Source organism: Prosopis cineraria, unplaced genomic scaffold (genome assembly GCF_029017545.1).
Source record: "Prosopis cineraria cultivar Desert tree isolate PC_DT_omini unplaced genomic scaffold, ASM2901754v1 PC7, whole genome shotgun sequence".
NCBI classification, from domain to species: Eukaryota; Viridiplantae; Streptophyta; class Magnoliopsida; order Fabales; family Fabaceae; genus Prosopis; species Prosopis cineraria.
Genome location: NW_026555338.1, coordinates 29249202 through 29310065, shown reverse-complemented (window position 1 = coordinate 29310065; position 60864 = coordinate 29249202). Strand labels below are relative to the sequence as shown.

Genomic DNA, 60864 nt, shown 5'->3' with positions numbered 1-60864 from the left:
CTTTTTGCATTACACTAACCACAGGGGCTTTATAATGCTAATAAATAGACTATTTGTTGTGGCACATTTTTTTAACAATATCATTCAATTAGTTTGCATTTCAATTAATTTTTTTTTGAAACAGTTGGAAAAGTGCATTTTCCATGTCAACTTGGTCCTCCTGTATGCTTTAAGAATAACTTTTGTTCATTCTAATCCCAGTGTGATCATATTAACAACAATTGGTCAATTCATTTACTACCAAGTTAAGTGCTATGAGGTGTAAAGTGTAGGTGTTGGTTTTTCACAGGGATCAACTGGTGGAAACTAAGATGCCAAATCTCGTATTGAATAATATGAGATATTCAATAAAATATTTAAATAAATTAATTCTCTTACTTTAAAAATTAGTTTTTGAGTTAGGATTTCTCATTTCACTCATGTATCCATCAGCATATTTTCCATGATTCTATTTATAAATTATTTTTAATATATTTCACTAAAATAAAAAAAACATTGAATCTTATTGACTTCATTTTAAAATTTAATAAATTCTCACTTCTATCACCGAATAAAAACAAAAGGGCTATTTTTAATAAAAAAATTTATTATCCAATAAAGGTATAAAAATAAAGGTGAATATAAAAAATAATAAAATATCTTGTAAATATGACAAAATTAATCTTCTTTCTCTTTTCTATAAATAGTGTGAGAGGAGTACTTTGCCTTTTTTTTAAATAAATTATTAATTTGGTTTTCAATCAAGTTGGAATGTTTATGAATTAAAAAAATAATTTAAAATCATATAGTTTGATCCGGCTCAGTTCGAATCAATAAAAGAATGTTCTAGTTTCAAAATGAATCAAACATAAGATAATATTATGAAGATCTAAATCAAGATCGTAACATTGAATAGTCAAAGTAAAAAAAAAAAAAAATCTCTTTAAGCACTAAAAACATTACAGTGGAATTTTATTGAAAATCTTTCGACGCTTATTTCAAAGCCACTCGTGCAATAAACAACGCAAATTATATAGAAATCAAAATAAATGATATTTTCAAAATGATTTAATTAATGCATTCCAGAACTTTGAGGTCTCCTAATCTACTACTACCCAGGTCATCGCACGTTCTACATCCCTCCAGAAACATTCAATCGAGGCATATATATGAGTGAAACATTTATGTTATTAAAAAATGAAAGAAAATATGTGCTTTAATTTATTTCTTTCGAGGATGTGATTAAAAAAATTCACTCACACACACGCGCACACACTTAAGCTGGGATAAAGAAAGTCTATATGGATTAGTAATGTCTTTGATCATTATTTTTTTAGTAATATATATATATATATATATATGGATCGCACGTTAGCGGGACAAATTTTTTTTGAAAATTCACATAAATTAATGTTACAATTTGAAACAAATTTTTAATTAACATTTTTGTGGAATTTAGTGAGAATAGATTATTTGCAATCTATCGCATATTCTTTGTAATTATTACTCAATGGCTTTTATTTTTATGGAAAAATATAACTTTGGTTATCCCCATTTATTCCTGCACTGTTTTTTTATGGTCTAAATCCATGTACTTTTATTTTTTTGTGTTCTTGTCCCTATAATACGCTCACGAAGAGATCTAAAATATTAAAAAATAAAAATATAAGGATTTATAAAAAATTTGAATAAAGTGTACGGATTTAAAGTTATATTTTCCTTATCTTCATTATTTAACTATAAATATGGGGTTTCAAAACATTGCATGTAATAATTAAAAAAATGTCTAATTTTTCACAACTTATATTTGCTGCAACATCATATATAAGTTACATATCAATATAGGTTGATATTGACAAAGGTAATAAGGAACTTATAAGCCCATCAATCAATAGCTTAGCAAAATTACAAATTCTTTGTATTGATCAAAAACATAAAAAATTTAAAAGGCAAAACTGGAATTTTAATTTATTTGGAAGATTTAGACATGTCTCTCTTTCATGTGTGAGTAGTAATTTTCGAAGGCATTATTGAGTTCATGAATTGGCCTTTTAACACAGATCCTCCATGTCTCTGTGTAACATTCGAATATATATATATATATATAGAGAGAGAGAGAGAGAGAGAGAGAGAATTATATTCAACTTTATCATTAGACTACAAGGTTTGAGTTGTTCCAACAAGACAAACTGTTCTGTATAACGTTCTTTCAACATCATCTTTGTTCTAATATACTCTTGAATCGTTGAAATCTACAAGTTAACTGCATTCTTGGCTTAGATATGCTACTTTGCATACTTATAATTTTTGTTCCATCTATATCATAATATAAGTTATTATTAATTATTTATGTTTAAAAAAATTAATTAAAATCTTGATTTTATAGAAGTTTTTACGTTCCTCCCACTGCACTATTGAGCAGAATAAATATAACAGTTTACTTGTTCAAAACATCTTCATTAATTATTCAATTAGTAGAATACAATAAATTAAGAATATAATCAAAAAGAAATATATAAAACCTATATAATACTTTATATTTTGAATTAAGTGATGCTTTTAAAAAAATTCTTTATGTTGTGGGCTAGAGGAATTATTTATTAACCAAGTTAATATTTATAGTTTTTTTAAAGCACTCTCTCTCTCTCTCTCTCTCTCTCTCTCTCTCTCTCTCTCTCTATATATATATATATATAAGGTCGTACAGGTGTCTTGGTAACCTTGTCGGCTTAATCTTGCTTGAGCAATGGCGTTGGGCATCGGTCTAGGGTCAATCCTAGCATTACCTGGCCCAAAATATTTATGTATTTTATTTTTTTAAAAAATAATAATTTTATAATGTTATTTCACTTAATTTTTTATGATCATCATGCATTTTTTTTTTATTAATAAATTTATTTTCATACTTTAAAAATATTTTTAAAATAAATTTCGGGCATTGAGTTAAAACCTAACCTGAACCTTTTCGTAGCCTGATGCCCAAACATGACTCAACCTGACTCAGCCCATATGCACCCACTATATTTTTAGTATTTCCATATTTATGAAAATGAGGCTACTATTAAATTTTTCATAGCAGAATATTTCGTTGTTCGTGAATTTTTTTATTCCTCCCACGAAAATTTTGCAACGTAAATTTTTTATGCTATCTTTTACCAGTTTCTTACTTTTCTATAACTTTTAATTATTAGTGTTTAATCCTTTTAAGTTTGCTTATCTTTGTGCACTTCTGCTTATCAAATCTTGTTCATAACAATTACTCGTTCTAATTACTTTGTACTACGAATTGTGATTATATAATTGGGTTTAAAGCAAAAATTTCACTTGAGTGGTGAAATATAGTTTAAAAACTCCTTCACACAAAACCAAAACCAAAGTTATCAACACTTCCTTCTCATTTGGGAGAAAAGTCAACAAAATTTTCCTCTTTATAATTAATCAATGTCTCTGTAATCTTAAGGAGAAAAGCAATTTGGTGGTAAAAACCCCATAAAATAGTTTAGAGAAGATTCTATATTTTATAAAAGAAAATAAGATAAGCGAATATGTTAAAAAAGATTCACCTAAATTTTCCAATCTCAATTTCAAAGTATTTAAATCTGTGAGAGATATGTCTAAATCCACCAAATTGCTGACATTTTTGATCCCTTCGTGTCCATATCATTCCTTTTTTATTTTCAATCCGATAACTTTTCTATTTTATGGGGTCACATTATATACATTATATTCCTTTTAATTTTATTTATAAATCACTTTTAACATTTTTAACAAAACAAGAAAAATCTTAAACTTTATTAACTCTATCTAAAAATTCAACAAGTTTTTAATTTTATCTCTATTAAATATGCTTACTCTAAAAATAAAATACTATAGTTTTTAGTAATTTTTCTAACATTGAATATTGGCAAAAGAGTAAAGATAGATATGATAATCATTGACGTGTCTTGTAATAGGATCAAAAAAATTTTCTCTCTCTGCTTTGTAAATAGGCCCATTTGTTTAAAATTAAAAAATAAGTAATTTTTAAGTAGTTTAAAAATTTTACAAAAAAAATATATTTTATAGAGATTTTATACAAAGCAGACATTATTTTATGTTTGGTTTGAAAAATAAAAAAGCAATTATTAGTAAGTCATTTTAAATTTTATGATATCTTGTTTTTTATTTTATAAAAATAATTTATTATGATATTATTTTAAAATTTTATGATATCTTCACGTATCCATCTCTTAAAAATAACCTCTCTCATTTACTGTATTATTAGATTATTTTTAGAAGCCACTCAAAGTAGCTTTTTAAAATAATGAAAACATGCTTTTTTTTATTCATATTATTTTTAAAAGTTTAAACAAACAACATAAAAAGTCACAAAATATTTTTTTTCCAAAAAATAATTTGTTTTTTTAAGAAATAAGCTGTAACGAACAGCCCTGTATTAGTACTATAACATGTCCATCCTTTTAGAGAAAATATATATGTATATAGACTAAGAAAACTACTAAACAGTTTAGATATTAGTAAAATCTAATGGTATTTTGAATGAAATATGCTTATTTATTTTGCTTTATTTTCTAAAAAAAACACTTACTTCACCAATACTTGATGTTTTACTAAAATTGAAAAAAATTAAAAGAATTACCTGATGTTTTATTTTCTAAATCAAGTAGGGTTTCCAAAAAAATATCTCATATTGTGAACAGGAGAAAGAATTAATTATGAATTTGAAAAAGGTTAGCCCCACTTAAACTAACATTTCCTTACCTACCATATTAAAGGACTGTGTCTGATCTCTTTTACCTCATAATTGAAACAAGCTCCTATATGGACGTATGGTCCTTTAATTTATTTATTTTTATTGACATCGTTATCTTATTCTTCTAGGCTCGACATTATTGATGAGTTTGTTTTTTCCCAGTAAGGATGGAAAAAAGAAAAGAAATTGACAGGATTGCAATTATTATAAAATGAATGAATATTGCATCATGAGATTGTTTTTGAAGGCTTAAGTCCCTCTAATATTTAGAGATACAGATGTTCTTATAACATATATTGTCACTAATTAGAAAGGAGGCTGTTCTTTTGGGAACATATAACAGAATTGAAACAATACAGAAAAGATTCGCATGGTTTCTGTGCAAGAATGACATGCACAAATGGAAATTAAAAAGTATACTTAATTCACTAACAATCCAAGATATATTTGGTGAATTGTTGTAATAATCAAAAACAACAATATAAAATGTGATGTCTGCATTGATATATAAGCACACAAATGGTTAGGAAAAAAATGATATGCATGTATGGATTGTAATTAATAAGAATTATACAAGCAATGTTAAATAAAACTTAGCCAAGTTAAATATATTCAACTGAGATTTTATGCTTTTTATAAGTAGTAAAAAATGCTGTATGTTCAAAACAATGAGATTTTACAAACACCAAGCTCCTCTTACACTTAAGTCACATCTCACATATTGAAGTAAGATGTCAGGAGTGAGATCACATGTTACTAAGCTTGTCCACAAATAAACACTTATTTGAACCGAATTGCTCTCAAAGTTCACTGTAACCTTACAAAATCAGACCAATAATGCAGTATCTACAGATCACTTCACATTCACATACACGTGTCTCTGCGTGTGTGTCACTCACACACACACACACACACACACAGATATATGCAGTTTTCATCACAAGCAGTTCCGAAAGAAGAAAAAGTTAAAACCTTGCAAAGGAAAACCCAGAATCTACTGGACAGTGCTGTAACAGATGCCACTCTCAAGTGGGGAGGCCCTAGCTAGGCCCTCACCAATACTATTTTGAGCCGAAAATGTGGGTTTTATTATCTATCTATTAGCAGCAAGATGCTATATTCCCGCTGATGTATATATATCTCTTCCCCACTTTCTCAGGAAAATTGCTGGCCCACTCTAATATCCCTACCACCATCTTTTACGTGAAAATAGGGATATTAAGGTGAAAAAAATATTGTCTCCGTCTCAGTTTCTCTGTCCCCTTAATACGCATTGAAAGTGATGTATCAATGGAGGTGCATAGCAGCAGCTTGCAGAAACTGCACAACACTCCCCTCGTATACAAAATGGCCAAAGTTTGTGTTGGTGTGATATGATATGATATATATATATATATATATATATATGTATATTATGTGTAGCTTTGGTTCAGCTGATAGGGTTTGTGTCAGTGAGTGGTAGTGAGGTTGACGCATCAGGGAAGAAGCACTCCATATATCCTTAGCCTTCGTCGCAGTTTCTCACTGCATTAACAGTACAAAAACACAATGGTCAGAAAAGGATAACATAGGCTTTGACAACATCACAAATTAAAACAAGCTTCAAGCAAATGCCATACATTTCCTTCTTCCTTCAACCATGTAATAGTTTCAAGCTAAGCTCAAGGCTAAGTCCAGAAATATTGATCCAAACACAAGCATTCAATAAAACTAGAAGGGTCTTTGGAAAAATATTTAATTAATGTGTGTCACATCCTATTAAATTTAAATGTCTAGGAAGTGTCAGGTATTGATGTTTTTTTTCCCCCTTCATTACACATGTTCTTCATTTGTCCACACTCCATACGGGGTGAATTATTACTGTGTGTGTATATATTATAATAAAACTGGAAACCCACCTCCAATATAAGGTACAGCTTGAACGATGCAAATTATAATAAATGAAGCACAGAATTAGGTAAAAGCTTGTCCTTCACTATTCAGTGCTATATAGATCAGCTATAAAAGTCTAAGTTTTTCTGACTCCCATTGAATTACGATGTAATATACTTGTACTTTAATAATATGTATACAACGCTTGCTTCTTTATCTTATGAAATTTATGGCAGAAGAGGAAAAAATAATCAATATCCCTATCCTCATGTCTTTACACCGTAGCTCTAAATTCAGTTTGTTTACTACTTTCTTCTGTCCCATTTATACATCACATTTTAAAAGATTCATCTAATTTTTTTTATAAATAATAGTGTGATTTTTTAAAATAATATTTAAAATAATAATATAATATTATTTTTAAATTTATTATATAAAGATATATTTAAAATTTTATACATTTTAATTTCTTATACATTTTTTATATTGATATCAATAAAGTTGATAAAAAATAAATTATAAAGAAGATCAGCTGGAATTCTCTACCATAATGACTTTACGGAGATTTTTTCTATTTCTTATACTTTTTTTTCAACTAGACCTTTTTCATCCTTCTTCTCTTCTTTTTTTTGGGGGGGGGGGGTGAATATGTTAAGAGGGCCTATCCTCAAAAATATCTATATTCCTGCCTGTACTGCCGCTTGAGTGAGCTCGAGGAGACCAGTGAATTTTTTTTCCTGCTTGCCGCTCATTGCATACTAATACTATATTAGGTTGCGAAAGATATGATCAGAGAAAATTTTTGCATTCATATAGTGTGCTGAGTTTCACTTTAGAAACCACCAAAACCACATATTTTCCTACATAAAATCAAATACACACATAGTCTGAATGAACAATATAACTCAAGTAATTCAATTCTCCAGTACTCAGTCAAATACAGGACATTTAATACATTTGGTCACACTTTACCTGCTAACTTCTTGTCACCAGGTCAGTCTTTTAAATTAAAATTGGTATAAATTCTGTGAGTAGTCGTTTGAGACTTTGAGATACATAGATATTAAGATTTTCTAAAGATGGATGCTTCATTTTTTATAGAAGAAAAAAATTTAGGTGAGTTAAGTTTTAGGAATTCATTAAGATCAAAATATGTCTCTAAGTTTAAAAAAAATTTATAAAGATACTTATAGATAGTTAACTAACAATGTAATTTTTATATCATAGTGAGATTTGAACTTATAATTTTATATATGATGAGTTAAATTTTTATTAATTAGATCAAATTTTGTTGATAATAGATGATTCATTTAACCTTCAGGGTCATTCTTAATCAGCAGAAGTAACCTTCAATGGTTAACTTTGTCAAGGTTCAAAATGGAAATGAATATAGGATAAGAATAAATATTTCCTGCACATTCTCCCACAGTCAAATTGGTCATCATAAGGAACACATAACGTCAGTTTGGACCCCACAGGATTACTCATAGTGTTCTATGATGTATCTATCTTTTTAGCAAAGGGTCAAATCGAAGGCCTTTTAGAATTTTGAAAAGGTTCACTAACTCGCTTTCCTTCAGCAATTAAACAAAGATTAGACAGCTTAGATTCCGCATCCTCACACTTCTTTTAGGCAATGTAACATGAGAGACCTGAATTAGCTGAAAAGCTAAGGAGCGAGGAAAGAGAATCAATCATTCCTTGTTCTCTCAACGGCCTATCTTTTTGTTAATTAATCATTGACATAGATAAAAACCTCAACGATCAAGCCTGTACTTTTGACGGTGATACAAATTCTAATAAAGAACACTAAATGAAGAGACATGTTGAAACAATCTAAATAGCAATGCTTTTAACAAAAAATGAGTACCTTACACACCGACGAACTCATACCTTAGCTGGTACGGTTGTACGCTGGCTAGGTTAACAGTAATCCCGTGCTTTAGTTTTGCGTATATAACTGTGTTAATCACTTGTTTAGAAAGCTTGCCGCCCTTGTGGTTATGTCTGGCTCAATCCAAACTAGTCAGAGTCCAATGTAACTTTCAGATACCAGGTGATTTGATTTTAAAAAGGAGTGTTTTACTCAAGTAGATGTCATCTAGAATGACTAAGGTCATGTTTGGTATATCAGAATTGTGAAAAGGGAAATAGAATTAGACATGGAATTCTTCGGTTGACTTGTTTGGTATACCAAAATTGCTTTTTTGAAGGAATCTGATTCCATTAAAATTGATGGAATCCAATTTCATTGTAGAGACCATAGAATCCACCAACTCAATATGGAATTAACTTATGTGTCATTAAAAAAATAAAATAAAAGGTATTTTGAGCTTTAAAAGTACATTCTTTATTTTTTATTGTTAAGTTTTTCATTAAAAAGATAAAATAAAGGGTATTTTAATTTTTTATATTTTAAATACATATATTTATTAAAATTATATCATGATTTTATCTTCGTACTAAACACACTTTTAAAACTCAATTCAATTTCAATTTCAATTCTGATTCTATCAAAAACTCTTCATCATACTAAACGAGGCCTAAAAATTCAAGGATAGCAATTTACTATTATAGAAGCTTTAGCCCTGAAATATAGGAAATAAACCAACTAGCTCTCAATTCTAAACACAACTGATCATAAGCCAACATTGAAAGGTACCATAAGTAGTTTGTTTAAATAATTTGTTTTCAAAATATGTGATCGATCATGTGATGTAAGAACAAGAAGGCGAACCACGATCCTTTTCATTTGTAATTATAGAGTAAAAATCCAAAAAGATGACATTCTTTGGGCAACGTGGACAGCTTCCTTACGTCTCATAAAAGCTTCTGGTAACTTTCTTGAACAATTAGAAGGATAGTGTGGCAGAAAGTAGACCTTGCAATAAGTGCACCATTGCAGAGAAGGATAGAGACACCTTCCATGAGATTCAATGTCATTTTAGGACTTCCTTATCAAGGTGGAGCCACCACAGCCGTGAACAGAGTAGGAAGTAACCCGTAATCTAGAGAAGCCATGTAAGAGTAATTTTTCAATCTCTATAATTTTGACTCAATTATAATTCAATTTATGAATTTTAACTTGTTATACCTTAATCATTTGATTGGTTGTAACTAAATCTTTAAATTTTGATTCAGTATAATTCAGTTAATTTTAATCATTTAAAACATTGATTTCTACATTCTAAACCAACAAAATTATAAAGACTTAATTTAAAATTTAAGGACTAATATTTTATATTACTAAAACTATAGGAACTAAATCAAGAATAGATCTACAAATCAATACATGGAGGGTCAAAAATAAAAAATTACAAGAACGCGGGGGAACTAAAATTAATTTTCACACAGGTTATACTTTTAAATAAATATTTTCACATTTTATAAAGAGAGCTTATATCATGGGGGGCAAGCACCCCAACTTGCCCCTTGTATTAGTCCTTGAATCAAGTCACAATAAATTAAAGTTTAGAAGTTTTATATGAGTCAAAATTATGAGGATTGAATAATTACATTGAATTAAAATTTGAGGGTAAAGTTATGATCAAGTCAAAATTATATGGATCAGAAGATAATTTTTTTCAAGTAATTATGTGAATCAGTGTTGCAATCTCATTGTAAGGGACAGGACTTGAGGATCACATTATTACATGAGATTTTTATGAGGATTACCTGGTAATTAGATTCTCTAACCTCATACTAAAATTCCTTTCAATCGCTATTACAGCCCTTCATTACTTCTTAATTACAATGTTGTCTGGAAACATTAATGTAGACAAGACAGCCCTAGAAAGCTAGCACAAAACAAGTTGATATTGGGGACTACAAAAGCTTTTGGAATATGACTAATCCTAAAGCTGTACCAATTTGCAACAGAGGCTATATTTCTTAATGTCAAGCTTGTAGTTCTGCAGAAAAATTTTGTTTGGTGGAACAGGGCATACCCTGTACAAAGATAACAAATTTCAGTTTATCATGACGGCAATAATAGAAATGATCATCATCGTTGTTGTCAGAAGTGATTCAGAAGGGTGAAGCATGGAAGCAAAATGGCACTAATAACAAAATGTTGTTTTGCGCGTCTTCATCATGCTACTTATCTCCTACACTCAAAACTATAAGGGGCATATCCCGCAAATCCTGTGCGAAATAGACTCTTTTGTTTAAGGCTTATATGAAGCATGAAGAAGAAGCACTTAACTATTGGGTAGTGTTACAGAGCAATGGGGCCACACACACACTCCATTTCCACAATATCAATGGTAGTAGGGTTCCTCGATCACCCTCTCTGATTTACTTATTTATTTTTACTCAAGACAGAGAATATCATTTAAGGTAGCTTCATTCATTGATAAATTCTCGTAGGCATTTTTCCAAACACCTAGAAGTCATTTTATATTTTACATACCTGAAGTTTGCAAAATTCTTCAAGCCTAGAGATCATTCCATCTTAGAAATTCTTTAACACAACATAACCTCCAAGATTGTGTAATGATCCTTAATACTTTACAGTCCTAAGAAAGCAGACAGGATTTGATTCGCTGGTAATTCAGATTTTCTGTTCCTTTGAAAAGAAGAAATTCAAATATATCCTTCCTGCTTGATCAGGAGATAACGTCTACGTGTGAAGTTGCTGAACAAGTATGAATCAATCAACTCGTAAAATTGCCTTCAATGAATTGCTCGGTTAAAGTTTTGTCTCACGCCACGACAATTTTATTTTTCGTTGATGAACAGTTTCCGTACCCAATAACCTCACAATTTTGACACATAATCTCCAGTTATAAGCCCAAGATCATTCAAACAGCCACACTCTCAGCCCACTTCACGTGAGAAGATCTCAATAGTGTAACATCTTTAAACCCAAAAACATCAATCATGCCTCTTTAACCTAATTCCAAAGAGTCCTTAAAGCCATCATGCATGTGGGTGTCTCAAGCCATGAAGCCATGTTTACAGTTCATACCCTTAAGAATTTGGTGATTAAAAGAAACAAACAAAATAAGCCAACGACAGTGTAAAATGATGTCACATTTTAACTGAATTTTTTGAACTTATAGATACTTTCACTTTATTATGTATTATTTATTATTTATCATTTTAACATCAGCTCTAGTCCACCCCATTTTAACATTTTAATACAATTGTTACACCATTCTCACACACAGACTAGTTTTTATACATCTAAATTGAATCTATTTTTATTATTTTTTTAAATAAGTTTTTCATTTTTCTAAAAGTTACCTTAAGTGCTGGGTAATCTAAATTAAGTCAAGGTTATATTTCCTAATGTCAATTTTATTTTTCTAAAAAAAAAAGTACAAAGCTCGAATACAAAATTTGTACTTTAAAATAGAACCTGTTTTTTTATTTATAATATTGAATTGTCATAACTCAAACGAACAACATATCATTTCACATGGCCTCTTATATATATATTAGACCTTAAGACTCGTACGTCCTGCACAAACACACACACACACACACACACAATCACAACGTAATCTTTTCTGCAAAAAATGGTTTCTTTTCTTCCCGCAATTAATGAGTTTTCTCAAATAAAACACACAAAGTACTCCAAACTGTACCCTGACATTATTATTAAGATCATGATTCCATTAATATTCTCTGGAATCTCAACCTGGGATGGCACGTTATTAATTATGAGAGAACACCACGTAACATGATATGTACATTCCCTCTCCCGAAGGTTCACCATCGGTGCTAGACTTTGCAGGGTCAAGTTTTAAAATTTGTCATACGTACACACACGCACACTGAAATCTAAAGCTTTTATCAGAATGTGATGTGAATAAGACCTTACCTCACAACTTTACATATATGCTTGTTTCACTGTCGCCTGTTTGTTTCTTACCAACCTCATAAACTTTTCCTCTGTCATTCATTTTGTCCCTCAAGCCCTCTCGTCTCATCAACTTCAATGGCCCAGATCTGGAAATTTTTCACTATTCATTCACAAAATGAATGTAAAAGAGGTCGTTTTTGAGTCAACTTCATCAAATGTGTGCATGAAATATTGTTGGTTTTATTTGTTGAAAGAAACATTTCTTTATATGTATGTAGAACCACAAACCTAGCTCTCGTGTTTTTCTTTTCACATGCACTCTAACTTCAACTGATTATTACATGTCTTGATCAATTAAGTGGTGACGTGTTGTCTACAAGAGGCTAGAATCCATTTTTGTGACATTCATTGATCAATAACGCCTTATAATATATGCTATCTCCAGATCTATTGATAAGAAACAAATGATAATACCGATGAACACGGATACGATTGGGAAGGGTTGTTTTTAGATTTTTCTGCAGGTGAACACAAGTTGAACTGCTGAAGGTTTGGAATTTGAGGGAGTTTCTTAATTCCAAGACCTCAGTGAATTAGAAGAATGTAATTAGCAGTCATCAGGGTTGGTGCTTGTACGTACGTAGACACGTTATATAGGTTTGGTGTAGCAGTTTATGAAATCCAAGAAACATGTACGGAATCTCCACGTGACGATCTAAAGCTGCTCTCTAGAGTTCACTGCCCCTCTGCCACTAGGCATTGCAACTCAAACAACAATTTTAATACAAGATAAATTTAATTAATTTCTGTGGTTCTTAAAAAATTGTAGTTATACTTTAAAATTGTTGTAAAAATATGTAATTTTTTATTTTTTTATCTTCTTTGTAATTAATAATCATATTAAGTTGTTGTTTAGAAATTCATACAATAATAAATAAATAAGGGTGAAATTTGAAAAAGGATATCAATTTCTCTAACTTTGTTTTATATGAAAAAAAAAACATTTAAAATTCATTTTATATTAAGGACTAGAGAGAATATTTGAACTCTGAGTTTTGGCCAACATGCCATGGGACCAAACTTAATACCTCATTTGATATGTTGGAATTGAGAAGTGAAAATCTAAAAATTGTATGTTTAGTACATATGAACCCATTCTTGAATGAATTCATTATCTCCACCAAAATTGATGGAACTCAGTTCCCTTAGACCCTATTGAGACTTGGTTCCATCAAACTTAAGACTTAAAACAAGAGTGAGAATTATACTCCACTTCCATGTGCATACCTGTTTTAAAATCTTATTTCAATCTCACTTCTTCTTCCTCTTCTACTTTCACTTTCATCAAAAGATCTTCTATGCTATAAGGGTTAGGTTGGACGGAAGGGGAGGAAAGATTCTATTTTGATTGAAACAAAATACGGAAAAGTGGAGTTAAAAGATTTTAATTAATTTTACTCGCTCTTTAAAGTTTTAATTTATGCCTTATCTTTATTAATACTGTATAACTCCACTTATGAATTTCTATAAAATCAGATTCATCAGAATTTTTCCTCCCCTCATTTTCCTCCAACCAAACATGAGATAAGCATGTGTCATATATTCTACATCACAAACCTCCATTTCTTCTCTCTTGTGCAGGCGATAACGAAACAAATTTCTCATAGCTATTATACCTATATTTTGTGAGATTTTCTACGTCTAATTATTTTTTTTATTTTTATTTCTGGGTTGATATGAAAGCTACTTGAGTGAGAAGTGAACAGTGCTTTTTCTGGGGGTGTCAACTGAGAAGAGAAGCCCGTAAGCACTGGGGTCTAGGCCATTAAATCAAAGTCCAATAAAATAGCCCAAGGGCCATGTGGACCCATCCGCCTGTTAAAAATTTTTATGTTAGAGCCACTTTCCAAATAAATATTTCTCAATATCATCATTATTGCGTTTGCGCACTGCATACAAGTGAAAACACTAGTTCTCAAGAAAGAATCAATTCCCCACATTGTCATAAAAGTTTAAAAAATGTTTAAGGACTGAAATAATTTACTCTTAAGCAACTAATCAAATGTTCAAATCACAATCCAACAAGCAGGTAATTCAACTGGTAAAAAATTGTACTAACTTTATTAATAGTATCAAGTTCAAGTCTTGGGCATATAAAGGTGCTAAATACTTGTTTGAAAATCTTTACCATCAATGTGATTTTATCTAGCTTAGTCCATGAATAATGGGTCTTGTCAAGAAAGTTTAAATTTCAATTCTTATGCATAAAACAACTTTAATGAGAGATCCTTCGTACCTCAAAGGAAAAAAGAAACCATTTATTTTAAATTTAAACCTTATTCACCAGTATCCAAATTTAGAACTGACATTAAATTCTAGACAAATCTCGCACTTTTTTTTTTTTACAAAAAAGAAGTTCAAATTTGATAACATTAAATCAACAAGAAAATGTGTTTAAGTCCACCTTAAATATAAGTCAATCGGTCATTCAAGTGAACCAAATATACTTAATGTATAAAATTTGAAAATAGGTCTTATTATTTATAATTGGCATATAAAAAATATTATTATATGCTTTTTCATAGAATACATTTTCATGTTCGGCCTACCAAAGCATTCTGTGCATCATATCATACGGGACACCATCCAGTTAGAAATTAAATTAGCAAAATTTATTAACTGGTAATTGTCATTGTAAATGCTCAAGTCAAACAGAAAAGGGAATACTCATTATCCAAGAGGGCTTCCATCATTCAAAAAGAAAAGTTTAAAAACAATGACGCTAAGCTTTTTCCTGACTCCAGTTCCTAAACTGAACTCTCAACACACTAAACAGTTTCTAAGATATTTGCTATCAGATTCTACAATAACGCATGACTAGTAGATATTCTCTTACAACTAATCATTAATCATTATATGATTGATTCCTTGAAAAATAAGATTCACATATCATAGTTTAACTAGACTAAGAAACTTTACATGTCTAACTGGGCATACCTTTCCTGAAGCCATCCCTCTTGCTTGAGCAATGCCTTCAAAGTCCCCTAAAACTATAAGTTAATAAAATAAAAGAAAATAGATTTTCAGACATCGTTGGTGAGGTTGGCGTTTGTGTAATCCAATAATTGTTGTTCCCTTATAATATCAGCAGCAATTTTAGAGCTTTCCCACTTCAACATCCTTGCCATGTCCTCGGCTTGAATATAGCTAGCAGGTAGATCAGATTCTCCAGAGGTCACAGGAAATTTCACTTCTACTTCTTTCCTGGAACCAGATAAGAGTTTTGTGAGGCAGTTTCTTTGATTTTAAGACAAGAAGAATAGTATAAAATTTTAAGGAAAATTTACACCTAAGAACCGAGATTTTAAAAAATTTAGGCAACAAGATCTTAAAAAATTTAGTTATTTCCAGAGACCAAAAGAACATTTTAGAAAAGTCAATACTAAGTTCTGGAAAATTACTGCAAAGTCACTTACCTACTACCAAGAGAAAAGATGCCACATTTCTTAATCATCCCACCATCCAATGACAAAGCTCCATCAACAATACATGGGAGAGCACCTAGCATCTCTCCCCTGGTTCCGTATATTTGGAGGCGTGAAAATAGGGCAAAGAAGAGTGTTTCCCGAAGGCCGAGCCCATCAGCAGTAAGATATGATAGATTCTCAGAATCCAATGGATCACGTTCACTGCATAATCAATAAACCCAGACGGGCAATCCCCATTAGGCAATTTTGGCTTTGGAAGATTTAGCTTCTTTTGAGGATCATTGGGTACAAAACCACCAACAAAAGGTCTGAAAACAGAAAAGAAAAGGAAAAAAAAAAAATAATCAAACACTGTCAGGTCGCTTCAAGTAAAAGTATACAGTTCATAACTTGCCTTAAATCTTCAAGACAAATAACAACATAACGGCCATGTACTCTTTTTCCAATTGAAGATCCAAGTCCATGCAAACCTCTGGAAGAGTTTACAGTGCCTTCTGCATCATACTTCTCAAGTGCATTAATGCCTTCATGAGTCTTGCAAACAATTGCTAGCATAGTCTCTAGTCCCAGATGCTCAGAAAGAACCCTGAATTGAGAAGTGCAATACTTATCTTCTTACTATATGACTATGCCGGTGAGGATATGCTGTTAAAATTCATACTAGTAACAATGAACAAGGAAACTGATAGATCGTGTTGCTTGAATGGTCTGTATCATGATTGGTATGTAAGTGTGATAGTATAAGAAAACTATCAGCTTCGAATTTCAAGATGGGACAAGATGAGTCCACAGGTCAATTGCAGTCAGTCAGCTGGTTTGGTAGGATAACTAAAGGCTTAAGCACCATCTTAAGTCTCAATGTTAACACAATTTAGGACACAACAACAGGCTCTTTGCAGTATTAGAAACCTGGATCAAAAAGATTGTTAAAATTTCAAAATGAAGAGATACTGACTGGCTAAGTTCAGCACTGGCAACCCTGGCAAGAGATGCGACAACTCCCACAACATCCTTGGTAAATACCGCATTTGATGCCCAAGACAAAGTATTAGATTTCAACCAGCAAAGTATGCCAGCAGCAGTGTTCTCTTTCTTCAATATCTGTTGTATGGTTTCCTCTTCAGCTTCCAAAGCACCATTTCCATTTTCTATCCCAGTTACATGAGTCGAATGATACCTTCCAAGACTCACTAAAAACTGAATCAGTCAAAAATTGTTGGTGGAGAAACTCATATAACAACTAATCAAACAGATTTAATCGTTACTAATACTAGGCAGAGAAAAAGTATGGAGAATATTATTCGACAGCCATCCCAGTATATGATATTCCTCACTTACAATAGCAGTTGTCGTATCAGAGCTAGTTATCTTCTAACCAGCTATACTAAACTAATAATTTGGCTAACAAACTAACTAGCGCTCCCAGTTACACTCCCTTGTAACAATTACAATGATCGCAAATTAGTTTGCACAATTAATCTTGATGACTCCCCTCACCCATGCCCCCACCCTCTACCTTCCCCTTAAAAAATAGAAGGGAAGCCTTATTTTGCATACCCTGTAAGTCAAGTATAGATTCATCTATGCGATTTGCTTGAGAAGTTAGAAATCTAAGGTTTTCTTCATGCTGCTTGATCTTATTCTCCAGACTCTCTCCATTATTCTTTAGATTCTGCTGAAAATTAACAAACAACACATTTATAAGGTTCAGTGAGATTGACATCATGATATGGAAGGGAAAAAAATTGAACAAATAGTAAAGCTATATTACAATTTCAATTATGTGGCTGAATGAGCGACATGTAATTTGACTATTGTTACTTCTTCAAAGACCAAATTTCAAGTTATCTGAAGAACAAATAACTTCGAGAGATAGAATGAATCCCAAATATGCAAGACCTAAACAATAAACTAGATTGTAGTTCCAACTTCCAAAGCAAATACATGTGTTATTGAGTCAGCTAGATCTCGTGCTAGGAAGCTATTGTTAACAGATCAATGAACAATGCAGCTTCCTTTAGCTTCTAAGTTTATATTGATTGATGCTGATTCCCAAACCTTAAGCAATGATATTCTTTCAGCTTGTGACTAAATTACATTAACATTAGTTCTAAATGTAACGGTTATTATTAGTAGCTGGCCATTACAATATAACCAGCTAACTTTGCCCCAAAAAAAAAAATCCAAAAATTAAAATGCATTACTTTAAGGTCACAAGATATTGTTTATATTCATTTGGTAGGTTGAGCATGCATTCTCCATGGACAATAATTTTATACACTCAAAGTGCAGCTCCATATATATTTTTGATATTTAATACTCCTTCCAATCCTAAATAAGGACTCAGCTAACTAATTCACACAGATTAATGAAATTAGTGAAGTTAATTATTTGTAAAAAAAGTGTCTTGGTTTTCCTAAAATACCCCATTTTTTTAATCATTTACACCAGAAACTACCCCTATCGACTGCATACGTTAATGTGAGCAATCAATATGGGTAGTATGGGAGAAAATAGTAAATTTAGGAGACAAAGGAGATTGAGGTCTTACATGACCAAAACTAATTACTCAACTAGTTGAGGAAATATGCTTTTTCTTGTGAATAGAAGAAACTAAGCTGGCTCCAAATCAATTCATTTAGCATAAATATAGAAAGATCCAGAGGCAAGATACATGAAGATACATTTTGTTATTATTATTATTATTTTTAAAAGGAAAATGCAGCTTACAACACATTCAACACATTCATGGTGCCAATAAAGTTCCTTCTTTCAAGTTGCGAAACTGACAGACAGACAAATCAGCCTTCCCAAATAAGGTAAAAAGGGGAGGGAAAGAAAAATTAAATAACATTATTAGCCACAAAAAAAAAAAAAACATCACATGAATTTATCCAAATTGAGCTTCAAATAATGAAAAGTGGGGGAACTGAAAAGATCAGCACAATGAAAAATCACAACAATCAACAAGAAATATGGATGGAAGAGCCGATAGATGAACGGACCTTACTAGGTGACGGCTTATACGAGGAGTACAGACGGTGGGTTTCTCACGGGTTGTATGAAATTGGTTTTAAACGATGGAAGAAGGAGCTAGGTTTTGAACGAGGGACGAAATAAACGACCGGGGATATGATTTTTGATGAAGACACGTAGAGAGAAGACGGATGGATGATGGAGGATGAAGCGGGGGACGCCCAAATCGAATCATCAACATGGTCAAGCTTCAACTTAACATAAAAATTTCGCAGGAAGCCGATTTACAGTGACAGGCAAATGAGCGATGAATAGTATAAAAAATACAAATTAAAGAATTAAAAAAGAACAAAGAGATAAAAGCACGAAGGTTGGATATGGAACGAAAAATTAGTCAAATTTAAGAGACCTGGCCATTGGCTTGAGACATTGCGCTGAGAGTGAGAAGGACGGCAATCTGCAGATATGCGCAATCTGTCGTCTCGGCAAAGAATGACAGCTTCAGTGGCAGTTGCGTAATTTTGTTAAACTCCTCTGACAATATTCAAAACATCACCGCAGTTTGCTTTGACCTTCCCAACACATAAGTCATTTGGGAATGAAATTTTCACTTTTCACTTTTATTATTTTTGGGGTCCTTTTACAAATTTCAAGTTGACACTCCTGAACATTAATTTTGTCTTTAGTACGATTTTTTTATTGTTTTTAAACTTATTTAAGATGAAATATCATGCTAATTTGTAATAAATTATACATTAGCCATAGAGTAAATAAATAAATTATTTCTTAAATTTTTTATCCAATAATACCGTAGATCCTAAATTCAATTTTTGTGTAAATTATTCTTTTAATTTTTAAGAACAATATAATATAATTCTTACCTCTAACAGAAGTTAACTTTGACTATTAACTAAAATATGATAGAAAAATAATATAAAAAATTATAAAAAAAATTCAATAATTTTTTGGTTCCTTGCATGTAATTTTTATCTCTAATTGTAATTTTTTGATCATTTTCTAAAGAACTAATAGTTAATATTAATTTTTGTTAATAGTAAGAACTAGATTGCACTTTTTTCAATAGTTGAGGAACAATTTATACAATAAATAAATTTAAAATTTATAGAGCTATTGAGACTAAATTTTAAACAATAATTTACTCATTTATCCTTAACTATATTAAATGATATTGGGGAAATTTTCCATATCATGGTAGCAGTATATACTCCTAGCCCTACTAATCATCAATAAGTGGACAGCAGTTGATACCTCTTAAGTATCAAGGGTTTAAGTATATTAGAAAAAATGAAAAAAAAAATTTTTTCAAGTCCTTCTAGTTTTTCTGAATTTTAAATCAAGTCCTCATAGTTTATTTTATTTTAATTAAGTCTACATGATTAAATATGTTTAGTATTTGAAATTAAAAATAAAAAATCTTCATTTTTTCTGTTTAAAAATAAAATTAAGAATTTTTATATTTTTATTAAAATGTTATGTAAATTTAGAATTAAATACACAATTTTTTAAATCAAAATTAATATAATTAAATTGTATCTTTTACATAACTTGTAGACATATAGAATTTTCATAAAAAGTTTAATACAAATGTAAACATTTTTAGAATGATTTAAAAAAATGTGATTTTTTTAAAAAACATTAAAATTTTCATCAACTTTTTTTTAAAAAAATGTAAATTAGTTACTAATAATCTATTTTATACTTTGAAGGGAGTGAGTGACACTAATCAAAATTACGTGAAAAGAACTTGACATGGCTTAAATAATTAAGATTAAGCGAAAAAATTGTAAACCAGTGTCATTCAATCCACGGAATTTCACATGGTTGGAAGAAGTGAATAACTTGCGGACGTATAGATTTCCTGCATTCTTCATTATTAGGGAAGTATTTGTTTTTCTAAATAAAACATAGATAAATTTTACTTTCTTAGCTATTTTATCTTTTTTTTTAAAAAAAATTGCTCTCACCAAATCTCTTAATTAATTCATTGTCAATAAACGAGTAATTATGTTTTTAACATTGAAATATATATATTTAATTAAAAACAAATACAACTTTATGAAAAATAAACAAGTCATCTCATTAAGGGGTAAAAAAAAAATCAAACATGCAAATGTTATCTAAACTTGGCAGGAGCAAAAGTCAAAATGTTTTGTCCTGTGATTGTGAACTTGAAACTTGTATTTCTGGTCCAAAAAAAAAAAATTGAAACTTGTACTGTAATAAAGCTCTTATACTCAATTTTGGGAAAGAATGCAGACTACCATATTCTAAATTTACAAAGATATAATTTTTCTTTTATCGCCTTATTAGTTCATATAAAAGGCTATTACCCGAATGTTTGGCAAAAATATGTTAATTACCTGTCCGAATCACATCTCGAATTTCGATGGATTTCTATACACCAAACACCCCATTGATACAAATCCTTTTGAGCAATACGGATTACTTATTTCTTTTTTTTAATATAGGGTTTTGTAATAAATTTGTTTTTAAATTATTTCAATTCATTTTTAATGTAATATTTTCTTTTAATATTTTGAAATGGTGCAATATTGCTTCAGACCTTAACAAATATAAACTTTGATGATTAGTTGATTAAAAAAATTATAAAAATAACCAAAAAAATATTAAAAAAGCTATTAGTTTTCTTATAAGATCTTTTTTGCAATTTTTTGGTTAATTTTTATAATTTTTAAGTTTTTTCTTTGCAATTTTTTTATTAACTAATTATCAGAATTAATATTTATTATTGAGAGCAAAAATTACATCGTTTAAAATATAAATAAAAATATTGTATTAAAAATAAATTTAGGATTTTAAACACTTCTAAAATTTTAATTTAAAAATAAATTTATCATTTAACTCTTTAAAATATTAACTCTGTTATATATATATATATATATATTTGGCCAAGCTCAGTCATATATAACACACTAGGGTGTGAACAATGGAACATTTGTTGGTTTGAAGATTCATGTCTGTGCCAAATTAGATGAGTCGAAACAGACGTGATGTAACAAACATGGCTCAAATTAAGCTTTTTTTGACTTCGGAAGTTACCGGAGCACGTGGCTGTTTGAGATTTTATTGGTCAAAAAGTACTTTTGACCCTTGAATTTAATAAAAAAAACTTTAATTTAATTCTTTTATTGATATATTTTTAATCATCTAATTTTAACTTAATTAAAAAAATTACTGACAAAAGAAAAGATTATGGTAGTATAATTTTAAACGACGATAAAAAATCTTCAAAGGATAATATTTGAATTCATTCATTTTTGTTTCTGAAAATTAAACTTATTTGAAAATGCCTAATCACGATTTAATGAAACCTCAAATAATCATATTATACTAACAACAACTCAGGAATAGCATGGAGGTTTCATGTTGATTGTGTATCTAATAGCATTTATCAAAAAACAATGTATCTATATAGTATATTAATATATGTATGTATTTGATATTACTATTTTCACTTAGTTAAATTTGAGTATTGTAATGTTCAATTGATAGTTCTCCCAAATATATTTATATATTCGCACAAAGTTGAACTCAGGGCTTTGTACTACTATAATATCTTCTCTTAGGTAGTGGCAAATTTAGGACTTTGTGCTAATGGAGATAATTTATTTAGTATAAGGTTCTAATAGTGATTCAATTTAGGCAATATTTTATTAGATTTAAAAAATAGAGATGAGCTATAATAACCTCATAATATATTTGCCCACAGTAGCCACTATTTAGGACAGCCCTTGCTTCTAGGAGCAATGCTCATTATTACAGCACTCCTTTCAAATTTTATGGTAAGGCAACTTCTAGAATAATTTTTGATCTTTGATAAAAAGTATATGACATGATATAAATTATATTTGTTCAACATTATTCCTTTCTATAAAATCTTCTATTCCCCCCCCCCCTTTTTTTTTAAAATGGCAAACTTGGCATAAATTCACTTTCACTAATATAAAAGTAAGAGGATTTAAATCCTATATTGTGCCAGCTGTGTTGAACTTATATGATGGTTATCGTGAAAAGGGACCTTAGTCCGTTCAAAAATCAAAACTTTGCCTCCTCCACACATATCACCCTCTACCTCAGTTCTTCCTCCCATATTCCCACACCTTTCGCATTCCCAAACCCTGTGAAAGGCGAAGAGCGTCTCCAAGGAATTCGCTAAGCCACCCACCACCTTCTTAGGTAAATTAAGCATTTCACTTTCTTCTTTGCCTTTCACTCTCATCTGTCATATATTTGTCCCCTTCGTTTCTCCTCATTCACTCTTTGACATCCTTCTTGTACATTTCTGGAGGCTATCATTTTTAGGTATACAACATTAATCCTGCTTGAATTTTGTTTTCTGTCGCTTGTTGATGTGTACACTATTGTATCGAGGATCGTTAACTGTTTGATCCGCGTGATTTCTCGCTTACATTTCCTTCTGGTTCTTGTGAGTGAATGCGATTTCATATCTGGGATTTTACATTCTTTATTAACCATGATTACTTGTATTGTGTTTTCTGAAAGGTGGTTAATTTATGTGTTTTTTTAAAACTGTTGCGCGGGTTTTGCATTGAAGTCATCTTGCTGTTGTTATCATGCTTTCCTTTTTGAGAAGTAATTTATGATTAGAATTGGAAGCATATGCTGAACTTTGATTATGTATATGAACTGATTAGATCTTGGTGGTGTTATATATATGAATCATGTTTTTGTAATGATCACAGATTTCTAATTGCATCATATCTTGTTCCAAAGAGGAGCTGTAATTTTTTTTTTTTTTTGGGTATATATGGACAAGGTTTGAGGAGTCAGATTGGTTATTCTGGCTCCAAGGCAAGGTGCGCCGTGATTATCATCTACCAACAAATAGCCATTGGCAGGCATTTCACAGATTCGATCCTGCCATTTGAGCCAACCCTTGCTGTCAAGGAATCTGGTTAATTAGTCCTAACATTATGATGTGAACACATGATCATGCGATAAAAATGTTTGGAAATTTTACCAAAAATAATAATAATAATAATAATGGTTGGAAATTTTACTATGTTGTGATCTATATCTTTGTAGCTTTGGCTTCATAATCTATTTCTTGATTCATTTTGTTATCTTTGTTTTCTAATTGCCTCTGACTCAACCTCGGGTGACGGTATAGAAGTTACATGCGTGGTATAACATATAGATTCATATATTGACGAAGCAGGGAGTGTCTTTACTTACATCCTTTGATCTCTGGTAGATGTGTTAAGAGTGTGCAGCTATATGGTGCGTTCTGTTGTGAGTTTTGTTTTTGTGTTGAGAGGAAGTTTTTGAAATGCGTATTTTCAATATATTAGATTGTTGCCTGAATACTTTTTACATGTGTCTTGTTAAAGCATGCTTGGCGGTTTTGTTTTCTCTCGATTGTTGTGAACACTCATGTCTCAAATCAATGTAATTCAATTTATAAGACATTACTTGACATTATATACTGACTTTTTTCATGATAGTCACCATGGTTGATCAGGTTCATCACCCCAGCATCATACAAAAGGTAGCCGGCCAAATCCATCTCCATTCTGGGCTTTCTCCTGATATTAGAAGTTATGACAACAGTTTCAGCCGACCTGCTCTCTTCCAAAGACGCTCATTTGGGAATTACTCAAATGCTGCACTGCAGTATCCATCAATGCCAGCATGCAGACCTGCAACTGAAATTTCTACTCTTGCTGGAGCAGCAGGCTCGCCAATCTTTGTTGCTGCTCCAGCTGAGAAAGGAAATTTTATGGTGGACTTTCTTATGGGCGGAGTTTCTGCTGCTGTATCAAAAACTGCTGCTGCTCCCATTGAACGTGTCAAACTTTTGATTCAGAATCAAGATGAAATGATTAAAGCCGGTAGGCTATCTGAGCCCTATAAGGGTATTGGTGATTGTTTTAGCCGGACAGTTCAATCTGAAGGTGTTGGTTCCCTTTGGAGAGGTAACACTGCCAATGTCATCCGTTATTTTCCCACACAGGTTAGTTATTAATTTCTTACTCTTCTGATTTTTGCCCCCGCCCTTTTGTTTCGATGAATGTGATGCTGAAGAAGATATTCAAATTCTACCTGCAGGCCTTGAACTTTGCTTTCAAGGACTACTTCAAGAGGCTTTTCAATTTCAAGAAGGACAAGGATGGTTACTGGAAATGGTTTGCTGGCAACTTGGCCTCTGGAGGAGCTGCTGGTGCTTCATCTCTATTATTTGTTTACTCCCTCGACTATGCTAGAACTCGTCTGGCTAATGATGCGAAAGCCGCAAAGAAGGGTGGAGGAGAAAGGCAATTCAATGGACTCGTTGATGTCTACAAGAAGACTTTGGCTTCTGATGGTGTTGCTGGTCTTTACCGTGGTTTCAACATCTCATGTGTTGGAATCATTGTGTATCGTGGTCTTTATTTTGGAATGTACGATTCCCTTAAGCCAGTTCTCTTGACTGGAAAGTTAGAGGTTGGTAATTTTCTTACTTCATCCTTTTCCTGAATGACATTGTATGTTACAGTTTTTTATGAAATGATATCAACAATGAGATAGCGTAAAGAAACTTGCATTACTGTCCTTGCTGCTTTCATATATATAATTGAAGGTTCTCTAGACTGTTTTAATTGTTGGAAGAATTCTTATATTCTTTATGTATTCAATATATATTAACAAACTTGACTTCTATGTTTTGAACAATGTACTTCTCTCGTACCTATGCGTTTGCAAACATAGATGTCCTGTCTTTGGTTCTGAATGCACGCCAATATCTCCTTTTATTAAAATTTCCCTGAATCTCATGTCGTGACCTTACATATGCTCGGTATAGATTACATCTTCTACATTTATTCATTCAGAGAGAGACTGATCTAAAAGAACTTGACTGTTTGCTGTGTGAGATTCATTTCCCACGTTACACCATTATCTCTTTCATCTTTATCTTTCTCTTCAATTGATAGTTTGTGCACACCAATCCTGTCATTGTAAAGTAAACCATGTCAAGGAAAGACATCTTGTTTTTGTTTACCTTTCTGGTTTTTAACATTTGTGCCAAAACTATTTGATGAAACTCTGAAACATATAGGTGTTTGTTGAATGAATGCAGGATAGCTTTTTTGCTAGCTTTGCTCTGGGATGGCTCATTACCAATGGTGCAGGGCTAGCCTCATACCCCATTGACACTGTTAGAAGAAGGATGATGATGACCTCTGGTGAAGCAGTCAAGTACAAGAGCTCCATGGATGCATTTGCTCAGATTATCAAGAATGAAGGCGCCAAGTCCTTGTTCAAGGGAGCCGGCGCCAACATCCTCCGTGCTGTTGCCGGTGCTGGTGTGCTTGCCGGCTATGACAAGCTTCAGGTATTGGTGTTCGGGAAGAAGTATGGATCTGGTGGCGCTTAGTTTCTAGATTTCTGATTCATATTTAGGTGTAGATGATCATGAGAATCACAAGTTTTTTGAGAATTTAACAAATTGCTCCGGCAGATTTTGTTTAATAATTTCATTCTTTGGGATAATGTCCCAGAATCAGTTTTAGTTTCGATCAAAAATTGATATTTTAGCCATGATTTTTTGAGTGGCGGGCAAATTAACTGTCACTTATATCTCCTTTTTGTATTATTTGAGAAATATTCTCTTAATATATGTATATATATATATATTGTTTTGAGTTTATCCTTTTAATACTATCTCTAGAATAAAATGCAAATGAGATTCTCTATTGGAGCTTTATTATTTTTTTTTTTTTACGTGAGATAGCTTTAGTCTTCATCCAAACAACTAACGAGCATATCTTCATGCTTTCTTTTTTCCCCTTCAGAAAAATATAAAATATTGAAGTGTGTTGATGACAAGTACAGAAATAAAAAGTGATAATATTATATATGTGTGTGTAACTTTCCAACTTTAAATCAAAACATTGTCACTGGCATGTGGCATCACAGTCGTAATTTTTAAATGAAAGGCATGTCTAAAGTAGAGTTTCACTATCTAGAAAAAGAATAAGAGAAAAATAAGGTGTAATTTTTAAAATTTAAGAACATTTTAATTTAACCAACTTTGTATATGTAGGTGTTATTTAATGTATACTTGTCCTTATTTTATATATTATCATGTTGAAATTCTTGGTTTTTTTTTTTTAGTTGTATACCATCCTCAGTTGTGAAGATATAACAGCAGATATTAAAACATTGGCTAAATCATACTAAATTTTCTTGAATTTCAAGTTACATGAAGATAATAACTTTTATCTGATATTTTAAAATTAATAATGAATTTTCATCAAGTATAAAATTGTGTGAATAATTTTCACTGATAAAATAATGAAACAATTTACTTGTTACTGAACAAATAGTCTCTTAAAACTTTATATTTTCGTTTATATAATGATTGAATTTTAGGCCACGTACAAATACTTTCATTGACATGTCATATTACATGGGTAAAATAAATCCAAACATCAATACGAGGATTATATACGCAAATTTACTATTAGTTGAAAGAATATATTGTGATTAAACTTTAAAGGGAAGAAGTTGGCTCCTTAGATTCCTTCTTTAACTTTGGAGAAGTAGACCCAACCAAAATTCTTCAGAGTGCTTTAACAAGACAATGACTTGTCTGTGAGTGTCAATATATATATATATATATATATATATATGAGATACAGATGCACCTATTGATATGCTTCCTTTGGCACATTTTTTTACCACCTTTTCGACATGTTACTCCCAATTTAGGTTAATCCCTATCTCTCTTGGTCAGTGTGCATGTGACTCTTTGCATTTTCTCACACACTTTGCCTCGCTGCGATCCCTATTATTGCCTTCAAATACACAATTCCTTGCTTGCTGATCAGGTCTTCTTTTGGTCCCATCGTTCGTTATATTGCAAGAGATAGACACGTGACATATAGATTGGCTCTTTATTTGACATGAGGCCTGTCTACCTCATGTGTGTGCGTTTTTTTAGCGATAATAAAAACTTTCAGTTGTTTAAGTTTAATTTAATTATTGATTTTGAAACTCAAATTTAATTTTATTAATTCAATTTTATTTTTTAATTATCATATTAGTCATTTGAGTTTTAAAAAGTAGATTAACTTTTAAATTAATCTAATATATAAAGATATTGATGACTTGGTATGTATATGTAACTAAATTAAAACAAATTATCATTAATGTTGCATTTTTTTTTGTTTTTAAAAATTTCTAAGTTTGTTTTTTTATCTTATCTAAATAAGTATATATACTTCTTTTAATTAATTGTATAACTATCATTAATATTCTTTTATCTATATGCTAGTAAATTTTAATAATATGTCACCTTCTCTTTGAAAAAAACAATATGGACCAAATTGACAGATGAAGCAAACTTAAAAAATTAAATTGATAAAAAACTAACTTTAAGGGATAAAATTGATAAATAAAAAAAATTTAAACAACTAAAAGTTTTATTATTATTTTTAATATTACGCCGCTGCAATGGAAGAAATATATTATGAGCTTGATGGTGGAATTTGAACTTCACACACAAATACTTTCTTTAGGATTTCTTTTTCTCCTAATTGTACTAATCATCAGGGAAGAAACCAATGAAATTAAATTATATATAACAATATATTGTGCAACAGGAAACATATTATTATTTCAAGCATTTCAGCGAGGTCAAGGAGTCCTCATTTTATGCATTTAATATTTATATTTTAATTTAATTAATACAATATATTAATCAACAGACCCAAAATCCATGGAGGCGAAAAAGTACCAACAGATTCAAACCGCCACGCACAATGATATAAAAACAAGCTTTCTTATCCATTTCCAACTAAAAATATATATATAAAATGCCTGTCATGTTTGGTCTCTTGTGCAAGAAAAAATCTAAATATAAGAGAGTTATCAGCTGAAGATAATTGGACCGAACGAAGAAGTTGGGGAAGAAACTATCGCTGCTTTTTGCTCACCAACTTGCCACAAAGAAATGAAATGCCTGCAATATAAATCAAACTTGAAGGTTTTTCTTTCTAATTTCCTGTTTCGTTAATTAGTCTTGCAACAGTGGGTCAGTCTATAAAAAGTTGAATGCCTTGTTTTTTCTTTTTTAAATTTCCTGTGGTTCACAAGCATCAGAAGCAAAGGAAACAAACAAAACCATGCACGTTGCAGGTATTTCCCACTGTTTGGTCAACTTGCCTCTTCTTTAATAACCAGAGCAAGCCCCAGTTTGCGGATCAATTTGTTTTTAAAAATGATTACAAGTAATAATATAATCTTTTATGACCAAATCCCTAATTTTAATGATAATATTTGACAGTCAATGATTTTAGGTGAAGTTGTACTATATGAGTGTGAGAACTTTGATTGAGACGGAGTAAACATTAACTTCAGTGATATAGCTATGTTGGCAAATGTTTAAGGTTTATAGGATATCCATAAGTTCAATAGCAATTCTGGGATAATAATTTAGATATCTAAAAAAAATTCTTTATCCAATTTATTTGATTATCACAAATGAGACGTCTACAGGTGACATTTTGCCACCATTTCATCAATCACCTAATATTTAGCACCACATCAAACAGATTTAAGTATTATTAGTTATTTATAAATTATTGATTGTATTGTATATATTTTTTATAAAATCACCTAATATTTACTACTATCAAATTAGACAGATTTGAGTATTAATTATTGGTTCATATGTATATAAATTGTAGATTATATTCTATAATTTGCTATAAAATTACCTAATATTTAGTGTTACCAAATCACAGATTTGACCACTACACTACTATATTAGTTCATGTAAAGTCGTTCTGCGATTTTTCTATTTGCTAGGATTTTCTTTTGGATCTGATTCTAATTACTAAGATTAAACTTCCAACCTTGTGTAAAGTTGACTGAAACCATACATTTTTGCTGACGACCCATGATTTTTTTTTGTTATATTTACTTATTATTCTATATAATGAAACAAATAAAACATCAAAAACGAGTTCAAACCCTAAACCTCTTGGTAAACAACTGTATTAAATAATTTTGTAATGAACCGAGGTCCGTTTAGTTGCTAGAATGAAATACAGTTAAAAAAATAAAAATTAGATGATCAAAATGTTAAAAAATAGGTGAACTACACTCAAAAGAGAGAATAGTAATTTAATTTATGAATCTGTGGGCTGTGATTCATGAAATTTTTTATTATATGATAATTCTAACATTTGAGCTATATAATATTGAGTTTTATAATTTTTAATTACTATAAGAAAAAATAATAATTTAGTTTATTTTTATTTTAATTTTTTAACCTATTTCATTTTATTATTAAGTAACAGGACCTAAATATAAACATCTGAACACGTTTATTTACTTATCTTTTCCTTTATAGGAAAGGATAATCCTTTCTCTATGGAGAAGAGTGACAAACACTCACCGTCACTGTACCCACACACCTATTCCTTCACTGTATAGATATAGAACCCACAACAAGCTACGAAACACGTGATGAAATGGGCAAATGCGTCCACTAATTTTGAAAAAAAAAATACATAATTTTTCTCTATACATGTTGTAGTATTTTGTATTTATATTTTTAAAATGTTGAACTCTTTATCTTTAAGTTTTAATATTTTGCATCCTCATCTTTCATTTTTAAGATTTTATGCCCCATCTAGAGGTCTTATCCCCACCATTGTCCCCTGGCCACAACCATCTCTTGATGTAAAGGTAGTGTGTAGCGTAAATTTACTTTTTCAATAAATATCTTAATTATAACTTTGTTTGGTCGACAATAAAAAGTATTAAATAGGTGTTACATATATATTCCTAATATATCTTAGTAATTAATGAGGATATTTTAAATAAATTAAATATTATATTTAATGGCACAACTAGAAAGATGTAAAAAATTTGAAAAAAAATCAAAATTTTAATCAATTTTTTAAAATAAATTAACAATAATTTATATTATAATTTTAAAAAAATTTGGCTAAATCAAACAATTTATTTTTATATCACGTGATATATTCATGATATCATTGAGAGTGAAAATTTCCCCATAAAATCCAATCCGCCCTTTTAATAGGCTGTGGGGCGTTAGCAAGCCAAGAAGTCTCGTCACTGCATTAAATACTTATTGGAGAGATTTTGCCGTCCTTGTGATATTTCAATCGGCCTAATATAGTAATTCCCATATTTGATAAAAAAAATTATTTAAAAAAATGTATAAAACCGAGAGAGATGCAGGGAAGGGGCACATGACAAAATAAAACAATTCCCTTACTTCTCTCTCCCTTTTTCTCACACACTTTCACTGCTTCCCCCAATCTCTCCATTCAACACTGCTCCTCCTTCCTCTCCGTTTCTCTTGCCTCGAATGCTTCTGTTCTCTCCGATTTCCGTTTCCTTCCTTCTTGGATTTCCGCTACACTTTGGAATGTGAAACTGCAGATTAAGGTAAATCAGACGTAAATCTTCTTTTCTTACCGGTTTCGTTTGGTTACCGAGAAAAAAAAAATCTGAAGAAATTGCTGTCTAGAATGGTAATAATGAAGTCTGTCGTCTTGCCTGTTAGTTTTCTGAGTAATGTGTGAGAAAATAAAAGGTCAGGAAGAGAGTGAGAGAGAGAAAGAGAGAGGAAGAAAAGGAGATAATCTCGTGTAATTTGTAACTTGTTGCTTGTGAGCTCCACTCATGGTCACGGATAACGTTTCTGGGAGGTTTCTGCTTGACGAATTCGTCCAGGAAACTGAAATTTGGTTGTTGAGGATGAGAATCCCGCATTGACTGATTTATTTCCTTTTTTATTTTAAGACTGATTTGTTTTCCGCATTGATTTTATAGTTTTTCGTGTGGTGATTTACCTTTTATGCAGTTTGCTCCTTTTGCTTCGTGCAGTTGTCGTTCAGGTATTGGGTTCAAGATGAATGATGGTAGACCAATGGAGTTGCATTACATAGACCCTTGTTTTCCATATACTCCTAGTGAAAGCTTCATGGAGTTCTTCGACGGCCCGCCAGCGGATTATGATCACGCTGGATCAATTCCTTATCAGGTTGCAGTTATATATATATATAGAGAGAGAGAGAGAGAGAGATAATTAGGATGTATGTTCCTATTTTAGAAGCGCATAACTGCTAACAATAGAATATGGTGCTGGGCGTTAGTTGTTTTTTGCATGAAAACTGTAGATCTATTCTATCCAAGGACGGGTGGTACTGTTACGGTACTTGTTGAATTTGTATTTTCTAGATTAATGATTGTCTGGTCTTACGACATACTTCACTGGAAATTTTTTGGTAGTAAAAGCAGAAGTTTTCTCTTGGATTTTTTTTCTCTATCACACCTTAGGAACCGAGAACAAAAATTTTACCCCACTATTTTGGCTTTTTTGTTTGTCGATGGGAATCTAAGGTTTCCTATGGAATTAATGTCTAAGCTATTAGACATCTTGGATTTTACTGATTTTGCACGAATCCCAACCTATTTTATAACCGACACAAATATTCTTTTGATGGGGTGGTTTGTGGACATTAAAGTGTTTCTTTAAAGAATTCTAGTGAGATTCGTACACGTCGTTAGAATATAGAGAAGGGGAATGTTAAGTCAGTTGGATTCAGAAGACAGGTAGTAAAATTACTATTCGTTTACTTGAACGGCTAATACTGTATTGCAAGGAATTCTGGGAGGCAGGTATATCTGCCAACAGTCCATTTGTATGTACTTTTGACGATGCCTTGTTTACTTATTTCCAATTTAAATTTTACCATTCCGATTCTGTGGCCAGCTAAAAGATAACTTGCTATTTAGTACCTCACTATATTGTAATTAGCTTCGTTTTTCTCATAATCCCAACATTTTTGCTTGATTAAGCATGATCATAATGTATGTTAACATGTGCTTGTGTTCAGGAATACTGGTCCATGAACATGAATCCTTACAAGTTTGGCTTGTCTGGTCCGGATAGTGCATCTTATTATGGATTTTACGAAGAAAATAATAGTTTACCAAGACGGGAGTTCGATAGGGGAGAGTGGGAATATCCTTTAACAACGACCACTGAGGAACTCACCACAACAGACTCTCCATCCGGAAGGGATGGAGTGAATGGAATGCAGACCATCCCTGAAGAATGTAAGCTCAAAATTTTTCTATATATTTATATTATATAAATAATATAGATGCTTAATGTAAGTCGTTCAGCGAGAATTTCCTTATTCTAAAATTGAGTACTATATTATATTATATATATATATACATAATGTAAATACCTAATGTAAATAGTTGAGAGGGAATTCTTTATTCTGAAACTAGTACTATACTTTTTTAGTAGTTTCTGGATAGATAAGAGAACGAGGAAAGGGGTGGGAAAGAGACTGGATGCATATAATTGTGGTAAAGCTGAAATCATCGGGAACTTTTTAAAGTGAAGGGTCACCTGCCCGCTTTTTTTTCTTTTTTCACCCGCTGATCTAATTTCTGTTTTGGTCTATTTTTACTTGGTAAAGTATGGGGGCTACAGCATCTTTATCTTTTGGGATTCGTTTTGCAGATGTGGAGTGTCTTCCCCCCCCCCCCCCTTCATTTTTAGAGTTGGGGCGTGAATGCTGTTTTGGATTGTATTTTATCTGGAAGAGTGTGAGGGTTATATGATGAAATTTTCATTGTTTTGCAGCCAGCCCAAATCGTCATGATTCCAATAGTGCTGAGGTAGGCGTCCTTCTTATTCATGTGCCTGATTTATGTTTGAATATAAGTCGGGTCTTTCCCAGTTAGGCACACTCGCACTTATACGCTTGAAAATTAGGAGACATATTGACTTCTGGTTACATTCACCTTCAAAGAAGATATATATTTCTTGAAGATGGTACTTGAATTCCCTAAACTGACTTCATGTCCTAGCAGAAAAGAGTTCTCTTTCGAATATGATCCATGTAACTTGGAATTTGTTAACAAACAAATAACAACAAGCTTTATCTCACTAAGTGGGTCGGCTTAACTTAGAATTTGTTAGCTGACAGGAAAAGGAATGAAAAATACAGAATTGATTTTGCGGTTCAAGCACTTAATTATGATAAAAGGTTGACCCATTCTATATTTTTTATAGCTTGTGACTTGATAGACTGAAACCAGGATGTACATTTTGTATTTTGTTCTTCAGATCTAATCTACTAACTGTTTCTCTGCTTCGCTGCAGGTTATATGGCAAGACAATATCGATCCAGATAATATGACTTATGAGGTTAGTTAAACCTAAAGATCTACATGTATTATGCTGCTGCATCCTACTTGGACATGTATAAAGTTGCAGTTTTAGTGCTTTGGAATTTTTAATTTCTTTTCAAAAATTTGTTTGTCATGTTTAGTTTTCTTGGCAAAATAACAATTACGAAGAATTGGGAGAGGTATTTTTACTGGAGCTTGGTTTCACTGGAGAAATAAAACATGACAGGAGTATTAAGCATGAGAAATTTTAGGCATTCTGAACCCTGCTATGCCTGGAGGTTGGTGGGTAGTCAAAACTAACATATCTACTGTGCAGTCAAAATTTGTTTGCTTTCATTGGATAAGTATTAGCAATTTTTGGGACATTGCTTCGCATTCAAATGTTATCCTTGGCAATGTAAGTGATTTAACAAGATGGGGATATCATTTTATATATCTTCCGACACTTTGTAGATTTTACATTGATTGAAGAAAAACATATATCCATATTTGAGCTTGGTAATTTCTTTGAAAATGGTAATACCATGAGGATCGATGCTGCAACATGTTTTACTTGTGGCAGGAATTACTGGACTTGGGTGAGGCCGTGGGAACTCAAAGCCGAGGCCTTTCTCAAGAACTCATTGATTTGCTCCCGACCTCAAAGTACAAATTTGGAAGCTTGTTTAAAAGAAAAAATTTTGGGAAAAGGTAATAGCACCTTGATTTGGGTATTTTTCGTTCACTTGGTGTTATTGAATGAATATGAGATGAACATAAATCCTTTGGTTCAATGCATCTTTCCAGCAAAATCTACAAGCCCCTCTCCCTTATCTTGTTAAATCTGTTTTCCTATTACATTGTTAAATGTTCTCTGACGATCGAATTGCACAAAAAAGCAGGTGCGTAATTTGTCAGATGTCGTATAGAAGAGGTGACCGACAAATAAAATTACCATGCGGGCATGTTTACCATGGTGAATGCATCACTAAATGGCTTAGCATTAACAAGGTCAGTCAAATGCACGTTCATCTAAAGATCCCTCTTTTGAATTGCTATACCTATTTAATTTGTTTTCTCATTATTATTATTGTTGTGTTTTTTCCCCCAGAAATGCCCAGTTTGCAATGTTGAGGTATTTGGTGAGGAATCGACGCACTAGCCTAATCTTGGGGAAAATCTTAGTTTTCTTTGCTTTATTATTTTTCTTAAATCTTTTCTTTTTGAGTTTTTTTTTTTCGGAATTTGTTACACTTAGGTAGGTGTCGACTAGGAAAGCACTCAGCGGTCCTGTTACGTGCCCTGTTTACTATCAACCATATAGTCCAAGTTTAAGTCGATAATGTAGTTTGAGTTTTTATGTTATTCAGCACTGCGGATGGATGTTAAGGTAGATTTGGTCCATAAAAAATGGATAAATTGAATTACTTACAAATAGATATTTTTTGATGCATTATATTTTGTGGATATGCATGTCTGCCTATCTCCGAGTTATCATTGCTCTTACATCTAGTGCTAATTTACTTTTAAATCCCCCCCCCTTTCTCGCACACTTACTCAGAGTAAACCTAGAAGTGGTTAGTAATTTGGTGTTATGAAATGATTTCTACTTAGACATGTTTTTCTTTGCATTATAGAGATGATGGGAAATGGGATATAATATTTTATATGAAATATTGATTGATATTGATAGTGATGTATTAATTTTGATTTTCAATTGTTTTTTTTTCAATATTTCAAAAGAAACTCATATTTTTAGTGATAAGAAATATTTCTTCATTGAGATATGTTTTCTGCAATGTACTGTAAAAATTTAGATAATTAGATAAGATGCTAGCACAAAGTTTATGTTCGGAATTGATGAATTGATGGAGTGTTAATTATATTATGTTGATAGATGTGTAATTAAACAAAATCCGCAGTTAAAGTGAAAAAAAAAAGGAAGAGATTTAATTGAGATGAGTAATTTAACGAGCAAGGATAGAATAAGAAACAAAGATCACGTGTGGTTACTGCTTACGTAGCGGATAGCAATTAGCATGAACTGGAAGCAGAAGACGGGAGATATTCCTGCGACTGGACGCAGTGTTGGGTGTCTCAGAATGTGCTCCGTTGTTTGTGATTGGCGGAACAGACTTATTTTCTCACAGACTAAACAAGCTGACAGAAGCAGACTCGGAACAATATTTCAATCCCAATGGAACACTGATGTCTGGGCTGATCTCTCTCCCTCTCTAGGACGGACAACGAAGGCACCTCATAATTCTCTGAGCTTTCTTTCAACTTCCAGGTTTAGCAGCTATAAAGAAGAGGTTTGACCAATGCGATGTATCAAGTTCTGGAAGCTTCCACCAGTTATGGGAATTGGGAGCACACGACGTCATGACCCAGTGTTTATAACGTTTAAATATTAATATTAATATTAATAAATATTATTATTATTTTTTTTTTTTTTGGGTAAAGGTGCAAATTTGATCTGGTATAATTTTTTTATGAGCATCCGGTAGACTAAATATCAGGTGGTGTGAAATCAATCATGAATTTTTAAAAATGAAGCATTCATTAGCTTGTTGTTAACTTTAATTGCCAGACGTTATGTGGGGTTTGTAATGACACGTGATGTTTTACAGATACTCCACGTCAGCATGTGTAAGATACAAATTTAGCTATGAATTATTTTTCGAGAAGTATTTGATAGCTTCTACAAAAAAGGACTATTTAATACAATCTCATCAATTTTGATCAAACACTGTTTATTTTCATACTTATGAAATTCATAATACATCAATTTTTTCTATCTTCTTACTTTTATTTTCAGTATCAGCTTGAAAAAAAGTAATTCAAAAAATTCTTATTTAAAAACATTTACGAGGACGATATTAATGCCTAGTGAAATAAAAGTTTGATTTTACTATGCATGAGAGAATTTTGATTCTTGCTTAATGTAATCACAAATTATTTCTTCTATTTTGTTAGCGACATTTTTGTGAATGTCTTCGGATAACAACTCTTTGAACCTCTTCTTTTTGAGCTTAGACTGATAAGAAAGGTAAAAAGATTGAAGAGATTGGCGCATTGTAGGTTCATAAATCTAAAAATTAATGATATTTGATTAAAATTGATGGGATAATATTGAATAGTCAATTTTTTTATACCAGAGGCTATCCAATACTTCTCGAAAAATAATTCATAATTAAACTTGCACATTTATACATGTTGATGTGGGGTGCTATTTGTTATTATGGGCTCCACATAATATCCATCAACTGAAGTTAATGAGGGTTATTGAATGCTCTATTTTTTAAAATTTATGATTTATTTTATACTACCTAATAGTTTAAACTACCTAATATTCTTGAAAAAATAGTACATGATCAAGTTTGCACCTTTTATCCTTATTTTTTTTAATCTTTCTGTCAATTCATGACCTTATTTTTTTTTATTTCATATTCTTACTTTTTAATATTTAATATTCACCAAAAATCGTACTGTCTTGATTATTGTTTAATGCATGACTTGATGACCATTTATTCACTTATTTAAAAACATGATCAAAACTTAAAAATGACGTTCAAAAGGGGTGTCACATGATGACTTTTTATGGAGGTTATATTATTCTCGCCGAATCATGTTTCCTTGTATAGTTATACTTTTTCTATTAAAAAATGTTTGATATTTTTTAAGGATTTAAATGTTAAAAAATATAATGTATTTTTAATATTATGAGATATAATTAATGTATTTTTTATTAAAAATGTTTTTAATAAATAAGTCACTTTTTATTTATTTTAAAGTGAAATATTCATTAAATAAAAATAAATATAAAAAATTGATGTTAGTTGAAAGATAATTAATTGAAGGTGTGATTTAATTAAAAATATATTATATTTTTTTAATGTAAAGAATCATATGCATTAGTGCTCATGTGCTTAGACGTGCTTCTTTTAATTTTGTCACATGCAGGAAAGATTGAGTAAAACGCATTAACATTGGGTCACAGATTCCTCAATCCTCACTCATGATTGTGATTCTCAACCATGAATCCTTGGCCATCTAGTGCCAATGTTATTTCATAGCTACACACGTACACGCGCGCGCGCATACACACATTTTGTACGTAGACCTCTCTATGGTATCAGTATTCTCAAAACATACTAATGATGCCTTCATCGCCTTGTTTTATGGAATTGGGGTCCGTTCCTACCATATTCTGTTGCGCTCGCGCGTATATCTCTAAATATTCGCAGGGGTGTGAATTTAGCTTATTTTAATATAACAAAAATGAAAATTTATTTTATTATTAAATTATATTTTTTTATATAGTTACAGTAATTAGATATAAAGTCCATATATTATAATAAGAGGAGGAATGATTCATTCATAATTAATTAATAATTTTGCTGGCCAGCATAAATAATTAACAACTATAAACTTATAGCATTCTATTTTATATCGATATATTGTTGCGAGAATAACAGGGAGACTCCAAAATAATTAATTAATTTAAGTTAGGTTTCAAGTGTTAACTTTTAAAAATTTATTTTATTATTAAATTATATTTTTTTGATATAGTTACAGTAATTATATATAAAGTCCATATGTTATAATAAGAGAAGGAATGATTCATTCATAATTAATTAATAATTTTGCTGGCCAGCATAAATAATTAACAACTGTAAAATTATGGCACTCTATTTTATGTTGATATATTGTTGTAAAAATGATAGGGAGATTCTAAAAGAATCAATTAATTTAAGTTAGGTCTTAAGTGTCAATCTTCAAAAATTACAAATTATTTCTTAATTTTGCAACTGTATTATAATAAATTTATAACTTATTTTTTAAATTTTAATGTGATTGAAAAATAAAAAATTATCTTTCCTATTAAAACTTGAAATAAAAATTATATATTTATCATAATAAAATTATAAAATTAAAAAATTGACTTAAAATTTTTAAAATTTAATACTTAAAACTTAAATTAATTAATTCTTTCAAGAGATCTTTGTCATTCTCCGTGTATTGTTAGTGATTTTGATGATTTCCGTTCTGTCCTCTTTTTTTTTTTTTGTGGAATGTTTTACATCTTTTGGGCTGGACATATTCCGTCTGACCTTCGGAGCAAGCCATAATGGTCACCATCATTTTTGCTTTCCGATCACCGTTTTGTTTCGGCTGGGTGGGTTTTCACCGGAAACGCAAAATTTTCATAACATTAAATCAAAGCTTTTCTGAATGGCATTGTATAGCCGAATCAGACGGGGCATTGCCCTCTCCAACAATGTTGGGCACTTCTCCTCTGATTCTCTCGCTACCCAGAGATACACGCTTCCCCGATTCCTCATTGCGCCTGCAAATTCCCAGGTATTACAATTAAAACTATCGAAATTGGTTTCTTTATTTTCAAATTCGGTCACCCAATTTCGCTTCGACGGTTTATTGATGTAGTATGGCAATGTTTATTTTCTTATGAGTTAAGAATTCCTCGGGTGCATCTAACTTTTGCTAAGGATTTAAAATTTACTTTTGCTTAAGTTGATGGATACTAAAAGTTTTCGGACGAGGTAGGATTTATGATTTTTGTTTCTGTCCCGTTTTATCAATGGGTTTGCTGGAGAATCTTCAGTTTATACTGTAACACAAGCTGAACATTTTTTGTCTGTTTCTGAATTTGTTGGCTTTTAAAGATTATTTCTTTCATTTTTTTCTCCGAACCTGCATTATTCTTCCTATATAACTTGAATTGTGCTGACGAGTTTACTGCAAACTCGGCTCAGTTCAGCTGATCGTGTTTCAGAACTTTATGTTATGAGCCGCTTGTTTTTTAATTTTTCTCCCCACCTTATCTTTTTCAGGCCTCAAGAAATTATGCCACCTCAGCAGGGCCAAAGGAAAAGAAAGTTAAGGTAATCGGATATGTTGGTTTTCATTCAACATCTTAGCATTTGAATTTCATCCTACTATTTAGGTTAATTGTATGACTACTAATTCTTTTCCAGAAAAGTACCCTATAGTTAAATTAAAAACTTAGAATTTAACCAAACTATATTTTGAAGATAGAAAAAAATTTGTATATAAAAACTTAGAATTTAACCAAACTGTATATTTTGAAGATAGAAAAAAATTTGTATAATTGAGACACGACTCGGGACGTTTTGTAATTTATTTATTTTGTGATTATAGACTTTAATTTTTGTGTATAATTGGATATAATTTGATGAAGAATGACGATGAATGTGAGCGTAGTTTAGGTTGACAGTATGACCTTGAATTCTTGTCAGGGGAAAAAGTAATAGTTAAAATATTTTTAAATTGGATCAGTGTGCATGTTTTGAAAATAGAGAAGTTTGTTTAATTTTAGCAAAATTTTTTAAAAAATTCTATAAGTTGTTCTTTCTTACATTATAATGACGATGGTTATCTTAAACATTTTTTTTTTTTTTTGGAGTTAAATCTCCGCTATGGGCAATGTTAAAGGCACACTTCCTACATTAGCACATGGTGTGATCATCATATTGCTCAGTATGCTCCTTAGAGGAATTGAACTCAAGCTGTATTGGAGAAATACTATATATTTTACTGAGAAAACACCTGTGATCTATCAGATTGATTTTTATCTGGATATGCTTTCATCACCTTTTGCAATTCACTTTCATCTAATTGATGTATGCTAAATCATGTTTGGCTGTATAATTGGCATTGACCAGTTTCTGCCTTGTCTTGTTGCTTCTTAATCACTTGTAGGTGCCTCTGGCTTTGTTTGGAGGTTCAGGAATCTATGCCTCTGCTTTGTCTATTGCAGCAGTAAAAGCCAATGTTTTGGGGAAGGTCGAGTTAGAGATTGTTGATCTTGTCAAGGCAACAAAGAGAAGCCCTAAATTTTTAGAATATACTTAGGACTTGTCTATGCCCGAAGATTCTAGAGTGGAAGCCATACGGGCCATTTGTAATGATTTTAAGTTTCAGTATCACATTTACTTGGTACGATGGGCTTACTGTGTTATAATGATTTTGAACAAAGATCTATAATTGCCATTGCTCTAAGAATGTTCAAGGGATTTTGAATCCATTTGGTCTGAACAGCATGTGTAATCTAGAGTTTAAGTCTTTTGGGGTTTGGAAACATCTTTTATTGTTGGTGTTATCCTGAGCCAGAATATCAAATAAGCCTGAACTTAGGGTTGGCTATCTGGACTCTAAACAACTAATTAGCATCACAGTTTTACTTGTGAGTTCTCTTCCGCTGTTGAAACACCGATTTTGAAAGCAGTTGACAATATTTCCTAATTAACTTCTTCACATATTGGTATTCTGAATTTCCTTTCAACCTTTAAATTCTTATGTTGAATATCCCTTTTCTTTGTCATTGAGATATCTGTGTTCCATCAATACTGTCATTTGGTCCTATGATTCATACATATTTTCATGCTACTGCACTACTCACCTGAGTATGTCAATTACACATCTCTTGCCTATTGATAATTGCTGAGTTCTTGTTACTTCTACTGTGTTTGAAACTCACTGGCTACATATGAAACATTACTTTTCTGTTGCCCTGATGGATTAGCCGATTGATTTTCTATTTTAAAGTTGTAGTGCCTGAAAATGGGAGGCCACGAAACTTAGAAAGTATAGCAAAGAAGTTTGTGGAGTTGACTATGGCATATAAGAGGAAGTGAAGGCCACTCTGACCACTGTCATAGTAAGTGACACTTTATCAATGACCCCGCAACATCTTAAGAAAGTCCTACAGCGCATGATTACTTCTAATGTTAACTTCACATGCATAGTTTTTATCAAAATGATGACAATCATTGCAATTGGTATTAGTTTGTTTAGTATTAGAAGCTTAAGCATATGACTGGATTGCATTTTTTTCATATTTGCTGTCAATTTCTAATCTCTTCTATGTTTAATTGGAAGGCAGAGGCTTTACTTTGTCTCCATAACTTGTCAGAAATATTTCAAAATTGTCTGAGTTGTTTAATACATCGTAGTCTTCATCTTATCTAGGGTGCTAGGTGCCATCTGAGATGCTTATGTTTGGTATGGTAGTATCCATTATACCTAGAGTTATAAGATGCCTCCAATTTAGGGGATTTCACATCTTTGAATTTTAAGCTTTTCCAGCATTAGTGGAATGAAAATACACCTTTTTTATTACTTGTTGCGCTACCCAAGATGCCAATGTATCAATCTATTAGATTGGTTCCTTGTTTCATTTTGATGTCGATTTGGATAAACCTATTAAAGTATTATGTTATAGTTTAATTTGTATATTCAATAAGAAAAATACTTTTAACCTTCCCTGACTGTTGTGGTCACCTTATCAATCCTAGTATTGACATATTTTACTTTCAATTTTTTTCTTCTTCTTGCCATTACCATTTTCTCGCATCATTTTCAAAGAAACTTCAATATTTAAAATTAGTTAAATTATAATATAACTTTTTACGTTGCTGAATTTTCTTCCTGGAACACCTTAGTTAATCTCCTTTTTCTAGCTGAATTGTCAATAAAGGATAACTCTTCTTTGATACTTTTACTATATGTTTGAGTTATTCCGGTGGATATATTGTATTTTACTTGATGTTTAGATTTGGCCTGTTGCATGATTTCAATTTATGTTTACACCAGCCTCTTCCCCCTCAAGAGGAGCAGGCACTGAAGGAGACTCTTCAGGAGATCATAGAAGCTGGAAAAAAGGTTCACCTTGAACGGAAGGTATTATTTAGTTTTAATATTCTTTGCTTCTCTTTCTCTGCCCCACTCTCCTCTTCAGATAAACTATGTGATAAAATATCTTTATTTATTTATTATTATTATTATTTACAGATTGATCCAAGCATACTGGCAGGTCTCGTGGTAGAATTTAACCAAAAGGTCCTTGATATGTCAATTAAGGCTAGGGCACTTCAGAATCAGATGGAGAGGTTCCTGCTAGAACCCGTGAACTTTGCTGACATCTAGAAAAGCAAAAATTTGCTCTTTAGAGCTTCCAATTGCTTTGGGAAGGAGGGAAAAAAAGTATCTTACACTTTTTTTTTTTTTGGTAATAGTGTGCTCAGATCTGATTTGTATTTGATGGGATGCCATCTTTTTTTTTTTTTTTGGGCAAATAAAGGCTTCCTCTTTCCAACTTACTTACTATGCCTGCCCTGTAAATGATTTTGAGTATGGGCTTATTTGGCAGCTTTTCGTTTTAATTTGCGAGAACTACTTCTTTACCATGTTCGGTTTTCAAGGACATCAGACTTTTGTAATATGGTGTGCCTTTGCCTATGCCATTTCTTTCCAAAGAAAAGGTCCTCAGCAGAGCACCAACATCCTAAGGAAAATGCTACTGTGTTCTTGATGAGTTTGCATCAATGATGATGAATGGACTCATAGGATTGTCAGGAGTGGGTCTCAACTTGATGTATATTGTTTGAATCTACCTGCGAACATCTTTTCAAATGAATGCTTGTACCTCAAAATGATGGAGTTTATTGAGTTCTGTAAAGACTCTGCATTATGTGGACCAACTTCTTGGCACACGTGCTCTATTCTAGGAAAGTATTTTGTATGCTTACTTTATAGTATGCCTGATTGATTGCAGTCTCTAAATAGGCTTGAGGGATATTAGTTGTTCAAGATTTCTGAGGAAAAAATCCAAATTCCTGTGATTATTTATTATCTACAATCTTGATGGAAATTATTCACTATTAGTATTTTAAATTTTGTCGGATAGAGATATCTTAGCGTTACATAGACTATCCAGTATTGAAATATAGGCATATCATTCCTAGTTTTTTTTTTTTATATGATTCTTTAAAAACAATGTTTTTATTCTGATACTTAATATCCATCGAATCAGTGTAAAAGTTACTTATGGTATTTCCTTAAACGAAAGAAAAAGAGGGTTGAGCAATAAAAGAAAATTGCAATACTGATAGCCCTTGGAAAAGGCTCTGCTGCCGCATTATTTCTTTTCTGATTTTAATTGTATCTCTCATGGTCTGATGTCCCATCAGTGATCGTTGAAATGAAAGTAAAAATTCACAAATGAAAGCTATAAGAATTAAGAGGTGATAAAAAGAGAGGAAGGAGAGACAATTAGATTTTGTAGCCTGGCTTTTTTGCGGGATCTGTCAAAATTGTTGAAATCAACCTTGTACTTCCATTTCCCTTTGTACCTTCCCTTTATTGTTCATCATGTGCTTCAAAGTGCTTCAACCATGTGCTTCAAAGTGCTTCAACTTTTTCTGCCCCTCTGCATCGTTATAAAATATCATATCCTTATTATAGTGAAGTACAAGGAGTGACACAGAAAGGGATCCCCGGGTGAGTTGTTGTTTCTTGTCTTTGTAACAAAGTAGAATGTTGCTTGGGACACCCTCATAACATAAGCATCACAGCATTTTCTTTCTTCTTCTCTTTTTTTCGGGACAGCTGTTGTTCAAGGGAATGATGCCACCTTTGAAACATCTAAATAGCTTCAAGTTTCTAACTCATTTTTATCTCAGAAAATTGTGGTGGGAGTCACTGTCAGAACACTATGTTACTGTAATGCCCTTGGAACATGCTGGAATTGACAGAGACTCTCAGCTATATCTCTGTTTATGATTTGGACAATGACAGAGATACTGATGATGAGGATTTTCTTTTTATGGTTCATGAAAATATTTTGTATTCAAAAATATTTGGCTGTAGGAAACGTGATTAGGTAATGAAAGGGAATTAGCCAAAGAGGTATAGTCTGACAGCCAGGAAGAAAATGATGGATTTATCCCTATTTAGGGATAAAAATCAGTTGCAAATTGATCTTGTTATGCTGTGATTCTAATTAATTTCGGGTTAAGAATTCATTTCAGATAAAGCTATATATACAAGGTGAAATCTAGAAAAATTCTTAGGTGTCGATATTTGTGCACATGATAAGAATGGGTTTAGTAGTTTTTTTCCCCTTTAAATACTCTTTTTCCTAATTCATATGATTTCATTGGGAAAGTGATAAAACAATTAAATCAGATGATTGTAAAACAAACTAAGAAGCAGGGTAGGAAAAATAGATATTGTCCAGCTGTTACAATGGATAAGAAGCACACGTGTAATTCTTCAAGAAGTAGAAATCCCTATCAAAGATGTGGCACACAAATATCCAACTAATTTTTACCACAAAATCAAGTAATGCATACTTTTCAAGTCACACTATCATATTCTATTATATATGTGTGTATCCTCTTTAGCCAAACAATGTAAATTAATAAACTTGAATCCAGTTTATACATTTTAATATTATTTTATGGGAATTAGTTTGACGTTTAAACATAGATAAACTCCTGTATGATTAACAAGATAATATATATTTAATTAGAATCAACTTGAGTTCCCTTATGGTTCTCTCTTGCTTATGTACTGTTTGCCAATAAGTCTACCAAAGTACTACAACTTAATTAAATGTGATTATGTCATTCCTAGGAGCAGTAAACTTCAATTTGCATAGATTAAAAGTGAAAGCTTCTTTGTACTTTGAGTTTTAACCTGCAGGTAAATTATATATAACTACACGTTCATCATTTATATGTACAAAATCTTGGCTGTGATGTTTCATGTTGAAAGGATTACAGTGAATAATACTTAATATATAAAAGTATGGCGGCAATCATAAGATTATGCCAATAAAAGAAAGGAAATTAATTGGCATTGCTTTGTTTGGAGGTGTAAATGATTTGCTTCAGAAATATGCCACTGAAAGTTGTTAGCCTAATGAAACTCATACTCATGCAAAACAATGTAACCTTCACATAACCCTTTAAAACAATCATTTATATGTATACATGGAGATCATCAGACAACTGTCAAGCGTGCAACACTTTTCCAAGAAAATTAAATTCCAAAAATAGCACAGTAGAAACAGAATAATTCTCTTCCTGAGGATAAAACGAAGATTTGTAATTAAGAAAGTAAATAGATCATGCTAAATATATATATGTATGTATGTATCAGATATATAAACCTGCAGAATGCAGAGTGATTTTATGAAAGATGCAGCTTATATATATATATATAGAGAGAGAGAGAGAGAGAGAGAAGAGTGTGTGATATACATTTAATAAATTGAATCTACTATTCACCTCATGATTTTCCCTTCTTTCTTGAAGTCTCATCACACACGTGAATTTGAAGTTTAAACCCTAGAGGGGGGGGGGGGGGTGAGAGGGCATTATGTGAATTGGAAGCAATAAAATTGTTAGTGTTATATACAAAAAGAAGAAGCGAGAGAGAAGAGAAGGAGATGATGATTACCTTGTGAGTGAAGTAAAGTATATCGAAAAAGACAAGAATTGAGTCAAAGACAAGAAGACCAACCATCCCTCTCTCTGTCTCTCTTGCTTTCTCTCTCTCTCTCTGTGTATTCATTAATGGAGGTCCCCCTCCAATCCGTTTTCCACTCTACCCATCAACTAACAACACAAACAAACACAATCTCTCTCTCTCTCTATCTGTCTCTCTCATGCTTCATATTTCATATTTTAAGCAAACCCCACAAGCCCATCACCATCATCATCACCATTCCCACACCATGAAGCCTCCTTCTGCTATATAGCGCTTTCTCAGATCTCTCCCACAAACCCACTAGAACACAAAATTAAAGAAACCCTTGTCTCGGTCCTTATTATATTAACTGATACGCATGATAATGGGGAGGGACAAGAACAGTAGTAGTAAGAACAATAACAACGTTGTGAAGCTAAGGAAGGGGTTGTGGTCGCCGGAGGAGGATGAGAAGCTGATGAGGTACATGTTGACCAATGGACAAGGTTGTTGGAGTGATATTGCCAGAAATGCAGGACTTCAGAGGTGTGGCAAAAGTTGTCGCCTTCGTTGGATTAATTATCTCAGACCTGACCTCAAGAGGGGCGCTTTCTCTCTCCAAGAAGAACAGCTCATTCTTCATTTTCATTCCATTCTTGGCAATAGGTTCGTTTTAATATCTTCACCCTCATTCATCAATTCTGAAGCTCATTCAATGTGTGTGTGTGTGTGTGTAAGATATATCAATCACTCAAATATTTTACTGTTTAATCTGGTTATGAATTATCATTATCGTGCCTGTTTAACTTTAATCTCAAAAAGATAGTAACGAGAGAGTGCGATGTGTGTTAATCATTTTGTTGTTTTTAAAGACCATATTGTGAATTGAATAATTTGGATGCCCAATAATTATATATGTTGATTTGCTTTGACATTTTTTTTATCTTTAATTTCCTTAAACCCCCACCCCCCAGAAGTTTCATACGTAAGAGAATTCATTAATTTTTACCAAATAATTAAATTTTTTAATTGATTTAATTCAATGCAATTTTCTTTATCTCTTGTACTGGTTAACGAAGATCTTCTTTTCTAAATTAATTAAAGAAGACAGGCATAGAAGGAAATGTCTAAACAAAGGCATGCCGCTGTGAAGAGCTCGGTCATCAGTCGGTTGTACCATCAGTTAAACAAGTCATGCAAAAAATATTTACATATTTTACCCCACAAAGATATATATATATATATATATTAATTTACATTATATTATATTAATTTTAAAATTGAACTGAATATAATAATGCTCGGTCTTGCAGTAGACACATTTAGCATCAATCTAAGACCATTGTTGTTAGAAATCATGCATTGTCATCACTCATCACCATTAGTGATTATATATATATATATATATATGAAGTCTAATTTGGGCAATGTGAAGGTGCCTCACAATATTTTGCTAATGATCATTGAAGTTTCCAAGTACCATTTTTTTTTTTGGGGGTTTCAAGAGTTTGCCTTAACTAGGATAATTTCTTCCTTTGTTTCCCCACAAAGATTCTAGGTTAATGTGAAAGTTGCATGCATTATCAGCTCTTCATTTTTCCAGCTGGTTTAGTTGACACTAAAAGCAACTCTCTGATTTTGGGATTCTTTCAATACCTACCGTTTATTTTTTTTTATGAATCATATTCAGATAACTAAGAAACCATATAGTTTACAACTTTAATGTGATTGAGCCCCTCACTGTTCTGTGATAAGTTCATCTGCAAGTATGGTTCATGAATATATACATGATGTCGTGGACATTATTATCTATCTAAAAATTAAATGCCTCAAGTTTATCTTTAGTTTGTCCCCCCTAATTTTCTATTGGATCAAACATTTATCATGAGTCCAAAAGTCACATACTTGTTAGCATCCAAGTATAACATCACCTTTTGATTATGACTTGGCCTGACATGGGACAATTGCTCCCCTATCCATTAACCAACAGGTCTTTATATGCATCATAGTTAAATTATATAGTTGTAGTGCTGTAGCTTTGCAGGCTTAGAAATCACATGTAAATATATCAGGGTTGTGTGTGTGTGTGTGTGTGTGTTCTGTCTTCTCTAGCTAGCTGGTCTGTTTAATTTTTTTGTCTTTTTTTTTTTGGTTCTGAAAATTTCAGGTGGTCTCAGATAGCAGCACGTCTTCCAGGACGCACAGACAATGAAATTAAGAACTTCTGGAACTCTACTTTAAAGAAAAGGATGAAAAACAGCAACGATAATACTGCTACTACTACTTCCACTGCTACTCCTTCACCAAACAACAGCACAGACTCATCATCAAATCATATTGTTCTCAATGGGATCACCACCACAGCCTCCATGCCCTTCATCAATAAGCAAGATCTCATCAACATGACCTTGTGCATGGACTCATCACCTTCATCAATATCATCATCTTCATCGGCGTCCGTACAATCCATGCAGGCCATGGCCTTCGGTGGTGATCACAGGTTGATGGAGTATCCCTTTTCCATGTTGGATAATAACAGTAATATTCCTTATGACATGCCTGCATGCTTAACACAAGTTGGTTGTGGTAGTGGCGGCATGGTCGAAGATGGGATTTATGGGGATGATTATAATAATGGGTTGGTATTTGAGGGAGAGGATAATAAAGTAATGGGGTTAGAAAGAGACCTGTGTCTTCCTTCTCTAGAGAGTAGAAGCATGGAAGAGAAGTATAATAGTAGTGCTGTTCCTATTGATGTGAAAGGTCATATCAACAACAACAACAACAACCATTTTAATAATGGTTGCTTCAATAACACTGATCATCAGTACCACCACCACCATCATCAGGACTTGGTTGGGTTTGGAAATAATAATCATGGGCAATCAGGGGAAAACTTAAGAATGGGAGAATGGGATTTGGAGGGTTTAATGCAAGATATATCCTCTTTTCCTTTCCTTGATTTCCAAGTTGAATGAGCAACATCCAACTTTGGGAAAATTTTCATTTCCCCTCTGTTTCTCTCTCTTTCTCTTTCTGTCTCTCTCTCAGACATTCACACATTCAATGCACAAATCCATTTTTCCTCACCTTCAATCACTCCAAATGCAATAAACACACAGACCCTTTTGTTGGTCACCCATTTACAGCCATTTCTCATCAATTGTACACATCCAAATTCCAACGCCAATCTCATTGTGTTAGGTTCAGTAGCTCCTGCAATGAAAGTTGCAGCATGTGAGTATTGTTCTTTGCAAGGCATATCATGTTCTCTTTTCCTTTCTTTCCAAGTTGAAAGAGTATTATATATCCATCTTCGGAATTTCCCATTTTCTTTCTTGTTCTCTCTCAGACATTCACACGAACACCTTCAGTGCAGAGGCCCATTTTTTACCACATTCAGTTCCTCCAAGAACAATAAACAAAACCCTTTTTTTAATCATCCCATTGTTTCACTCAGCTTTGTCTTTCAAAATTGTAAACACCCAGCTTCCAAATTTCCAACACAAACTCCATTGTATGAGGTACATAGACAGGTGTGTACAGAGAAAAAGCTGGAGTTACATGTGAATAGGGTTCATGAGCATTAATGCTGTTGGATTTGCATGTTTTGCTTTTTCTTGTACAATTTGCTTGTGTAACACTTTGTGTGAATTTGCGGAAATAGGAAGGTTGGTGCAATAATGTTCAAAGGAGATCCTTGAGATGAAGATTGAAGAGAAAATGTGAATAGTGAGAAAGGTTGTATTAGGAAGAAGTCAAAAAATAAAAATAATAATAAATAAATATAAACGAAAAAAAGGGGGGGGTAGCGGTTGAATTGTACGTAGTGTTGTTGTGTAGTACAAGAGAAGGAACAATTTATGCAGAAGTTGTTATTGAATTAGTTTAAGGTAATCAAAAAAAAAAAAAACATGTACAAGGTATAATGATGATGTAAACACATCAGACAGAAGTAGTTAGTTGGAAGTTTCTTTATTGAATTTCTATTGTGTCTCTCTTCTGTAGTTTGTTCTATTCTGTTTTTGGAAGGTTAAAAAAAAAAACAAGAAAAAAAATCAAACGTCGCCTGAGAGATTCGAACTCTCGCGGGGAAACCCCATGTACTTAGCAGGCACACGCCTTAACCACTCGGCCAAAGCGACGGTGATGTTACGAGTGGAAAATAGTTTTATAACCTTAATATAGCTCAGACCGTGAAAGCTTTTTTTTTTTTTTTCCATCCTAACTTAAAAAGAAAAAAAATGTCCTATATAAAGAGAAAATCATGAGTGGGGAAGAGGAGAATCATGTGTCTTAAGTAATATTAAATATTTAATTTTGTCGACAAAAAAAAAATTATATTTAAATAGATTTGATAACATTCAAAAGTAATTTCAAACGTTACACAGTTATCATCTTATTGTCGTTGCATGTTACATTTTTAGTTAAAAAGAAGAAGAAGAATTTTAAATATACGTGAAATTTTATTTAAATAATAGATAAACATTATGGGACAATACATGTCATTTTATAAATCATGACACATAATTAGCAATGTGTGGCATAGATATTTGAGCAAAACAAAATGATGTGGAATAAAATTGGTTTTCATATTGTGCAAAATTTTGTTATCATCAAGTGCTACTAACTATGATCCTTCAAATAGTTATATTTTTGCTTGAACAAATCCTTCAAATATTTAAACCACACTTAAGAAATTAAACCACGCTAGGTGAAACTAATTACCACAAATATCAATAAATATTTATATGAGTGGAAAAATAGTCATGTTGTAGGTGATTTATGAACCTTGAATTCCATGTTTTTCAATATTCTTAGGAATATAGTTTACTAATCCCTAATTTGGATTTCTCTAAATTGTAAAAGTGTGCAGTTAATTATTAGTTAAGCTTGTGTATCTAAACTAAGTACATACAGAATGCTAGGGGGATTAATATAATAAAATTCACAAACCGATAAGTCAATAATAAGTATATTTTCACAAATTATAAACAATGTAACTTATTTTTTGTAGACTACATGACAAATAAATATGGTTTCTAATTATAAAAAAAAATCCAAATTCCTATACCGTTAGAGAAAAGAAACTTCATGAACAATAAGTAGCTTAATTTAATGTAAATTATATATTTTTTTAAGTATATTTTTAAAAAATGCTATATATTCATTTGGTTTGAATAATGATGGTGGGGAGAAGTGGAGTTAATAATGTCTTGATACAAAAGCAAAAAGTATAGTGTTGTATATTTAAACAAATATATGTGTTATCTTACAATGATTACCATAAATTTCTATCACCCTTGCTTTACAATCTATCTTTTCTCTTCAATTTCAAGAAACCTTCAATTAAAATTCATCTCTACTTCAAGTCTTACTTATCAGTTATTCTCACTCACAGCACTTACTTTTTTTTTTTTTTTCGCCAGAGGCACTTACTATTATTTTAATCCAAATTTATCATTTAACATATGAAGTTTTCAGGGCACAACATTTTCTCTGCTCATAATAAACAAAAACAATGGAAATATTAAATTCTTAATTAAACTTGCAACTCTATGAAATTACAACATGCTACTTAATTAGACATGTTTTATTGGCTAATTTTGAATGATAATCAACCCAATTTTTTTTTTTGCCTGAAATAATCAACCCAATTCAAAACATTACCATTAAACTGGAAATCCGTATATAAAATAATATCTTATTTTAATTTAATATGATAGATATATTGATATTCAATTAATATTGATATGAATAATTAGTATTGAATATAAATTTACTGTAAATCCACATTATTAATTAAAAACTTGGGATGTTAATCAAGTTGATGGAAAATGTAACAGAAGACTGAGGCAAATGGTGTATATCGGCCACAAGGCTAGATTAGAACGCGGTTGGATTTATAGAGAAAGGGAAAAAAATAATAATAAATAAGAAAACAATTTATTTGGACATTGTTCCATTTTCTATAAATATTTTACTTTTCTAATGTGTACCAAGTACCATGGTATATTCTGGTTTCCATACTACGCATAAAAATAGCACACTACCTTTTTTAATAAATTTTATGGAATAAATTGATTGATTATTGTTTTTTTTATGAATATTATAAATTGATGATATGGATAACGAATTTAGCCTGCTCTATCTCTCTTCTTGTTATGGATCCTCGATGGAAGAGGACAATGCTCAGAAATGTGGATAGAGCACACTTTATTCAAGTCAAACACAAATTAATTCTTTTGATTAGTTTTATCAGAATTTCTTATAAAGTAAATGATCCAATGACAATATATATAATAGAGTTGGGAACATAAATTTAGCTTATCGAGCTACTTGTTTGAAATTATATTTATTTTAATCTCAAAAAATTGTGATTTTTTACGCCTTAGGATTAAATTTAATCTTCAAAATATATGTTTGTATTTAAAAAATAGAATTTCTCTTACTAGTTTTAAATTTTTTAACATTTTAATTTGTATTTAAAGCATAAACTTATAATATTATAATGACAGATTTAATTTTTAAAAATAAAAAATAAATAGAAAAAATAGAAACGAGCTTTTAAACTTGGCTTTGTCCTCAATAAATGAAGATTTGGTTTAAAGAAATGATCTTTTTTTAACAAGAAATGGCCAATTTTAATATAAAATGACTTTCAAACTGGAACCCACATGATCAATAAACGAATTTCAAATAATCAAATAGTATAAATTCTTATAATTTTAAATAACATATGGATAGATGATATTTAGGACATTGTTCATAGAATATAATTTCACAGTATGAAAGATTTTTTTGTCATTTTTTAATAAAATATAATTTTCGTTTACTCCTTTAATAATGTCATAGTGAAGTTTCATAGCTTGTTAGTCCTGCAACGATCCTTTATTCACACACGCACAACACACACATTATTGAATTTAATTAGAGGTAATTTTTTTAAAAATGTTTTCTACAATTACACAAACTCATATTTAAGATCTTCTGTTTAAAGGGTCATAGTCTCTTTGATTAAAATTAAGCTACCTGATAATTCTATATTAAAATTCATCCTTTTTGATATGTTTGGATTTGGATAAGTACTTCATTTGAATATATAAAATTTTTTAAATTTAAATTTAATTCAAATCAAAATTCATTTTAAATTAATTTTTTTATAATTTCAAATTCCCTTTCTATCTGAGTCATTTAGATTTTTAATTACTTCAAATATTTTATTTTCTTCATATTTTTACTATTAATTCTTTTATGACTCAATGGCTCTAGTATATTTTATCACCTTTTATCAATTAAAAAATAAAAATAAACTCATCATTTTTTAATTTTTTTATTTGATTCATATCTCTTTCTTATTGAAATTTTTTTAAATTATTTAAATAAAGAGTTATAAATACATGTATTTTAAATATGATATTTGAAATACAAGATTTTAAATTTAAATTTAAATTTAAATTTATCAATTTAAATGATGTCTTAAATTATATTGGGATAATATTTAGAGCATATGTTGATAAAACGCGTGCCATGCATTGGATCCAATTAATTAATATGTAATGCAGAGGGCCCTCAGCATATTTGGGAGGACAATTAAATTAATAAAACGTTATTATAGATAATAGGGTGTAGATCTTATAATAAAAAAAAAAGTTAATAAAAGAGGGAGAACAGTGTAATGAGTAAAGCGTGCATACTTTGCTGTCATTCCCCCCACAGGCATTTCGGTGCAAAGCATGTCTTTTCTTATTATTACTTTTATTATTTTAAAAAAAAAATTGCCCTTTTTGGAGGCGCAATCTTCTGAGTTAAGCCCCCACACTTTTCCGTAATTCCAGCATTCCCTCCTCTTCCTTATTGTCCCTTTTCTTTATTTTAATTTCTAATCACGTTGCTCAACGAAAATTATCACATTAATTATTCTTTTTTTTATTCATATCTCAAATGATATATGCTCCCTCCATTAAAAAACATAAATTTTTTTGAGGAGTTAAATATTTAAAAATATAAGACATTTTTAATCTTTGAAGTGTAATCATTACCTTTTTTTAAAAGTGTCCCTATTGATAATAATTTTATACTTATTGTAGGGTGTTTAATAGAGATAAAGATAAAAAGATAGGTTAATTAAAAATAAGTAATTACTTTATTAAGGTAAAATTCAGTTAAAAATGCTTTATATTTTTAAACGGAGGGAGTATACATGTGGTTTATTTGTAATAAAAACAATTTGTAACATTATTAGAATCATTTTACAAATTATCATCGTTGCAAGAATTTTAAGTCCATGCATCTAGTTGAATCTAATTTAATCCAAGTTAGTCACAAGTTTATGTAGTGTTTGAAAATTGATTTAAAATATCTAAAGAAAATAATGACTTAAATTTTTTGGGTTTTATTTTTTTTGCACAGACACCAACGTTTCAGGAATTGAACAATTAAAGGGATCAAAATCAGTCAAATGACAAGACTCAGTGTTTGAAAAAAATGTACCTATATTTTGTACATTGACTAGGAGTATAATAACCTGTAAACTACCCTTTCTAGCTATTTCAATGAAATTAAAAAGTAATTAAATTATTATATTATTTAAAATAAAAAGAATTTTTATAATTTAAAATTATTAGATGTATTAATTTTTAAAATATTTTTTTATGTGTAACATTTTATTCTGTTCATAAAAAATTGAAAAAGGATAAAATTAAAAGAAAGTAATTAATGATTATTTTTCTGTACAAAATGACTTATAAAAAATTATCAATTTTTGTAAAAGGTGATATATGTGTGTGTATAAGAACATTAATTATTTGGTTTTTAACATAGAATAGTTGATGAGATATTAATTATATATTTTTATCATTATTTTTAGGGAGAATGACAATTAGATTCTGATATAATTTTTTACAAAATAATTATAAATATTAATTTAAATAATTATAAATAAAAATTTTTGTTATAATTTAAGAGTTACATTTAATATTTAAATATTTATTTATAATTCAATTCTTGAATATATAATAATTTTATATCAATGTTTTTAACTTATTTTAAAAAAATTTGTAAAAAATTTAATTATTATTAATTCATTTCTTTAAAATTTAACTATCATTCTCCTTTACTTCTATTTAAACTCATCAATAATGAGATGAAATATAATGCAAATATAACATTTTGTGATTTAATTATAGAAATAAAATTAAAATTTTATTATATTTTCAAATAAAATTAATAATTTAACTGTATTTTATTAATTCTAATAAGATTGTTAGAGATATTGTATAATACAACTAAGAGAGAGAGAGTGTGTGTGTGACAGTGTGGATGTAATGGTTGAAAAAAACTGTAGGATATCCGTGAATACTTAACTAGGGGCAATTATGTTTGCTTCCATGGTTGTCGCTTAATGAAGACCCAAAGCTCCATGCCTCTGTCCTATAATTAATGCACACTGTTCAATCCCTTGATTTCTCCATTTTAAAACCCGAACGCTCTCACATTTTGAAACAGGCTCACACACTGACACACATACTCAGTCACAACAACAATATCAATGTCCAACAATGTTGTCGTGGAAGATCATGAGGCTCTCATCATGTACCACCACCACCACCACCACCCTTATCCCTGCCCAGCCTACTTCGTCCAAAGCCCTTCCGCCACCACCCTCACTCAAAACGACGCCGAATCATCCACCTTCCACTCCCCTGCCCGCGGCTCCGTCCACTGCTACCACCACCACAAGAAGGTGTCGTTCGACGAGAGCCATGCCACAGCGCCTACGGAGAACGACGGCGATATCAACCGTCTGATTATAATGAACAGGAACCGCGGGGATGACGACGAGGAGGAGGATGACGTGTTTGATTATGATTGGAGGAAGGAGAAAGGGTGGAGGAGATACTGGACGTACCGGAACACAGACTCGTGGGCTTGGATTTGGATTCAGATAAGTTGGAGACTGTTGGTGAGCCTCAGTGTCGCCTTGCTTGTTTTCTACATTGCCACCAAGCCTCCCCCTCCTGTTCTCTCCCTCGAGGTATCACTCTCACTTCACATTAATTAATTAATTAATATTATTATTATTATTAAAAATTCATGATTTATCAATACCCTGTTTTAATGGTCATTCCTATGTGATTGTCGCTGATTGAAATGAAAGGGCACATATGATTTCGGGAAATTGAAAAGAAGGGCCATGAGACGACAAAGATATTGAGGAAAAAAGGCCCAAGGTCCCTGAAGTGAATTAAAATTATAACTTTAATCCACTTGAAGGACTTTGGGCCTTTTCTCAAATAAATTTACCTCTTGGTCCTTCTGACCACTTTCCCCAATGATTTATGGTAAGCAGTAATAATGGAGGGTACAAAGAGCATAATCTTCATTGGATGTGCTTTTAATTTAACTATTATTATGAGCATCTGTTGTGAGGATTTATAATTACACTGTCTTACAGTGCTACAAAAGCTGTGGAAAGTGATAGTCGAAATGATGAACATACATGCATGATGTGGGTCCTTTATGTTTTTACTCATACATGTTACGCACAAGATAGATGTAACGAATATTAATTGTTGACATTTATGAAGCAAAAAAAAAAAAAAAGCATGTAACTTTTTTTAAATTAGCAGGTAAAGTTTTTAAAAAATGCTTTAGAATAGTCATCAAAATCAACCTTTGCCCAAAAACCCCACACACACACACACAATACTAATGGGCATGTGCCCTCTCTCTCTCTCTCTCTCTCTCTCTCTCTCACACATACACACAGAGAAATAGTGAGGGATATGCATGTGTGCTCTAATTCTTCATGTTTATCGACTTTTTATGTGAACTATATTGAGCTAGTACGTGTGAGATTTAGAATCCGATAAAACACACACACACACATATTCGATCGCCATAAACCTTCTCTTCTACCCCGCACGACTACACGAGTGCCATGTTACTGTGATGGATTTCGGATGGATTTTCACAATACATACACTGCTTTCTAAAAGAGAGCACGAAAGTTTTCAGGAAAGAGTTTTCTAAACATATGCCTCTACTTTGGTTATGTTTGTTCATAGTTTTTTTTTGAGGGAAGGTGAGGAGAGTTACTCTCCCCTTGTTTGGTTAAAAAATTTGAGGAAAAGGGAGGGGAGCACTCCCCTTCCATCCCATATCCAATTTGGAGTTTTTTTCTTTATTTTTGGGGCACAGGGAAAAGAAAGAGAAAATTATAATTATGGATTAATTTGCATCTTTGTTATTTTAAAAATTTAAAACTGTCTTTGATATTTTAAAAATTATGCATTATCTTCCCATCTTTTTTATAATAAAATAAATAATAAATAAATAGGCCCACTGATCATTCATTGATATATAAATGATATATCATTGAAATTTTAAAAATTTATAAGAGGTTTATCATTAGTATATAACAATATATTATTAATAAATATAATAAATAGATTATAATACAAAATATAATAAATATTAGGCTGTTTGCTTAATTTGATCCTATAATATATGTTATATTTACAAAAGCTCCTGAAATGAATTGACTATTTACTATACTTGATGTATAGTTGTAAAAATATATTTTTAATGGTTGTGAAAATTAGGTTTTTACCCTTGTGAATGTGAAATAATGAGGGAACTGATGGAGTGGAGTGGTTATTAAAATTGCAGATAGAAGGAGTGAGGGAGTTTAAGCTGGGGGAAGGAGTGGACAGAAGTGGGGTGTCAACCAAGATCCTTAACTGCAACTGCTCCATTAATCTGGGAGTTCTCAACAAATCCAAGTTCTTTCGCCTTCACATCCATCCTCCTCTTCTCCACATGTCCTTCTCCCTCTTACCCTTTGCTCTCTCTCATGTAAGCCACCTCATCTCTCTTCACACGGAGGGGCCGTGGGACCAAGCCAATAAGTAGCAGGGCCCGCACCCCCTCCAGGTTTTTAAATTTTTATTAATATTATATAGATGTTACATGCTTTTGTCTTTGGGCAGGGCCGTGAGGAATTGTATGCGGAGAGTGGGACGACGATATACGAGATGGAAGTGGGAGTGAAGAACAAGGCAATGTATGGAGCAGGGAGGGAGATGGAGGATTTGTTAGAGTCAGAAAGAGGGCTGCCCATTGTGGTGGGAGTGAGTGTGAGGTCTACTTACAGAATGGTGCCAAGCCTCATCAACCCTAAGTTCCATCACAATCTTCAGTGCCTGATCCTCCTTCACAACCATTACGATACCAAACATCGAACCCAATTGTTTAATACTACTTGTCGACTCTTCACTTCCTAATCAATTCCTAGCCATTTCATATTTGCCATCCCTGTGGTATATATATATGTGTGTGCGTGCGCCCCTTCAAATGTAGTACTTACTGTACGGGCTACGTAGGATACACTTTCAGTGACGAGAATTTGAAGCTAAGCTTCATATGCTTTATTTTTTTTTTTTTTAGTTTGATAAACTCCATTGAAACTCAGTCATTGAATTTTGATTAATTAATTAATATATCTTTATTAATTATATAAATTAATTTACTAATGAAATAGTGATATGTCTCATTAAAATAACAAATTTTAATGCCCTAATTATCCAATGAATTAATGACTATATCCATCATTACCTGGTTAAAATTTGGATTCTTTCAACAATTATTTTTCAATTTCTTATAAAAAGACACATAGGAATTTGTAAAACCCGGCCATTAGAAATAAATTTCACTTGAAAATACCGCACATGGATCATAATATAGAGGACATTGGTAACTACTTCACATCCTTAAATATCCTATATAGGTACTTTAATTTAATAATGACATTTGGAATTCCAGTAATGCATCATTTTTCAAAAAGAATGATAAATGAAGAAAGGTTATGGTTAAAAAATAATTATAAAAAAGGAGTTTTTTTTTTTTTGCAAATATAGCTCATATTATATGACTAAATCAAGAAAATAACCTAATATTTATTATATTTTACATTATATATAACGAGTTTATTATAGTTGTCAATGATATGCTATTATATATTAATGATAAATTCTTTGTACATTTTTAAATTTTTAATGATAAATTTTTTATATATCAATGATAAACCATTTGTATATTAATGTGAACCAGTTACACTTTAAAAGTTTTAAAAATTTAGTTCATATTTTTTAAGCACAAAATATTCTTCGACTAGTGGGCCAATTTATCCTTATAAAAACTATTAAATGTGTTATATTTTAAATCAAGCAATGCATCTAAAATATGTTCTATATTGCGATTTTGAGGAAATTTATCCTAATTCTTACACACACACACACACTCTGATGTTCTATGTGTGTGTGAAATTCATACACTCTCTTGGTTTTAAATTATATGATATTTTTAATCAACTTTTAATTTATTCTTAAAAGCTGTTAATTTAATACTATTAAAAGTTACCTATCTTCATCAAATAGAGAACTTAATAATAAATAAATATAAAAATTTTATTAATTTTAAATATTTATTGAAAATATTTTTAAAAATTCTCATTATTAATTATTTTTGAAAAAAACTTAAATGAGAAGTATTTTTAAAACTAATACTCCTTCTGTCCTAAATTATAAGATATTTTTAAACAAAATTTCACATGCCAATAAATTTCATTAAATACATTGAACAACCTTATCTTTTCAAAATAAAAATATAAATTTTAAAAAATATCTATCATTTAATATATTAAAAACAGAAGGGCTATAAATCAATTATAGAGAAAGAAAGAATAATATTAAAATTGATGAATTCAATGAAACCTTAATCTATCCAAAGTATCTTATGTTTTAAAACAGAAAATTTTTTAAAAAGTGTTCTATAATTTAAGATGGAGGCAGTATTTCTAAATAATTTTGAATTGTAAAAGTATAAAATATATAAACAAGAACACCTTGAATCGGGCCAAGGAAACAAAGCTTGGAGTGTTTGGCACCTGTCCGATGTGAAAATCCAATATTTACGAGAACAAAGATGTGAGATGTTGTTGCCCCACCACACACACACGCACACAACCACACATTATATTCAAGAGGTACACCACTCACAACAACTCTAGTTATAATATAATCTAATCGTCATTCGCCCCTACGTACGTTGTAACAATGTCTATAGTGGACGCCATTTATCTTTGTTTCTTGTACGTACCCACTCATTCCAACCCCCTACTTTTTTTTTTAAGTCAACATAAATAATGCTATCTTCAACAAATATTATAAGGCCCTATTTCCGTATATGAGCTTTAGTGCAATAATAGTTAACATTAACTTACTCTTTCAAAGTTACTTAATACCAGCTCTCGAGCTTGTGCTATTTTCATGGTAATTATCGCTATTATCGTTTGTGATCTAATAGTTATCATCTTATGTTCTTCAAGCTTATAATTCCCACACGAAACTACATTTATGTCATATAATATTTATATACTAAAGGCCGTTGGATGTCCGCAAACAAAATATCAA

At 31.3% G+C, this 60864-nt stretch overlaps 5 protein-coding genes, 2 non-coding genes and 1 pseudogene across 14 annotated transcripts; 6 read left to right on the top strand and 2 right to left on the bottom strand.

Moving 5' to 3' along the window:
• The first annotated feature begins 5052 nt into the window (after positions 1–5052).
• LOC129316976 (U6 spliceosomal RNA) lies at positions 5053–5154 on the top strand. Its single transcript, XR_008594885.1, has one exon. It is a non-coding gene; the product is annotated as a U6 spliceosomal RNA (small nuclear RNA).
• A 9966-nt stretch (positions 5155–15120) lies between these two features.
• On the bottom strand, positions 15121–19420 carry LOC129314925 (protein DEFECTIVE IN MERISTEM SILENCING 3-like). Of its 3 annotated transcripts, none has more exons than XM_054958404.1 (6): positions 19287–19420; positions 17459–17576; positions 16857–17091; positions 16296–16487; positions 15890–16102; positions 15121–15677 (listed from the first exon to the last, which is right to left on the bottom strand). In XM_054958404.1, exons 1-6 carry the CDS (start codon positions 19305–19307, stop codon positions 15497–15499), a joined length of 960 nt encoding a protein of 319 aa, XP_054814379.1. In that variant the 5' UTR covers positions 19308–19420; the 3' UTR covers positions 15121–15496. The 3 variants fall into 3 exon arrangements, with proteins under 3 accessions (XP_054814379.1, XP_054814381.1, XP_054814382.1); XM_054958406.1 differs by having other exon boundaries at positions 17459–17573; positions 19287–19418; XM_054958407.1 differs by lacking the exon at positions 19287–19420 and adding an exon at positions 18907–18933 and having other exon boundaries at positions 17459–17573.
• Positions 19421–22953: 3533 nt separating this feature from the next.
• On the top strand, positions 22954–26529 carry LOC129316102 (ADP,ATP carrier protein 1, mitochondrial-like). Of its 5 annotated transcripts, none has more exons than XM_054960365.1 (5): positions 22975–23095; positions 23697–23834; positions 24385–24893; positions 24989–25363; positions 25998–26529. In XM_054960365.1, the coding sequence occupies exons 3-5, from the start codon at positions 24390–24392 to the stop codon at positions 26292–26294; spliced, it is 1176 nt and encodes a 391-aa protein (XP_054816340.1). In that variant the 5' UTR covers positions 22975–23095; positions 23697–23834; positions 24385–24389; the 3' UTR covers positions 26295–26529. The 5 variants fall into 5 exon arrangements, with proteins under 5 accessions (XP_054816341.1, XP_054816340.1, XP_054816343.1 ...); XM_054960368.1 differs by having other exon boundaries at positions 23697–23858; XM_054960369.1 differs by lacking the exon at positions 22975–23095 and adding an exon at positions 23201–23221.
• Positions 26530–31156: 4627 nt separating this feature from the next.
• On the top strand, positions 31157–35560 carry LOC129315263 (E3 ubiquitin-protein ligase BIG BROTHER-like). The gene is made up of 8 exons (XM_054958850.1): positions 31157–31345; positions 31787–31943; positions 32800–33022; positions 33564–33598; positions 34086–34130; positions 34677–34804; positions 34996–35104; positions 35205–35560. Exons 2-8 carry the CDS (start codon positions 31812–31814, stop codon positions 35253–35255), a joined length of 723 nt encoding a protein of 240 aa, XP_054814825.1. The 5' UTR covers positions 31157–31345; positions 31787–31811; the 3' UTR covers positions 35256–35560.
• A 3673-nt stretch (positions 35561–39233) lies between these two features.
• Positions 39234–43711, top strand: LOC129316228 (ATP synthase subunit O, mitochondrial-like; annotated as a pseudogene).
• Positions 43712–46663: 2952 nt separating this feature from the next.
• LOC129315361 (transcription factor MYB83-like) lies at positions 46664–50373 on the top strand. The gene is made up of 2 exons (XM_054958997.1): positions 46664–47056; positions 48558–50373. The coding sequence occupies exons 1-2, from the start codon at positions 46770–46772 to the stop codon at positions 49366–49368; spliced, it is 1098 nt and encodes a 365-aa protein (XP_054814972.1). The 5' UTR covers positions 46664–46769; the 3' UTR covers positions 49369–50373.
• An 80-nt stretch (positions 50374–50453) lies between these two features.
• Positions 50454–50535, bottom strand: TRNAS-GCU (transfer RNA serine (anticodon GCU)). The gene has a single exon. It is a non-coding gene; the product is annotated as a tRNA-Ser (tRNA).
• A 5293-nt stretch (positions 50536–55828) lies between these two features.
• Positions 55829–58824, top strand: LOC129316352 (uncharacterized). 2 transcript variants are annotated; one of them, XM_054960730.1, is made up of 3 exons: positions 55854–56426; positions 58064–58249; positions 58384–58824. In XM_054960730.1, the coding sequence occupies exons 1-3, from the start codon at positions 55941–55943 to the stop codon at positions 58675–58677; spliced, it is 966 nt and encodes a 321-aa protein (XP_054816705.1). In that variant the 5' UTR covers positions 55854–55940; the 3' UTR covers positions 58678–58824. The 2 variants fall into 2 exon arrangements, with proteins under 2 accessions (XP_054816706.1, XP_054816705.1); XM_054960731.1 differs by lacking the exon at positions 58064–58249 and having other exon boundaries at positions 55829–56426.
• The last annotated feature ends 2040 nt before the right edge of the window (positions 58825–60864 follow it).

Excerpts from the sequence above, each read along its gene's own strand:
- LOC129315361 (XM_054958997.1), top strand. The coding sequence starts at position 46,770 with ATGATAATGGGGAGGGACAAGAACAGTAGTAGTAAGAACAATAACAAC. Across the intron at positions 47,057-48,557 it reads CATTCCATTCTTGGCAATAG|GTGGTCTCAGATAGCAGCAC; the intron begins GTTCGTTTTAAT and ends TGAAAATTTCAG.
- LOC129316352 (XM_054960730.1), top strand. The coding sequence starts at position 55,941 with ATGTCCAACAATGTTGTCGTGGAAGATCATGAGGCTCTCATCATGTAC. Across the intron at positions 56,427-58,063 it reads CTCCTGTTCTCTCCCTCGAG|ATAGAAGGAGTGAGGGAGTT; the intron begins GTATCACTCTCA and ends TTAAAATTGCAG. Across the intron at positions 58,250-58,383 it reads TACCCTTTGCTCTCTCTCAT|GGCCGTGAGGAATTGTATGC; the intron begins GTAAGCCACCTC and ends GTCTTTGGGCAG.
- LOC129315263 (XM_054958850.1), top strand. The coding sequence starts at position 31,812 with ATGAATGATGGTAGACCAATGGAGTTGCATTACATAGACCCTTGTTTT. Across the intron at positions 34,131-34,676 it reads CAGATAATATGACTTATGAG|GAATTACTGGACTTGGGTGA; the intron begins GTTAGTTAAACC and ends TACTTGTGGCAG. Across the intron at positions 34,805-34,995 it reads AGAAAAAATTTTGGGAAAAG|GTGCGTAATTTGTCAGATGT; the intron begins GTAATAGCACCT and ends ACAAAAAAGCAG.
- LOC129316102 (XM_054960365.1), top strand. The coding sequence starts at position 24,390 with ATGGTTGATCAGGTTCATCACCCCAGCATCATACAAAAGGTAGCCGGC. Across the intron at positions 24,894-24,988 it reads TCCGTTATTTTCCCACACAG|GCCTTGAACTTTGCTTTCAA; the intron begins GTTAGTTATTAA and ends TTCTACCTGCAG. Across the intron at positions 25,364-25,997 it reads TCTTGACTGGAAAGTTAGAG|GATAGCTTTTTTGCTAGCTT; the intron begins GTTGGTAATTTT and ends GAATGAATGCAG.
- LOC129314925 (XM_054958404.1), bottom strand. The coding sequence starts at position 19,307 with ATGTCTCAAGCCAATGGCCAG. Across the intron at positions 17,092-17,458 it reads ATCTATACTTGACTTACAGG|TGAGTCTTGGAAGGTATCAT; the intron begins GTATGCAAAATA and ends TTCAGTTTTTAG. Across the intron at positions 15,678-15,889 it reads ATCTTTTCTCTTGGTAGTAG|GAAAGAAGTAGAAGTGAAAT; the intron begins GTAAGTGACTTT and ends ATCTGGTTCCAG.